This window comes from Pseudopipra pipra, chromosome 2, assembly GCF_036250125.1.
Source record: "Pseudopipra pipra isolate bDixPip1 chromosome 2, bDixPip1.hap1, whole genome shotgun sequence".
NCBI lineage: Eukaryota > Metazoa > Chordata > Aves > Passeriformes > Pipridae > Pseudopipra > Pseudopipra pipra.
In genome coordinates this window covers 45,896,110-45,968,198 of record NC_087550.1, presented here as the reverse complement: position 1 = coordinate 45,968,198, position 72,089 = coordinate 45,896,110, and positions in this window count along the sequence as shown.

The following is a 72,089-nucleotide window of genomic DNA, read 5'->3' as shown; positions in this document are numbered from 1 at the left end:
GATCATCAGTGATTCATTCTATTTTTAGCAGTTATTGTTGCAGGCTTAAGCAAGAGATGATTTCTGGGGTTTCACAAACTTTGTGGCAAATCTGGGGAGAGTATTTCTGAGCAAAGATACCCACAAGACCACAGATTAATGTAAAATTACAGAGATATAAACAAAAATCCATACAGGTTGCATGGAGATGGAGTCCTGAAATGAGATATGTGAGAAATGGTTTATGTACATGGTCCATTTACGATGTGGAAAAGGTTTCTTTTATAGCTTTCTTGAGAAATTTTGACAGAGCTATCAGAATGTTTCATCACAATATCCAGCACTGCCAGAACCAAATATCCCTGTGCTTTATTTTCCTGTAATCTATTTAATATCTTCTATTTCTCTAAGAATTTATGACAGAAAATTCCTAATGATGTTGAAGCTGCATTTTAAATTTAATGTTATATTTCATTGGTTTTAGTTGCTTTATGTCACAATCAAGATATTTTATTAAAAAATACTAGAAGAGGATTAATTATGTGAAGAATTATCATTGACTAAAATGATGGTTTGAATTTTTCTCAGGGAACTTCTTTCATGTTTCTCTGAAAGACCCTAGCACATGGCTCTCTAAATATTACTTTTCCTGGTTTAATGTATAATATATTTGTGCCAATGTAGATCTATAGACTGCAGTGGAGATGCCCCTCTTGTGCATCATCTTGAGACTAAAGCAAATCATGCTTCTTTATTCCCAGTAATCTAGTATATAGCATCCATAACCAAACTGTTGTATCAGATTGACACAGATCAATCTGATCAGATCGATCAGATGACTGCTAAATTCTCTCATACTGAAGGCAGATGCCAACAAAGCGAAAGGTGCCATTCTGGACGGAGGGAAAGCTGTTCTGGTCAGACTAACTATGCGGCTTAAATAGAATAGCTCAAGAGGGAAGACACAGTCCTCCCATTTCTGGTTTGCTACCTTGAAATAAAGATACAGACATGAGATCTCAAGACCGGGTCAGATGGGGCCCTGGGCAACCTGATCTTATGGGTGGCATCCCTACCCATGGCAGGGGGGTTGGAACTTGATGGTCTTGAAGCTCCATTACAACACAAAGCATTCTATGCTTCTATGACTGTATGATGAATGAGCAAAAGAAGAATAAAGAAGTTTATCGTATTTGCATTTTGCCTCTACAAATTTGATTCCTGAGGCTCACCGTTCAATATAATTTTTATATTTCCATAGTGATTATGTGACTGTTCTGGGGTAAAAAATCCACTCCCTAAATGAAAAATTTTTCTTTGTTGTAAAGGTATACAGTGCCGTGTAGATTTTAATGGCTGTGGAAATCTCTCATTCCCCATCATACCATCTCAGTGATGTAAGGGAACAGGAGCCCCTCTCGTCAGCTGGCTTCATTTGGCTTTATACTGCCAGTTTTGACTGGAGTTACAGCTACATGAACTCAAATCAAGGAACAATGTCCCTAACCTCTTACCTCTTAGGCTGCATTTTGTTCTAGTATTCAGCCACAAATGCTAATGGTTTACATTTGTTTTTCATGGAATTTTAACTCTTGTTGCCAACCTCTAAATTAGTCCTTGTTCACAGCAGGAAAGAACAATTGGTGCTGATGGTGGCACCAATGCAAGTCCCCGTCACACTTGTCCCATGTGGACTTTGTCCTAGCAGGAATGGTGAGAAGACCCTTTGCTGCCAGCCTAGTAGCACAGTATGTCTGCTCCAGTAGCAGGTCCTGAGCAGACCATCCGTCGCTTCCCCTGATTTAGCAGCACAAACCCCAAACTGCACAGGAGGATGTTCAGTACATGGCCCACAGAGCTGTCTCCTCCAGCAAAGGGTGGTAACTAAGAACGTTTTTTTTAAAGCAATTGAACATGGAAAACATCTGTGCCTCTCTTCTGTCCAGGTTTATTTTTCCAATATTTCACATACCACAAATAGTTCAGTATGACTCCTCCATTAGAACAGAAGAAAAGAAAAATAAAAGCATGTAATATTTAATTAAGAAGAATACTGTTATTGACCTGACAACTTTGATCAAATAGTCTGTATCCCCCTCACCCCACCCCCTATCCACTTTCTGCACCTTATCTTTCTGTTTCCCTTTTTTTTAAAAAAGCATTTTGCTATCCTTTAGGGCTGCTGAGCCTGTCAGCCTCTTACTGCTTCTGGGATGTTTGGCTGCCCTTGGAGTATCATATGACTTCAGTTAGCTTGGGGGGCTCCAGCTGTACTCTTAAATGTCATGGACAGAGGTAACAAAAGGGGAGAGGGTTAAGAGAATCAAATATGTTATTAGACATTTCTTTTAAATCCTCTTGCAGAAGATGTAAATCACATGCTTGGCACATAGATTTGGGGATGTCACATGGGGGTTTGTTTGGTTTTTTGTTGATTATATCCCCAAACATTTGCTATTTCTTACATTTTTTTTCCTTTGTACGTCTTACTCATTCCTCATTTATTTCTATTTAGGTCCAAGAGGTCAGAACCTAGGAAAAAAATTTGACAGTTCCTGCAGCTGACATAAGAACTTTCTCATCCAAGCTATTTGGGAACTTATTTGGGATTTCTCACCATTAAAATATATCCTGGCCCTTTTCTTTATTGGCCCATGAAGTATGGCTCCTTGCCCCTGATTGACAGAAAACATCGCTCAGGACAAATCAACAGTCTACGAAGAACCTCAGCAAGCAATTATCTTGAAATGCATTCAGATACCCAAAAGAACTTAGAGTGCCTAAATTAATCTGAAATCAAGGTCGTTAACTGACCTATGAGCAAGGAGATCAAGGCATCGTCTCCTATTGACATTCCTAACTTGTTTACCTGAAACCACGAAATGGGGATCCACCATTAAGTTAAAGAGTACTTACAAACTACCTGGTATATATCTTCCTCAGGGCTATTTGCTCTTGCAGAATTGGTTGCCTCTGACTAGGGAGAGTGTGGGAATTCTCCCAATTTTCAGAAAAAAACAGTCAGGAGAAGTTCCTTAGATGTGGGGAAGTGAAAAGGACTCTTCAGTAAGTAAATTTTACCAAGATTAAACAACCAAAGCTAAAATGTACCCTTCTCTTCCTCCCGAGGCTTCTCCAGAACTGATAGTGCCACCTGGGAAGAAATGACAACCATGTGACCCCTTTCTTGGACAAGTCCTCAATCCCAGTCAAAAGCCAAGGAATCAGAAAAGGAAGAGGCATTTCCTGTACATCTTTCCCTCAAGTTGGAAGAAATTATGTAGGTGCTTTTTAGAGGGAAGCTCAGAGTACTGTGGAGACATCAACTGTCCCACTGTCAACTTCCCTTGACTTGAGAGTGCCCTTTACTGTCACCAAGCAGTGGGGGACATCTTCACAGCAGGGAGTAGATGACCTCTAGGTCATCTTTTCATCTAGGACTAGATGACCTTCAGAGGTCCATTCCAGGCTCAGGTATTCTGTGAGCATTGGCCATGGGTCTGAAGCTTGTGCCAGGCTAGTGGTCACTGTGACTGCAGGGTTCTGTTATCCTGTGCCCCACAGATGACAGAGACCTCCTATGCTGTGTCATGGAAAACGTTGGTTTTTGTACACTAGACACCCTTGAAAAAAGATTAATCAACTTGGTAAGGAAAAGTTGAAATATTTGCAACAGAAGCTCTATTTCTGTCTTTTAAAAACTGTGAAGTTCTTAAAAAAATGAAAAGCTAAGATGAAGCTGAAGAAAAGTTTTCATGAGGATTTTCTTTGACAAATTTGCCATTAAAAGAAGTGGAATTTGCCATCTGGCTCCAATTATGCTTCCACCAGGTTGTGCTGGAATGGTAAAGAAAGGTATGGGGAAAAATTGCTAAACTAACTTTTTACAAGTTTATGGATAGATGAAAAAACATTTGGGCTTTCATCAAGAAATTAATACACAGCAATGCTGATGCAAAATGTCACAGCACCTCTGTGTGTGACTGCTGAAGATTTTGGCTAATAATTTTGTTATTCATTAAATACAAGCTAATTTCAGTGGTTCAGGCTGTAATCTGTTAGGGAGTACACCATAGCAGAGTCAACTGCAGTCAGTAGCTATGCATGGTTTGTCTCACCTTCTAATATTAAGTTCCTGGGTTCTACTTCTTTAGGCCTTTCTGGGCATGATTTTGCTAGAGTTACTGTGTAAACTTTACATTCATGTTAGATTTTACGATGTGCCTGAATTTGATTTAATATCTGTGGGCCAATAAGTGTGGTTTGGAGAATGAGAGTGGAATGATGGAGGATTATATATGCACATACAGAATCCTGGGATCATCCAATCCATATTTTTTGGAATACAAACAACCAGGTTCTGATCTCACTGCAGCTGTTTATCATTGACTTTAAAAGAGTAGGATAGGAAACTTCACATACAGCTATTCCCAAATCCCTGATGCCATTTTCCTGTTACAGCAATGGCTCAAGGATGCCCTGCTGAAAACTTTCTATTTTTGCAAGTAGATTCTCCAGTTTTCAGCAATCTCTCAGAGAGCTATTCCACACCAGGATGACTCAGGAAAGGGAAACTGGATAGAAGACTTGCTGGGGTATGTTCCCAGCCCAACAATGTGGCTATACCAATTAGGAACAATTGTCATTGCTTCTTCAATGCCAGTAGAGTTATGGCACCAGCAGAGCATTTGGCCAAACATATTCAAGTCTGTTAATACAGCTGGTTTAGTGCAAACTCACTAGCATTGGTGAAAACAGGTGATTTATACTAATGAATTTGTGCCCTTACACATGAAAAGCTCATCTCCACACACACAAATAAGCAGGGAAGGGTGACAGGCAGGACAGCCCCAATACCCCTTTCAGGGGCATGAGCTCCAACCTAGCTGCTCCCAGGGTTGTCCTGGGGGACCCTCAGCCCCACTGGACAGAGTGCACTCCAGAGTGGATCTCTTGAACATGTTTTGGACTGAGGAGTGTCACTGCTTGTGGTGCTATGAGGTTTATTATGGGATGCAGGCAAAAGCACTTTTGGACTCTAGAGGATATATTATGAGATGGTTAGAAGAAAAAACAAAGGCAGGGAGGGAGAATCAAGGTAGTTTTGAGGATGGCCAAGCTCAAGAAAAAAAAAGGCCTAAGTGTATTAAAAAGGTTATTTGTGTAATTAGTTCGCTGATCAGTATGCTTGCCTGGCTATAACCTGTGCCTGATCAGCATAGTTTGTCCTATCTTATTCAATTCCTTTCTACATTTTTCCTGTGTGAGGAACTGTGTCTTCTGTGTGCATGTGTGTGTATGGGAATCTGAGAGCAGCCACAGGGCCAGGACCACGGGTCAGAGACCCCTATGTTCATGATACAACACCTGGTGCAACTGCAGATGTGCACGAGTGCCCCTTAAGTGCCAGTGAAGATCAAGTGGTATAAGCTGTCGAGTAGGTGAGGTAACGTGGGAGCCAGAGAGCTGTGTGTCTAGGAATGAGGAACCTCGAGGAGGTGGCTGCTGGTGGGTCCCAGAGGTCCCAGACATCTGCCGAAGCGACTATCGGATCTGGTGGTTTATTTAGGTGTGGAGGAGGGGAGTGTGTGTTGGTGTGTATAAGGAGGTCTTTAACAGCAAGTGGAGTGGAACTGTGTGTCCAAGGACTCATGTGTCCAGTTGTTAGCTTCCAGGAAGCTTGGGATCCAGGGGTAGCTACTGGGAAGACTGTGTCTGAACCCAGCTGCTGGAGGGACCTACACTGTATGTATATGTATATATGTATATATATAAATATGTATATGTATAAATATTCCCCCTAATGGACTTCCATCCTGCTCAGTCAGAGAGAGAAGTAAGATGAGGCCAGTGGCACTGCTTGTGTTCATGAAGTCCTCTGTGTGTCTGTCTGTGATCCGTGAGGCCAACCCTGCACATACACGTGAATTTGGTGTATAATTGTGCTCTGTGTGCATATGCTTGTTGCAAACAAAGGCTCAGCCTCATCACAGGGCATAGAGCTGCAGTGGCCTCACCTGTATCAGGCTACAGATTTGAACATCTCCCTAGCAGTATTTAGTTTAAAAAGCAGACTAAAATGTATTACTGCATCATGATTTAAATTGGTGCTACTCACTTGGAATGATTTCAAGGAATGACCATCCCTCACTGGAAACCTCCAAGATTAGACATGGTCTGTGCTTGTGAAAGTCTCTTACATTTTCCATGTCCTGGAAAACCAAACTGAGAAAATCCTCTATCAGACAAATTGCCTCAGATGTAGTTAATATGTTCAGAATGATTTAAAGTCTTCAGCTGAAAGGGGATAAATAAATGCAAAGTCCACCTGTTTCCAATACACTCTGGCTGTATGACAGGCAAAAGAAGCCAGGCTTTCCCTGCAAGATACAGATACTTGCAGAAGCAGGGATCAACTTGTTTTATGCATACTGGACAATACACTATCTGGTGTGAAAATGTGAACCATGTTTGTATTACACTTTTCCTTTGCCTGAAGTTAGTTTCACACTAACTTTGAAAAGTTCACTCAGAGTAATTTTAGAGGTTATCCCTGTGGTCTCTCCAACCCTCTTGCTGCCTCAGGAATTATAAGAGAAAGCAACACTGCAATGGCCATGAGGTACCAAAACCAGGCATGAGCCTCCCCTTCTTTCTGAGCTGCTAAGAGGCATGGCTCATCTCATACACACAGATTGCCATGCTAAAAAGAGATGTAACTTCATGGTCCTAGCACCACTCACTGCAAAACTTTGTTGATCCCTTCTGTTCCCTCTGTGAACAATTTATGGAGGATCAGTCTAAATTTTTGCGAAACAGGAAACTATATGAAGTCTGGCATTTGCAGGAAATCGTGTTTTGTAAAAATATAGTGTGTTACATTCTTTTTGTGAGCACGGGTCTTTGATGGATACAGAATGCAGAAATGATATCTTTTAAACATTTAGTCATGTTCTGTGGTGTGTTAAGAAACAAGGAGGTAGATGCAACCAACCTTTAAGATATTGCCATTAAAAGTATAGAGTAGGACCGCCACACACATTTTGAAACCAGCTGTCCTGAACTATTTCCTGTCAGGAGGAATACTTTCCAGTCAGTCACAGAATCATAGAATCAATAGGGTTGGAAAAGACCTCTAAGATCATAGAGTGAAACAGTTAACTCAGCACTTTGAAGGCAATCACTAAACCAGGTCCCCAAGTGCCATATCTGCACATTTTTTGAACACTTCCAATGACTCCACCACTACCCTGGGCAGTTTGTTCCAATCCTGACCACCCTTTCCATATAGAATTTTTTCCCTAGTATCCAGTCTAAAACTTCCCTGGCACAACTTAAGGCCATTTCCTCTTGTCCTATCACTTGTAACATGGGAGAAGAGACTGACTCTCCACCTTGCTCCTATCTTCCTATAACTCCTTTCAGGTAGCTATAGAGAGTGATAAGGGCCTGCCTGAACTCCGTTTTCTCCAGGTTAACAATCCCAGCTCCCTCAGCCACTCCTCATAAGATTTGTGCTCCAGACCCTTCACCAGCTCCACTGCCCTTCTCTGGACACACTCCAGCACCTCAATGTCCTTCTTGTAGTGAGGAGCCCAAAACTGAACACAGGATTCAAGACACAGCCTCACCAGTGCCAAGTACAGGGGGACGATCTGCCCTAGTCGTGCTGGCCACACTATTGCTGATGCCAGCAAGACAGGATGCCATTGGTCTTCTTGGCTACCTGGGCACACTGCTGGATCATGTTCAGCTACTCATGTTGACCAGCACCTCCAGGTAGTTTGCCGCAAGGCTGCTTCCCAGCCACATTCCCCCAGCCTGTAGTACTTGCCTGGGGTTTTTGTGATCCAAGTGCAGGACCTGGCACTTGGTCTTGCTGAAGCTCATAGAATTGGCCTTGGCTCATTGATCCAGTCTGTCCAGATTCTTCTGCAGAGCCTTCCTGCCATCTGGCTGGTCAACATTCCTGCCCAACTTGTGTCATCTGCTAGTTGACTGAGAGTGCACTCAACCCCCTTGTCCAGATCATTGGTGAAGATGTTAAACAGGGCTGGCCCAAATACTGAGCCCTGGGGAGCACCACTAGTGACTGGCTGCCAGGTGGATTTAACTCCATTCACCACCATTCTCTGGGCCTGACCATTCAGACAGTTTTTTACTGAGCAAAAAGTACACCCATCCATGCTATGAGTGGCCAGTTTCTTCAGGAGAATGCTGTGGGAAACAGTGTCAAAGGCTTTAATAAAGTCCAGGTAGACAATATGCACGGCCTTTCCCTCGTCCACTAAGTGGGTCATCTTGTCACAGAAGGAGATCAGGTTGGTTAAGCAGGACCTGCCTTGCACAAACCCATGCTTCCTTGCCCTTGTCCTGCACATACCACATGATGGCAATTCAAGATGATCTGCTTCATGACCTTCCCTGGCACCAAGCTCAGACTGACAGGCCTGTAGTTCCCTGGATCCTCCTTCCAGTCCTTCTTGTAGATGGACAACACATTTGCTGACCTCCAGTCAGGACCCCCCTGTTTGCCAGGGCTGCTGCTTAATGTTTGAAAGTGGCTTGGCCAACTCTTCCACCAGCTCCTTCAATATCTTGGATGGATCCCATCTGGCCCCATAGACTCATAGTCCCTGAGATGAAGACTGCTGCCACTAGTCAGACATCTTAAGAGCCATATAGATCCTGTGCCTTTCTGCAGTCATCAAGAATAGCTTTTCGAAATGCCACCAGCTCTTCACTCCCACCCCTCCCCATCTCTGGCTGTCAAACTTTCTTTAGACTGCGGCAAGTGAAAAATCACACTTGTGAAGCGTGTGGAGGTAAGGTAAAGCATCAGACCTTTCACACAGAAACCATTCATCATGGCTAGGCTTCGCAAACGAAGATTTGGGAAGGGCTCTACCCACGTTTGTTGCAAGTGCGTTGGTGGCTAAAAAGGCCAATACGAGATAGGCATGTCCGGTTGCACCAATACGAGATAGACACGTCCGGTTGCAGACAGAAACCATTAGGGCTAGGCAATTAAACAGGACAAAGAGGCAGACATATAAAAAGTCACATTCCTAAGAATACATGAGACTCAAGCAAGTCAGGACATCAATGATACCTGCAGAAGAGGAAGGCATGGGAATGTATAATCTTCAAATTCCCCTATGTCTTCTTCATTGAACCAGATTTCCAAAATTGCCTGGCACTATCACGCCCATCAGAAGAAACAGACATGCAGGACTGAACGTGAATTTTTGAGAGTGTCTGCATTGACTGTAGATGTCTTCAGTGATGATGTGTAACAGACTTAACTCTCATTCCATCCGGTTTTTTTGAGTTTATGAAGACAAAGAAATATCCTCACTTTTTCCTACTCATGTTATCAATGTTCATAGCATTTTGCTGAGTGAATGATAAAAAACCCTGGATTAAAGCAGTATCACTGATAAATTCAACAGAATTTTAGTAAATGCATTCCAAATAACTCTACAAAGAGCATACATTTTTGAAAACTAGATTATTTACTATTGTTTTTAAATTATTTTAACTTGCTGCTCCAAGTAACAGCACTTCAGATATGAAGACAAGAGCTTTGTCGTCCTTGGGGGGCAATCTAATTTGCTATTTAAAACAGAGTTTAAATTTCTGCTGAAGAAAATTGCCAGCAGGCAAAGGTCACTTGGCTTGTCCAGAATCATATTTAACACATATTTTACCTTGACAATAACCACACTTGTTGCTTTTCAGTGACCCTCTTCCTGTCTTCCTTGTTTTTAGAAGATCTGTTAAGTAGATTATTTTCTAGGAAAAAGTTACATTTTCAGAAGTACATATCTCCATGTTCTATGTCTGAACATCTCCTGGCTTTGTTTATGATAGTATGTTTGTTTGAATGAATAACTCTGTTGGAAAGTCAGTGTTATGAACCCAGTTAGGAGTTTATGAACTTCACATTAATACCATCATGCAAATCTCCTCCTCCCTGATCCCTGCCTAGATTTGAGTTCTCTTTTTTATGACTCTTTTTTGCTATTGCAGCTGCATCTTCTCCGGTATTTCCTACATACCAGAGATCTCAAATGTACTACACCATCCTAATTCTGTGATCCAACAGCAGGTTCCTCCAGCAGGGAACCCTGGGTCATTCCTTACCCTAAGGGAGACTGAATTCTTCCTCAAATGCCATAGGATGCAGCAGAAGTACTCCCACCACTCTTTCAAATTATAAAATTACACTGATCTCTGGGTAAGAGCTTTGCCTGTGGCTGTCCTGTAATCCCAAGAACACCTGTGGGATGTATGTCTAATGGAAAGATTGGGGTAATTCCTCCAAGACAGCAATAGAAGGAGGTGCACAGATCAGTAGTTAACGAATCATTCATCAAAATGCATCAGATGGCCTGTATTTATGCATAGGCAAGAGCCACGAGTCATCCTGATAAAAATTATTCCTCTCACACAGGGGAGTCAGAGCATCCCTGTGATAATGTGCCACCCAGATCCATCTACAATATGTAGGGCTCTGCCACAGAAGTGCTCCATTCCTGTTGGGTAAACCTGGATTCATTCTTCATGGAAAAAACATCTCTTTCAAATGTTTCATCAGGCAAAGAAAGATGTAATGAGTTCTTTGAAAGTCCACTAAATCTCCAAGGAATTAAAGAAAGAAAAGTCTATTGTTTTGTTTTGTTTTTTAACTGAGTGTAAAAGATGTGCTTAAATTGAGGCAAAGACATTTCCTCACACAGCAAATATAGGATATAACTGTCAGCCTTCATAAACAAAGTGAGATGCAACGGGCTCAAAGAAATATGACACATTGTCATTCAAGCAGTAAGAGAAATAGACCTCACATTCAGCTGTTTCTTGCTCTAAAAACTGTTGAAGAAATAAGTCCTGCAGCATGTCCCCAACTTCCCTGATCCCAAGATTCCTTCATTGAGGGAGGCTGAGTCTTTACAGCAAGAGCTGCCTAGAGCCTAGAGCCAGGTTGCTTGGAATCATTGAATCATGGAATCAACCAGGTTGGAAAAGACCTCCGAGGTCATCAAGTCCAACTCTTGATCCAACACTGCTGTGGTTACTAGACCATGGCACTAAGTGCCACATTCAGTCTCATCCTAAAAACCTCCAGAGACGGTGAATCCACCACCTCCCTGGGCAGCCCATTCCAATGTCTGATTACTTTCTCCATAAAAAATTTTGTCCTAATATCCAACCTAAACTTCCCATGGCAGAGCTTAAGACCATGCCCTCTTGTCCTACTGCTGGTTGCCTGGGAGAAGAGACCAACCCCCACCTGGCTACAACCTCTTTTCATGTAATTGTAGGGAGTGATGAGGTCTCCCCTGAGCCTTCTCTTCCCCAGGCTAAACAATCCCAGCTCCCTCAGCCTCTCCTCATAGAACTTGTGCTCGAGTCCCTTCACCAGCCTCGTTGCTCTTCTCTGAACCTGCTCCAGCACCTCAATATCCTTCCTGAACTGAGGGGCCCAGAGCTGGACACAATACTCAAGGTGTGGCCTCACCAGTGCTGAGTATAGGGGAAGAATCACTTCCCTGGTCCTGTTAGCCATGCTGTTCCTGATACAGGCCAGGATGCCATTGGCCTTCTTGGCCACCTGGGCACACTGCTGGCTCCTGTTCAGCTTCCTGTCAATCCAAACTCCCAGGTCCCTTTCTGTCTGCCTTCTCTAGTCAATCTGTCCCCACCCTATAGTGCTGCAGGGGGTCATCCTGACCAAAGTGGAGGACCTGGCACTTGGCCTTGTTGAACCTTATCCCGTTGGAATCAGCCCAACTCTCCAGCTTGTCCAGGTCCCTCCGAAGAGCCCTCCTGCCTTCCAGCTGATCAGCGCTCCCCCCCCCAGCTTGGTGTCATCTGCAAATTTGCTAATGGTGCACTCAATCCCCTTATCCAGATCATCAGTAAAGATATTAAACAGGACTGGGCCCAACACTGATTCCTGGGGGTCACCACTGGTGACCGGCCGCCAACTGGATACAGCACCGTTCACCAGCACTCTCTGGGCCCGACCCTCCAGCCAGTTCCTAACCCAGCACAGAGTGCCCCTGTCCAAGCCGTGGGCTGCCAGCTTTTCCAAGAGTATGCTATGGGAGATGGTGTCAAAGGCTTTACTGAAGTCCAGGTAGACACATCCACAGCGTTCCCCTCATCCACCAGGTGGGTCACCTGATCATAAAAGGAGATCAGGTTGGTCAGACAGGACTTGCTCTTCCTAAACCCATGCTGGCTGGGTCTGATCCCTTGTTGATCCTGTAGCTGTTGTGTGATTGCACTTAGGTGATCTGCTCCATAACCTTGCCAGGCACTGAGATCAGGCTGATAGGCCTGTAGTTTCCTGGGTTCTCCTCGCAGCCCTTTTTGTGGATTGGCGTGACATTCACCAACTTCCAATCATCTGGGACCTCCCCAATGGGCCAGGACTATTGGCAAATGATGGAGAGTGGCCTGGTGAGCTCTTCCGCCAGCTTCCTCATCACCCTAGGATGGATCCCATCTGGTCCCATAGATCTGTGAGGATCCAAGTGGCTCAGCAGGTTGCTAACTGTCTCCTCCTGGATTACAGGGGGCTATTCAGCTGCTTATCTCTGTCTACCAGCTCCGGAGGCCAGTTGTCCTGAGGACAATCTGTCTTACTGTTGAAAACTGAGGCAAAGAAGGTGTTAAGTACCTCAGCCTTTTCAGCATTTTTGGTGACTTTGTTCCCCCCCATGTCCAACAAAGAATGGAGGTTTTCTTCCTTGCCCCTCCTTTTGGTATTGATGTATTTGCAGAAGCACTTCTTGATATCACTAACAGAAGTGGCTAAATTAAGTTCAAATTGTGCCTTTGTCTCTCTGATTTTCTTTCTACATGACCTAACTATATTCCTAAACTCTTCATGAGTAGCCAGCCCCTTTTTCCATAGTCGGTAAGCTCTCTTTTTCCACCTAATTTCCTTTAAAATCTTCCTGTTCAACCAGGTTGGTTGTCTTCCCCGCCGGCTCGCCTTTCAGTACTCTGGGACAGCCTGCTCCTGTGCATTCATGTTTCTTGAAGCATGTCCATCCCTCCCCTTTATTTTCAAGAGCTGTTTCCCAAGGTACCCTCTGAACCAGTCTTCTGAGTAGGCCAAAATCTGCCCTCTGGAAGTCCAGGGTAGAAGTTTTATTGATGGCCCTCTTGGCATCCCTGAGTATTGAAAACTCTACTATTTCATGGTCACTATGCCCCAGATGGACTCCGACCACTACATCACCCTTCTGTCATGCACTTCTGGAAGTCAGTCCCCACTGCCCTGTCCACAGATTCACACCCCACTGAGATGAAGGCCAGAAGCAGTCATTAAATCATACACTGCAGTATTTCAGATGCACTTGCAGAAAGTCCAAGGTCTTCAGCTTAGCTTGAAAACACCAGGAGAGGGAAAATGTACCATTCCCCTTGATAACATGACCCTTTATTTAGTCTTCTTCTCCCTTAAAATATTGCGTGTCTCACTTCGGGTTTAAATCAAATAACTTCAGCATTCCACCTGTCCTTGTTATCCTCTCTGCACTGCATGAAATAGCCCTGTAGCACTCTGCATTTGCTCCCTGTGGGAAAATCTTACCATTGGGTTATCATAGTTTTCACCTGGGAAAGATCTGTTCTAGTCAGCTGACAAGGTCAGTTCACCTGAATGGAGCTTCCACAAGGGTGTTTGTGTCCATCACCATCAAAATTTAAGCCTTTAAATGACAGATTCTGTTTTTCTTTACTAATTTTTTTTTTTTAGTTAATCTCTGACACTACCATTCAAATCTTCAGTGGGTCTGAAACACAGCAGGTCAGTATACATATATCATTTAATACTAAGTGAGGAACCAGCCCCCTGATTCTCACTCTCCTCATTTCTCATGCTGTAGTACCTGCATTCACAAGCTGCTGAATGCATCTAAGAGACCTTTGAGCATCACCTTGTATAATTCACCTGATTAAAAATACTGTCTTTTACACCATTTAACTCTTAAGCATTACCCCATGTCCCTTCTTTGAAGGGTGCTCTGAAGAGTGGCAGCAAGAAAACAAACAACATATGTTTTTCCTCTACTGACACAAATGGAAATTGATTTATGGCTCAGATGTACAGCTGAGACACCTTGAAATTCCCCTGATGTGTGCAGTGGCCTAAAATCCTGATCTGACTTGAGCTGCTCATGTTCAGGAGGGTTAGGCTGCGCAGCTCATTCAGATCCTCAAGCTGGATTTGCTCCAAACCCAGTTGACCTCTCTTTTAGGGCTGGGCTGCAGCTGCAAACAGAATATGCAGAGCCCTCTCTGAAAATAGTCGTCTTTGTTGTGACTAAGATATTTAGATCTTTTTTCAGTAGCATCCTTATTTGAGTGACTGATGCGCCTGGAAGTTATTTCTGAATCTGGGTTACTTCTATTTCTGATGTAAGATTATAGATGCCGTGTAATTGTTAAGCCCACTCTTTTCTTTGATAATATTTTTTAATCTAAACTTGGGACCAAACTTTTGTGGTGTAAAGTCTGTATTTGTGTCAGAAATATTGATGGTCACCACCAGACTAAGGGCGTCTTCCTCATGTATTTAATTACATTGCTTAGAAGCATAACAAGTCAACACCATGCCCTCCCGCACTGTTGCTTAGAGATCTTTTTTAGGTCCCTTCTTCCTTTCCTGTTAGAAAAATAAAAGGCTGTTCAGTAACTCTTTCCATCTCACGCTCACAAAAGGAAGAAGGGATGATCTAAATTTGCATATTCTTATACATCGATGACTTGGTCAGCTCTGCTAAAGTTGGTCAGACATTTTGCATTCTGATTAGAAATGGCTGACATGCAGGATTCAAGAGTGAAATATAAATTTTACTACAAAGGCTTGCAAAAATCAGTGTGTATCTGTAAATACATGAAACTTCAACAATAATTCACAGAAATTCCTGAGGAAACCTCGATAATTAAATGTTAACAATGTGCTATCAGAGAGTTCCTGAAACCATGGAGGACTGCATGTGGACCTGTGTGCATGTGCATGGGTGCCCCAATTCATGAAACTTTGAAATGCTTGTAAGGGCAGTTTAAAAGGGCCTGCTTTAACTGGAAAAGTAAATCTGGAAGGACCAGACTAAAATATTGACCTCAACCACATGAGCTGACTAATCAAAATAATGTACTGCATGAGCCTGAAAGTTGGAAAAAATAAAATAAACCTCTGGGTTTATACGCAACTCTTTTTGGCACTCAAAACGCATCTCTGAGAAGCTACCTTTCACTCAAACACAGGTGCTGTGTTAACAATTACTGTGCTTTCACACGGATCATTTGGAACCAAGAGCGATTCAACTTTTAAGGACTAGTTTGTGTTCTCCATGTCAGAGCTTTACAGTATGTGATGGTTTTTATATTCTCTCTATATTCTTGCAAGGATTAGCAAACATCCATCTGAAGTACAGATAAACATTTCAGTTTGTGTACACTGGGTTTATGCTAGAGTCATGCTTTTAGCTGTTGCTACAGAAACAGATGCTAAGATGTGGTAAATTTATGCTTTGAAAAATGAGTCTTCCTTTACACACATGCAGCAAGGAGTTTAGAGCTGGGTATCTAGTCTCCAAAGCTCTCATCCATGCTAGGCACATTCTAGCCTCATGGACCGAGTCAGGCGCTTGTTGTAATGCTTCTTCGTGCTGACAGTAGCCTTTATGGCACCACATGCTTGCCCTGAGACCCCAGGGACAGCGGCTGGAGAAGAGAGAATTCCATAAGCTACAGTACTTAGAACAATCAGTGTAAGTATTTTTTTACACTAAATAGACCATTGCCTTTCTTGACTATTTTTTTTCACATCATTTTTAAGAGGTTAATTCTGGAAGATGTATTAGAGCTAGTTTTGAACTGCAGTAGTTCTTTCTTTTTATTTTAATTAATGATAGTGCACGAACATTCTTTGTGTTAGACTTTCAGCAATGCCCAGCTGTTCCCATAAAGGGCAGTGTCTTTGTGAGGTGCACTGTTCAAATTTATCATAATTTCCTCCAAATATCTTGCAGTATAACAAGATTAAAAAAGGAGCAGAATATGGAAGGAAAGCCATTAGAGTAAAAATACACATACATACAGTTAGTTCCTTTTTTTTACCCTCAAAAATCACACAGAAAACAGCACAAGAAAAAAGAAGACTTGAATATGCAGAAATTTCTTGTTGAGTTGTAAACAAAGAAAAGGTCTTGGCAATGTTAGAGAAGATACTAGATCTTCGCCTAATTTGTGTCTGTTTCTCGAAACACAAAGGTATATCCACTGTATCCCGCAGCATCTCAAGCAAAATGTTATGAGCTGACTTATTTTTTTGGGGCAAGGCAATGAAGTATGAAACATACAGTAAAAGACTATACAAGGTTTCATTCACGAAGCACCAGCTAACTCTTTAAGCCTAAGGTACCTCTCTTCAATTAGGGAAAGTTAGACTCCTTAATATGAACTACATCACAAGCTCCACTACAGTGCATAATAGATCAACATGGCACGCAGTGTTAGAACCTTTTCTAAATGATGACAAGAGGCTATAGGATCTATTTCAGTCTCCAGTCCCATAGAGGAAATAATTACAAGATACTTACTCTTACTTTTCTGAAGGCATTTTTTTTCCAGCAGTATTAGATGTTTATGTTACCTTTTTTTTGTGGTCTTACTTCACCAATTTTCATACCATTTAATGATCAAACAGAATACTCACTTTTATCAATGCATAAATTTAAACATATCCCAAATAAAATGCAGACAAGCAACACCAGCATAGTAATTATCTTAAAAAAAATAAAAATCCTTGCACCCTGCTAGGAACAAAAATAGCTTTCATACAAATCTGTGAGTTAAGTAATAAAATCTGATGGTGTGGGGGTTGGGACCTTGCTCTGCAGTGAGACAGACTACTGAATTGGAACATGGTGAAAAACCTACTCATCAAGAGCAAAGGAGATTAGAAGCATCTTTCACATTGACCAAGCCTGCCTACCTCCAGCTGTAATAAATGTTTCAGTAGCAGAGGCTGACCATAATAGTATTTTTGGAGGCTTAATGCCAAACCTGAAACAGGGCTCTGTAGGACTTTGTCCAATTTCTTAATTTAAAAAAAAAATGCAGTATTCATTTAAAAATATATTTTTAGCTGTAGCAGTACAGCTTTGTTGCACTGAACTGTTTTTTTTAACTTTTCTAAATGCTCGATAAACTTCCAGGTTTATTAAAACAATTTTACAGAAGCATGAGGTGAACTGTAAATCTCCCTCCAGCTCCTTTCTAGAGGTCGCTTCAGTGTAGGTCTTCCACTTTGTGAAGTTCTATTTCAAGAGGTTGTTTGTTGGTTAAAAATGTAAGGTCTGAGCATGCCATTCATCTTTCGCTAGAGTTCCCTCTCTTCTGCTTCAGGGCAAAACAAGGAGAGACCCTGACAGAACTATGGCCCCATAGTATGGGCCAACCATTTCCTTCCCATTTCTCCTTGCTTCCATCCTAAGCCCCTTGAGGAGAGGATAGGGCAGCTGAGCTTGTTCAGCCTGGAGCAGAGATGGCTTCAGCAGACTTAGCAGCAGCTCCCCAGTGCCTGCAGGGAGATTGTCAGGGTAATGGAGACAGGTTCTTCCATAGCAGAGCATGGTGGAAAGAAGAGACACCATGAACATGAATTGAAACATAAGAATTTCAGCTGGGATATAAGGAGAAACTTTTTCTTTGTGAGGTCAGGCAGACGCAAATGTTTCCAAGGGAGGTGGTGGGGTCTCGATCCTTGCTAGCTGCTATGTGAACTCAAAATTTATTTTCCCTTATGTAAGGGCTGGTTAAGCTGAGTGCTGTGCAAAGGATTGCAAACACTTCTGGACAAGGTGATTTAGGACAAAGTGAATTCAAGACTATGGCTTCTCCTGAAAGCTATCTCAGGAGGGGGAAAAAAAAGCATGAGAATGAAAGACACTTGAGTATGAATAAATACAACTATAAAGTGGAATTTCTGCATTTCCCATTACAGATGAATTTGCATGTGGTACTGAACTGGAGAAGCTGGCTCACTGCCACTTTTTCCCCAGTCTGTCTCTGGCTAGCAAACCATCAGGCACAGGTTCAAATCAGTTTTTCTTCAGTCATGCTGAGATAAAAATTGAGGAGCAGGCCCACTACATGCAGAATACTTTGGACTTGTCTGGATCTCCACTCTGACTAAATGGGAAGTACCTGCTTTCTGTTAAGAAGAAGGACAGTTTGTCACCATCTGCATTATATTCACTCTCTTAAATATTATCTCAGACTCTGCTTTATACCACAGTACCTGATCATCCTCACAAGCAGGAGATATTTCATGAGCATTGACTTTGAGAGATTCATGATCTTTCCAAGTACTCACTTGCACCCTATTCAGCTCAGGAAACTTAAAGAAGCCATATTTTGTTGTATTCTTTTTAATGTTGATAATCTGTAGGTTTATGACTGAGATATTGTCTTTCCAGATAGATATCAGATTTACTTTAAGTTTTTGTGATTAGGTTTCACTTACAGTTAGAAAGATATGTTACTCAGTAGTAAAAAATATGTTTTACAATGAATACATAATTTTCAGTCTTTTAGAGGGGTAGTATTATATTTTAAAGTGGAAATATGCATTGCTGAGAACTCTAAGGACAATTTTTGTCCAATAATAACTAAAGTGGGAATGGATATTTTTGACTCATTCTGTAGAAAAGTCTTCAAGAAATACTGAAAAATCTCAATTAGAGAAGGGCTCTGCGAGTTTTACTTGTGGAGCTGTTGTCTGAGGCAGCTGCCTTAGGCACCAAACACGCTCCTTTGGCTACACAGATTGTTTAGACTTCTAGTGAGTTGTTTATCAGGCATCTAAAATTAAGGACTAGTTAAGTAGTTAACATCACCTCAATAAACTTCGATTTCTGTAGTGGTTACTGTACTTTGGTTATGTACTTTGGAGGGCCTAGCTGCCTTGCCTCACTTTGCTGATGCATCCTAGGTTGAATGAGGATGTGGTTGAGCTCCCTCAGCCAAACCTTGTCAGGAACTGCTAAACACCATGACATTGAGAAACGGTGAACCAGTCCACACTGGCAGAGATGTCATCATGTTAGAGTAAGCAGCCTCTGGCACCTGGGGGCTACAACAGCATCATCAAGAGGAATTTAAGCTGCCATGTAACCATAATTTGCTACTGAGGGCCTCAGGCGAAGCAGTGAGGGCACACAGGTGAACCTCGACCCACTGCCAGAAGTAGGGAACAGCTTCTCTAAAGCTGCATTTTCCATTACTCTCCTCTGTTTCTCTCAGTAGTAGAAGTCATTCATATTAAGGCTAATGTCTTACCCATCAAGCCCAAAGTTGATATGAAAACCTGACAAATCAATAGCCCTCTCCATCTCAGTTTATAGGACTGCTCTGTCCAGGGAAGAGGCCACTGGTGACACCTGCCAGCACCCATATACAGATCCCCGACTTTTTTGAGGACTCCCTTTTCTGGTGCTTTCTGGCTAGTGACATCGTCACTTGTACACTACAAATTGCTTTACAAAGAACAATGGTTAAGTAACACCTTAACAAGAGTGTTGCTGTTTCTCTGTGTGGCTAGAATGTCTGTACGCAATGCCTTACAGGGGATAAGAAGTATGCCAGTGCTTGCTTTTCCAAGTCACTGAACCTGTTTGTAGGAAATTTGGTAGAGTTGGGGTAAGAAAACCAAGACAGAACACGGTTCTTAGCTGAGTAATGATATATAAATAGCTCCAAAGGTGGCTCAATGTAAGCTTTGTTATGAGAGTGCACAGCAAAGTCAGAAAGCAGCAGGAACAGATGAACATTTAAGAAACAAAGACCCCGCTCTCATCCTGATGTTCCTAATCATGAATGTCCAAAAGAAAACAAAAATACTTCATGTGGAATAGTGCTTTAGACCATGGGGCTTTTTTTGAAATTTTCTTTAAGGAGTCAGGTTGTATTCTTCAGTTTTTACTGTAATAAAAGGTGACCTTTTACATAATACTGCAATAGCATCTAAAATTACTTTGTTCCATTGCCTCAATGTTTGCATGTACTTACATTTATAAGGAGCTAAAATATTATTTGAACCCAGTGAAAAAGTATTAAAAAGGAGCAATTCTCATGACAGGAAAAACTGATCCTTTCATGTTATCCAGCCACACTGGTGTCACGTAATCTCTCCTCCACATTTAGGTGACTACTGTGCCTATAATCAGGACCCTCCTTTTATAACCTTTGCTTGTGAAGAATCTGCTTTTGTCCATTGTTTTCAGTTCCTTGTGAGTGAACTGAAAAGTCTCAAGAGATCTCCTCTAGCATTTCACCTGGGATAAGCTGATGTAGGCCAGAAACAGCCAGGAAAACAGCTGGCCAGACCCAGTAGTCAACAAACATTAGGTACTGTATTAGAATGGAATCTGAAGAATAAGTCATTCCTAATTCCTGAGGACTGTTTTATCATCCATCTGTCTGAGACAAATCTCAGAGATGCTTTCATAAGAGTCTTTTGTAGCACTGGACTCTCTTTTGAGACCAGCATGGTCATCTGCTGTCCTAGAGCTTCCACCCCGTATATTACTGTGAAAGCACTAGTTATGCTGAGTGGAAATTAGCACCAGCATAAACATTTAAGTTACACTTGTGTTCTGGTCTCCTAGTCCTACCCGTGGAGAGAAAGACACAGGCCCTTGAAAGCCTGCAGAAGGAAAACCTGTTTGTAGGATCAAGTGCTTAAAAACAGGTTTGTCAGGTAATTGAAATAAATATGCTAATGAAGCAATGACATTAATTGACCTAAAACCCACCCTAGGTTTCCTACTCGGTAATCTGAAAGTTTATTTGGTTTTCACACACTCATTCATGGTGAAGAGTGGGTTTTTCCACCCTCCTAAATGAGTCTGTGGCTTCATTAACTTTACCAAGCGCAGTAGGATACAATTTCCAATGCAAATAGTGTTCCATGGCTCTAGTAAATTGGAATTACAACAATATGACAATATGACTAATAAAACTAACTTTGTCTTGTGACAAGACAAAGATTAGCTGGTATCATATCTGCACAGTAACTTCTCAATGTACTGTTGTCTTCATAAATGTTTTTCGGGTGTCCTAAGTGTTAAAATAGCACTTAACATATCAGCATGGAACTATTCAATTATGTTTATTTTATGCTTCACAAAAATACTATATTATCTTTTAAAAGACTAAAAGATTCTGCATGCAAACACTGAAATAAAAAACGCATTTATTTTTCTCCAAAATGGACATAAATAGATTTGTCTTTCTAGGTCTGTGAGAAAAAGATGGCAGAATATGAGATGTTATTTGCTGATATCAATGATCAGTTATTATTCCTACTAGCATACTCAGGCTTGTCTCTACTGTGGAGCAAAGCTGAAATGCAGCTGACTGAAGACATGAACATAGCCCAAGCGTCTAGCATATCAGTTCTGTAATTCGGTTTTCTATATTGCAAATCCCTTTTGATTTGTAGGGCTAGTTGCAATGCAAGGATCCAGATGTCCCTGCTCCCTTCAGCAAAACTCAGTGTGCAGGTCCCCAGAATATGGCTATTCATAGCTCTCCATGCTATTCACTGCAGTCCTAACGATATGCATTGATTGCCATGAGGAAAACCGACAATTTAAAACAAAACCACAGACACAGACACATAGACACATGTGGGTGGCAGTGACATGGACAGAAACAGAATTCTCAGGATTCAAAGCTGGTGACAGACTTCAAAGGCTCAGTCTCTCACTGAATCATCAATAACACTGCACATACTGAAGCCTTTATTTAGCTGTTTTGGTGAAAGAATTAGCTCTTGCTTGATAACCATCTAAGATGCTAAACCTGTCCTATGTAGTATTTTTGTATTCTAAAGAAATTTAAGTATGTTTATTTGCAAGTGTTTCTCTCCAAAATATCTCTTTGACTGCTGAACTCTGTCTACTGATTCTTAACTGTAGTTTTGAAAGTCCTCAGGGATGTTCCCAGAGACCATAGAAAACATATATGTGTCTACAGCCTTAGGGAACTCATTGTAACTTCCCATGATCCCAGACATCTTCAGCAGGAGTGTGCAGGGAGCAGCTAGGTCCATTTCATGCCATTTGCTGTAACCTGGAGTGCCTCAAAGAGCAAGGACAGGATCTGTAGCCATGCCCTGCTGCTGCTTGCAGGGCCTGTCCCTTGGTACGCCCATATGTACTGCAAACAACAGCAACTCTACCAAGGTCTCAGATACAGAATTTGGAAATATTTCATTTGTGGTACTGTCCCTTCCCACGCAAGTATCCCTTTTCTATCTGTGAAACTTTAATGATTCAGAGAGGTTTTCTTTGTTTGCATGTTTCCTTTGAGAGGTTTTATAACTTCTCTCATTGACTAATTAAGCTAAATGCCATGTTGCTATTGTGGAAACCTCTCTCTCTGTTTCCAAAACCAGCATCCTAGTTTTTACAACTTCCAAAAATTGCAACTTCCACCACAACCATCACTTGACACTTTTATCCTCTTGGAATTGAGATGAATTTGCTTTTGAACTTGGAATAAAAAAAGGCAAAATATACTGTTTAGGACTTTCTTACAATCACCTTACATTTTTCACTTGATGGTTTATGGCCAGTGCCAGTGTGCAGGGCTAAATGGTGACCTGTGACACATGGGTGTGCAGAGCAGCAGGTGTCATCTGGATCTATCCCTGGCCTCTCTCTTACTTCGTGTCAGATAAGCAGGACCTAGATAGCATGTCCTGGTGTGTACTATTGTAGTGTCACCAGACTACAGTGAATGGGCACAGCATTGCTACTTCTCACTGTACTGACCAAAAGCATATACTGCTGGAGTGGGCTGACAACAATTTATTTCCCTCAATATTTTGAGAATAGCTAAAAACCAAATGATTAATTGTATCTTAGAAATGTGTCATCACATGAATACAGAAAAATCTGCTCAGCTATTCAGTTATTCAGTTCAGTAAAACTGTTTTTAACATGATTGACTGAAATTGGCGTCACCTTTTATCTGGGATACTACTTTCTAAACAGTGTTCATATTCCTTAGAAAAAGTAATATGGAGATGAAAATTACTAGGAAGAAAGAGAAGGAAGGAAGAGAAGAAAGAGAAGAAAGAGAAAGAAGGGAGGAAAGAAGGAAGGAAGGAAGGAAAGGAGGGAGGGAGGGAGGCTGACTTTGTCTTGAGAACATGCATGAAACAAATGAATCTGAAGGAATAATGTATAGAAAATTAAAAACAAACTGTAGCAATGAAATGCAGTAAATTTCCATTCCTAACTTTAAATATACGTTACCAAATCCTAAAGTGCTAGAGCTAACACAGACTAGCATTCAGAAGCAAAATCATCATAGCTCAGTCAAGCAGCTACAAGGCAATTCTCCCTCCTTCTGGGTCACTCATGATTCCTATGTATACCCCCACTTTATCAGACAGAACAAGATCATAAGCCATAGTTGTATCATGATTTAGGAAACTAAAACATGAAAGCAGAACTTTGAAACTGTGTGAATTTCACTATAAATAGGTCCAGGTTTTCGTAAAGCAAATTTTCAGCTAGAGATATGTAAGGTGTTCTGGGTCCAAATGGTCTGTTAGTTTTCTGATTGCTCAGAGCAATCAGTTCTGAGAACAGCTGAATTTAGAGTAGACTACGCTGAGGAAATTAGATAAATAATCTCGAGATGGAACAACTGAAAACAAATCATAACATAATCAGGAATCTACATCCTACAAGGTGTATCATATCTTCCTCTTCATTAATTTAAGAGAAGTCAGAACTACAATGCATTCTCTTTAGCCAAAATTTTTAGCCCAGGGGTTACTGCCTGAAAATACCCTGTGAACTTGCAAAAACTCTTGTCTGAGCAATTTCATTCCATTCTTACACGTATTTTCCCTAATGCTGCTGTAGAGACTGGCTACAAGGGAAGAGTACAGTCCCATTTGTGTTACAGGAGTTTCTCCATTACTTTAGTTGCCTTTGTACATTTCAGTGCATCTGACTAAGTCCTCTCATCTCATTCCTTCTTACTTCTCTCTGACTGCTGTGGTTTAACACTCCCTTCGCAGTCAACTAAATGCAGTTTACAACATCCATTTATAATTTTTAACATTTGGTTCTTTTTTTTACCCTTTGTTCTTTTCAGTCTTCTTCCCTCTACTTTTCCATTTAGTGTTCATGTCTAATCTCACCCACCTCTAATGACTTCAACCATCTATGCATTACCAAGGAGATCTCAGTTACTCACCCTCACATGCCATATTTGCTACTCTTTCTTTGTTTACCAAGAAAATCTGTAACCTGATCCCTCTGCATGGCTGTTCTACTCAGCCTGGCTTCAAAGCTCTTCATGTTTAGCTTCTTGGTGTCATCTTTGACTTCTTAGTTTTCTTCACAAATTGCTATCTCCAAATTTACCCCCACTCTGCTACAATCTTCATATATGACTACCCTCTTGCCTGTTCTCTGTGTCTTCCAGAAACTCTCTTCTGGATCACTGCCCAAGTCCTCTTGCTATTGCTGTCAGGACTTCCTTCACTGACTATCCAGCCCTCAGGAACTGCCTTCTCTGCCTGAGTAATGCTGCATTTCAAGCTACCTCTTGCTTTAATAAATATTTATCCTGGATGGGTTCTGCCACCTCTAATTAATACAGAGAAATAAATGGCCAGATACGTGTGTCATTTCAGTCAAAGCAGCAAGTATTTCTCGTATCTTGGTGCAAAAGCAGTCCAGGGCTCTAACAAGTTTATGCCATTACTTCCTTCCCTCAACAGTTCTTGAGGAACATTTTTCCAGGTTTAAGCAGAAAATGTGCCAACTTTGGTCTGTATATATGCCTAAGTATACCTAATGCAAGGCCTCTGGGAAAGGCAGTTGGAAACTAAATCAGACCACCTCTACGTTTTTTCCCCAGAACTGTTGCACAATTAAATATTTAGGGCTATGACAGTTTTTTATTAAGTGTAGTATCAGAGACTATAAACAAGATATGGAAACTGAAGATAAAAAGCTCAGATTGGAGAACTTGTGCAATCAACTTACAGAAAAAAAATTAAAATGGAGATTTTACTTCAGTGCACAAAGTATAAGGAAGAACAAGATACACGTTTCCTCAAATTATCAGAAATGTTGAAAGGTTTTTCATCAGCAAAGAATGAGGAGAAATAGTGCTTAGTGTCTTGAGACCACACAGGTAGCTCTGTATATTAATCTACCTCTTCATCAGAAACAACCAGCAATGACAAAGGAACACGATGGTTATATGCTGAAAACGTTGAATAATATGCTTAAAATGTTAAATAAAATCCCTATCTCATTGAAAGCAAATGGGAATTTTTTCTGTGGAGCTATTGGCAAAATATGTAGTCACATGTAGTCACATACTGAGGAAATTCTAGCTTTTTCTGGCTATGTACTGTTCTAGCTCCATTTACCCTCTGGCTAGAATGTGTTATGCTAATGAAGTGTGACAAAAGTTCATGTTTCCTGCAGGGAAATTAAAGGAAGGCTTGGTTGTATAGAGGAACAGCCCTTGAAGAACTTTTACAAAAGGTTGGATGGGACTCAGAGCAACCTGATCTAATTGAAGATGTCCCTGCTTATCGCCAGGGTTGGGGGGGGGTGGTGAGCAGTTGGATTAGATGATCTTCGAAGGTCCTTTCCAACTCAGACTATTCTATGATTCTATGAAAATTTTCCTGAAACTGCAAGAAATACTGGTTAAGTTGGGTTTAATTTTCTGAATGAGTCAAAATTCAGACAGTAAATATTTCACTCTAAATAGTATTTCCATTTTTACACTACTTGTAAGACCAATGTGATTCGCTGTAATAAACAATAATGGCCAAAATTACAAAGTCTCCATGTTTATTGCCCTCTTTCCCATACCCTCCATACCTCTGATACCACCAGTGTGATCAGAGAGCCTTTCACCTACCTGTGACAAAAATATACAAGATCAGGTCTGTGAAATGGAGCTCAGTCCAAAGGAGCTCTAACAATTATTATATATGTCCTTTTTAAATGCAGTCATATCATATATTTGAAGTTTATGTCCTATGAGGGTTACAGTGTAATGTAGTCATGAACCCTAGTTGGTTCATCTGAACTGGTATTACTCCAGATAAGGATTGATTTCCAGCATTAGTAAAAAATAGGTGATTATTTGGACAATATCTGTACAACTTAGGAGTTTTGATTGCCATTATAAAGACATTGTGTCTTTTAACAGCGCTATGTGAGGTCCGCTCTTTGAATGTGCTTGTTACATGGGTCCACCAGGTCAGGTAAAAACAAATTATTACTTTGACAACTTTGTTCTTAGTCAAAAAGACAATGACAACAAAGGAATACTTTCATGTCATTCACAGGAGAGAGGGGGAAAAAATCCAAAGCAAAGTAAAAGAAAAGTAAGTATCAGATTGCCACGAACAGCACTTTGGAAGGGAAAGGGGTGAATATTTCAATATAAAGGTAGGACTAATTCAGCCCACATGACTAAAATCTTGGAAGGGTTCATGCCTAAGTTGTTGAGAGATGAAATTAAAGAAAAGGTCAGATATCACTTCTCCTATTGACCTGGGACTGCTGATTACATACATCCCCATAGCTGGGAAGGAGGAGCAGACAAGGAGCTGGAGTCCAAAAAGAGTAGCCAGAGGTCAAGGGAGTAAAGAACATAGCTGTGCATTGAGACAAAAATGTTAAAGACCACAGAGACTCAGTGTATTGGGATTGACTATTTCAGATGGGTAAGTATTTATCAAGAAAGAGCTCCACCAGACATGTGATGGCATGGCTGTAAATTTCAGTCAACATAACTTAAGTATGTGCCTAACTATTTTCCCAAACAGGATTTAAAAAATTATTTTTAAAATAAATGGTGAGTTTACTAAATGCACCCTCTCATCTGAAAAGTACACTCTACATTTCAATACTTTATCTTGACAAGAAAAATATCTGAGGGGTTTAAAGAAAAGATTGGTCAACATCTGTGTATGTTCACTTCATGTATTACTATGCATCAGTCACATCAATGTTGCAGTGCTGTGCTAATGTCTGGAATTCCCATTAAAGTGGTGTCAGGAAGCCTAGAGTTGGAACGGTATTGATGGTAAATGGATATAGGTCATTTGGACCAGAAGACTCAGATTTGCCATGCTAGTAAAGAAAATGGAAATCAATAAAGGAGCAATCAAAAAAAAAAAAAAAACACAAACAAAAAAACCCACCACTAGAAAAAGGAAGAAGTGTGTATACTGATGTATGGATACTAAAAGTAAGCTTCGTTTTTCTTACCATCACTTTTAGTAACTTGGATTTTTTTTCAAGGTTTCACAGAAAGGAAAGTATTTACAAATGTCTGTTTGACCTCAGTCTAGGATTGACTACAGTGGATTTCAGCCTGGTTGGAAAACAAGCTACAGAATAAAATTCCCATTCTGTCTCAGCACTCATTCCCTTCATCCTCCTGATCATTTCGCTCCCTTAAAAATGCCTATCAATATATACACTGTTTTGATAAAATCTGCTCATACAGGATGCAGCAGCACTGGAGATCTGATAAAGGGACACAGCACCTACCCAGCTGATATAATAGCACTCTATGTATTTTAAAAACATGGGTATTGGGCAGTGGGGTGGGGCAGAGTGTAGAAAAGAAAACAGGAAATAAAGAAATATAAATGTCAAAAACAGTGGTATCTATTAAGTGAGATACACTCAGAGACTGACCTAAACTAAATCTCATTGTTCCCTATTCTTAACAGGCTCTTCACTCCTCTTCCAGATTCCACAGATTCCTTTTGAATATAAAGCATTGCTGTTTATCATTAACTTTAAGAAAGACCTTTCTATAGAATTTTTAGCATAGTAAAATTTTTTTCTATAAGAAAGTCTGACAGATGTTTTATTAAAGTCACCATCAAATACAGCTTCACTGCCTCATAATTTTGTTTTTACTGGAAAAGGAAAGCATTTAGCTTGACTCATAAGATCTTTTGGGGTTTTTTTGCATCTATTTTGCTCATCATATTTGTTGTTACTCTCCTCAAGGGACTGACTTGAGACCTTTATGTTCTTCTTCAGTTGACTGGAACGCTTGCCTCATTAGAGGCTATGTATGGAGTCATTTAAACTACATTAGCTATCTTAAAGTTAAGGCTTTTGCCTAGATGGGTTGCCTGTGCTCATCCAATAGCCAAAGTATGACTGGTTTCATGTCCTTAGAAGTGTATCCTGGAACCAGTATTCAGTTCTGCTATAGAACACCTATAGCAGCTTTGAGTAGAGACGGCAGTTTTACACAGCTAAACATAAGTAAATCTGTTCCACTGTGAAAAAACTAAGATAAGACAGTATAGCATCGCTTAATTTGAAATATGATGTAGTAGATATATTGTTGTATATGTAGAATAGATAGGCTTAGTACTCTAGTGTTGCTGTAGCATAGTTCTAAGACTGAACATGATATGGACTTTACTTATGTAGTTCAAAGTAAAATCCACAACTGCAACAGCACATAATGGGAACTAGCATTCTCTACAGCAAACTGGAATCCAGGTAACTTAGAAATAGTCACTGAAATTGCTCCGGATTTGCACAATGTTCTCAACTGCTGTGCTGTGGAGCCTGAGTAGATCCATGCCATGACAGCTGCACTGAGACCACAGCTACTTCATGCAGCCTCCCGTGTGGAGCTCTTAGAGCACATTTGTTGCACAGTGACCTTCTTCGCTGTCAAACCCACAGAAGGACATTTAGGAGATGTCTACATTAGCAAGTCATGAGAAACAGTAAGAGAGGATCCACAGAGTAAAACAGTTGCTGAGAACATAGCAGCTTCATCATTGTGCCTTTACTTCAGATCACTTCTGGTCTGATTCCATGAAGTAAAGACCTAACTGCTCCTGAAAGAGCTTTGGAGGACAGACTCTGGTTTAGTTTCAGCCAAAACAAATCAAGGCTGCTCAGCAACATGACAAAAAATGTTATGAGAGGGAATAAGCAGAACAGTTAATGAGGACAGTCAGAAGGGTGAATTCAACACCTCACTTCTGGTTAGAACAGAAATGTTAATATAGATGCATCCCTGTGCACAGTAAAGCATTAACACATAGCAATTAGTGCAATATGTGAAATTTCCCTTTCTTTGGGTAGTTCCTCCTAAAGCTACAAGGCATGGAACTATAGGAAAGGGACAGAGGCAGGGGCTGATCAAGCAAAGCAGTCAAAAGAGTGGAAGTTGCACCCATGGTTAAAGCCAAATTCATTATTTTCATACACATCTTCCTCTGACTTCATTTCTCTGGCCTTTTTGTATTATTTACATAAACTTATAATAAGTATGATACAACCACAATGCCCAAAGATTTTGGTTGGAACAAAGACTGCTGGGTATGGTCTCTACAGCTCTGACAGTATTGTCCTGGCTGAGCGTAAGAAATCTGATTTTTTTGAGATGGAGGAAGAGACAAGTCTCTGTAAATCAGTAAATAATATTAATTTAACTGGCTGAGGGGTTGCTTGCTTCCATCATTTCAACTCATTCTTACAGGATTTGAGACGGAGATGAATCATGGATGTGACAGAACAGAAAGATCTTACAGCAAGCAAGCAATGCTGTTACCATAAACACAAGCTGTATTCTGGAATACAAAGATCTACCATAATCGTCAAAGTTACTTGAGAAGTTGCATATGCTCCAATGCACCAATAAGAGCTTAAATTATTCATGGGAGGGCCAAAATAGCTCAAGACTGGAGGGGTGTCTTAGTTTACACCTAGAAGTTATTTTCCATCGAACACATAAACACATCTGGGCAGCCTTTTGTAGCACTCTTAATAAGATACTTTATGATTGAGCACACATCAAAAGCAATTTGTCCAGTCGTCTGTATATACCAGCAGATGCAAAGACAAGTGGAGAAACACTTCGCTATGTGAAAGGCAAGGCATCACTGGCATTACAGAAGAAAACATCTGCCAGACATGAATCACGACCTTCAGAACCAGGCTGTGTTTAACATCTCACAACCTAGTATGGGTCATATAGCAGTCAATTTACCTTCAAAGATTCTAAAACAAATAAACATACACCTTACCTGCAGAAGACTTTCGTCTGGTTTTATTATCACTTACAATGGAGCCAACGTTTCAGGAGCAGAAAAAGATCACTGATTTGCACAAGTCATGTTCTGCATACTGCATACCTAACCTGCCACTGCAGACACTTTCTTGAGAATGAAGCTAATGTTATTATTTAGCACTAATATTATTAAACCTCTTGGCAGAGGCTTGCACAATCTGCTCTTGTTTCAGTCACTCAACAAAGGCCTGTAAAAAAGATGCAGGAGGAACTAATTTACCCATTCACAGACTAAAACTGAATGTGCCAACTTAATGTATTTTGACATTTGCCAGACAAGAAAGTTTGGTAGAACATCAGATTGCCCCTGACTGTACATAGATTCTTAAGCAAAGAATGTCCCAGCACACAGCCACGGAGTGGAGACCACCCACACTATCACTAACAAATTTTGCTGACTGGTATTAAGAAAAAGGGCGCTGTTAGTAGCATCATGTGCCTACTCCTAGGTTGACTCATCTCTCCCATAAGGAGTAAGAAAGGTTTCTGGTTATTTCCCAGAGTACACTGGACATAGTAAAAGTGAGATTCAGGTGAGCAAAGGCAAATATGAGCTAGTATTTTTCTGTGGGTGGATCTATGATACCCACACTCAGTTGCAGACCTACCGCAGCCCTCTGGGTGACTATAGAAAAGTCACTTAGTATGGTATTCATCTTATCCAAATCTAGACTCCTGCAGTATAAACATCTACATAGGAGCAAGTCACCCTGTGCTCCTTTTGTAGTCAACAGAGAGAAACAGATACTTCTAGGGTGCAATTAATCTCATCCTAAAGAAGACATCTTCCAGATGATTTATGTCTTAAAAGTACCTGTTTTTCCCTCGCTATAAAGGGATTCTGAGGTGATTTTTGCCATATGGACACCTCAGACATGAACAAATAATATATCTAGCAGAGCCATAAAGCCATTGATATTCCACACAGCCTGCAGTTAGTATAAATGTTTGGTCAATAATAACTTGAGCTGAACTGAGACAGTTGACCTAGAGGTGAATGGCTCTGTATTCCATTACTAAGTCTCTGAATCATCCAGTGTCTCTTTTCTTTTTAAGTAAAGTCTCTCCCTGGGTTTTAGATGTCACTTAATGGAATGTGGATATTAAATGTATGTAAAGCCATAGCGTTTTTGGATAGAGCTACATTCCACCATGTCCCATTATAAACATGATCCCACCCTCCTCTTTGGAGCTGTCAATCTGTCAGGCTAAGGAGCCTGTGGACTCCCCAGGCAAATCCTTGTACTTTCAAGGGACTGCTGCTGCCAAAAAAGAAAGTTCCCAATGAAACTAGTTCTTGTGTGGAGACTATCAGACACGTTTTTTATATCCTGGGATGATAGGAATTCCTTTAGTAAAAGAAGGGCAGCTTGTTTTATTCCCAAGTTGTTCATTACCATTTTATTCCTATTCCTGTCATCAGAAGGCTCATTTTGTTTCACAGAAGTTTCTTCTATCATCTTCACTTTTGCTTCCCATTATTTTTCTGCACATTTTTGTACACTTTCCATTGGAATTTCCACTTCAGTTATAAAATATTATCCCTTTTTTGCAAAATAATTCTTGTTGCACTTTTGCCTTCAACCTAGCAGCAAACTGCTAGGGTAGAATATTGTTATTATTAATTCCTTTCTAAAGAGGTTAACGCAGCTGTATGTTCACCAGAACTCCAAATGCCAGGCATTGTTACTTCACAGATGTCATTTAGTGGAATGTGGATAATAAACTCTGGTTTATTATCTGGTTTATTTATTTATCTGGTTTACACAGAGTACCTGGGCATTGAACTGCTTTGGACTTTAAACATTCTTCCTACCACAGTACACAATTTGTGTTCTTGTGACATGAGCTAGATAACTATCTTTACCAGTATCTGATAAACAGAACCAGAACTCCATCTTGTCAGATGGCTGTTGCAGTTGTCCACTTTAGATGAAATAGTTTTCCACATTCAAGACACTTCTCAAGCACAGGTTTTTTTAAAGGAGATACACAACAGACTGCCCTTTCTGAAGCCATCTCTGCACTTCCACAGAGAAGATTGTGTAGCCTAGACTGTTTCTAGAACATGATGTTCCTCTTCTTCTGAGAGCCAGATGTTATCTGAAACATTACCCAAAGAATTACTTTAATCTCCTGTTCATACTGTAAAATCCTGTATAAATCTTAGGCAGACTAAATGTGATCAATGACAGCCATTCTTCAAAGGCAGCTAAACCCCATCTTCAGAGTTTTCAGGAATTGCCTGAATTACACAGAAATGAGCACCTAAAGCAGGTGACTCTTGCAAAACTGAAGACTACAATGGAGACAGGAAAAATGGTGCTTTGAAGGTGCCCATCTCCAGGCACCTCTCTGAAGTGCAGAATTTTCCTATAGAAATACTTCAGATTAGACAATTATTTTCTACATACCTGAAGTTATGTGAGAAGAATTGTCACTTTATGGCTAAAATGCACCTCTAGATCTGTTCATAACAAATAGACTAATTTTTAGTTTCTCTCCACTTGTTTCCTTGGAAGATACAGATGCATTCAAGACTACAGCAAGTTTGAAATTCATTCTCCATCATTCCAGTGTGGCACTGACATTAATGCAATGCAAATCTTGGAGATGAGGATGAGGAATTTTTTTCTTGCATTTGTATTTTAACCATATTACCATTGCTGAGTGGATCGCTTATGTATTCAGTTCAGAGAAGTTTAAGATCTGGGCTTTGAATAGAAGTCTTCAAACACAGGCCCCACCTGGCAAACTTGTTATTCTATCTCTCTAACAGGGATGTCTAAAGTAGTTTAACATAGATGTCTTCTCTCAGTCAAATTTGAGAGATAGTGCATAACTATTAAATCCTTTCACACTCCACACAAGTAGAGGTTCCAGGTAGAGGAAAGAGATCTTCTTGTTGCCTTTACAGGAGGAAAGGCTGTAGTAAAAACATATACCTTATTAAGCATCAAGGTCTTTAGACAAGTTACTACATATACACCCAGGTCCTCTTGCTGGACCACACCTCTGCAAGTTTGGGTACTGATGCTTACCCATCCAATTATGGGACTTGCTGGAGTATACCTCTCACCCAACTCTCACGCTCTGGCTCACTCCAGTGGAGCAACTGGCTGGTCCACTCTGCATGTCACCAAGACGTGGGAGTAGGAGTAACATCATGCCATGTAGCTCAGTCCATAAACACAGCAGCCTTTGCACATTGAGTAGGATGGCTGCTGTCTGTCTGACATAAAACTATAGGAAATCAGGTTGTTTTGGCTCTCTGCTCATAGAACTACTTGCTTTCTTCAACTTACAGGCATATAGAGTTTCTGTAGTTAAATCCAAATACAAAGATCAATTATTTGTTATTATATTTACCACAGTAGCCAAAAAAAATGCAAGATCTTTTCAAGGTATGTGACATTTTTAAGACTGAGTAATTCTTCAGCATTATCTGTGATACAAATGCAAGAGTGAACCAACTTTTTCATGTCCCACATGTCCAAAGCTTGATATGCCTGTCTATGTGCTAAAACAGATGAAAAATATGAAAAATACATTTATGAAAATACATATTTACATACATGGTGGGGGTACATATGTATATCTACATGTATATAAATGCAACCGTTCATGTCTAGGAGTCACTAAGGAAGTTTTTGCATTTGGCTTTTACAAGCAAAGGTTAACTTTACTATTCTTGTTGGCCTATTTATTTTCAGCTTCCATCTCCCCAGTCAAAAGCACTTCTGTGGACTTCAGTAAAGATGCTTATCTGGATTAATGTTATTCAGCATATATGTCAGCTATTACCAGGGAATGTTTGCAGGAAACATAAAAGGAGTCTTTATTGCATAGAAATCTCCCACACTTATTCTCCCAAAATCTAGTTTCTAAGTTTTGAGGCACAGAACATGGGAAAATACAAAGTGGCCTTTGGACTGCTTGCTTTCTTTTTTTTTTTTTTAACAAAACAACTCTTCAAACATTATATCTTATTCTCATAGCAGATAGCATACTGATCTTGAATTGCCACATCATGAGGCCAAAACATCTTAATCTAATTTATTAACGTCACTTTAAATTCTGACCATGTCCTTCAAACTGCTTGCAATGTCCAGCAAATGTATCAAGTTCTTTTTTACACTGAAAGCCAAGATGTTAGCAAAAAATGTTCTCCACCTCCCCACTCCTGTAAGGCTACACTTGCAGCCACACCTAACCAGCAAACTGCTGAAGCCTTTGAAAGCCTCTAAAGTTTTTGAAAGCACCATTTCAAAAAGCTGTTTCAATCAGTTTAGGCTGACAATTCTAGGCTTATTTCCTCAGCTTTGCAGAAGATCTTTGTGGTATGTCTGTCTAAAGTAGAGAGACATCCCATAGACTTCTTTTCTCTTACTCTCTAAATCAAATACTCTCAGAGAAGGAATTAAGATTTATTTGACACATGCCAAGTGTATTCTTGGCATGCTTATGTTAACTATTTTAACTCTTTATGACTCTCCTGCAACTTATTTCTTGTTTATTTAATAAATAAATTCAGAAAATTTCCAAGAGCTGCTATGAGACATTGATTATAGCTTCCTGATTTTTTCAGAAGAAACATGCTTGCATCCTGTAATGTTACTGCAAAGACTCATCAGTGGTTCTGAGATAATACAGGATTGTTTAGCAGGCCCTGACAGTCTGAATACATCTATCTTCTCTTTAATGTGTTCTCTTCCTTTATTTTACCTGAGTTCCTGTCTTCTCAATAAAATTAGAGAGAACAAAACATTAAATATTTTAGACTTCTTTATACCATGTCTGTCTTGCTCTCCTTTCCTGTTACATAGGATCTGTACTGGTTTTTGTCCTCTGGACTATTTCTAGAAACTTTTCTTGCTGCTTTTTTTTTCCCATATGCAAGCTGAAATTCATTTTTACATGTTGGACTTTCTGCTTTTATATCCACACACCTGAGCTTTTCTTTCTGCTGATTCTTAATCATGTGCCTCCTTTTTCACCCACAGATATATAGGCATGGAAAGATTACATTTTTTTCTGACCATGGAGGTCAGGTAGGTAATAATGAATTTTACTGATTGGCGTATGAATGTTATTGATTCTGATATGGTCCTCAAATCCTTCCAGCAGTTTTTTCTGGATTCCAAAAGTGAGTAATTTTGTGCAATAAGCACTTATTTAGAAATTTATTATTGCTACTCACCCTGTGAGCACACAGTGTGACTTCTAGATAATGGCATGATGCATAAAAGCACCCTATATCCAGGGTACTGCTAAGAGTAGAGTGCCCAGGAACAAGACCTTGTCACATTTTGAGGCATTAGGAGGGTGATCAGAGAATGCTGCTCTTGACTACTGCTTGCTCAAAGGCTGCATGCCTCCTACTCCTTCCTGGAGGCCCTGAGGTCCCTGCTCTGCCATTAGAGATAGGGCATTTCAGAGTTCCTGTCTCAGGAGCTTCTCCTGTCTCCTTAAACAGCATTAGTGTTATTTAAATGATTTTGATCATGACTTTTTCTTTATTTAATATTAAACAAAAAATATAGCATTGACTGACACTCCTTGTTTCATTTATGAAAAATTTCAGAAATTAATCCATTCCCAGCTGCCCTGCCCTTTCTCACATTTGACATATAATTCCACTCTGGATAAGAAATTTTTTTGGCTAGCCATAAGAGGGTGGAACAATTTAGTCCCATCAAGAAAAAAATATGTCAGTGCAAAAAGGACCTGCTAACGTGAAACCTTTTTATGTTGGGACTTTTTGCAGTCCTTTAGCATTCACTGTTTGAACTAAAACACCCAGAAAACATTACTCCAAGAAGAATTGTAAGAACATTTACTAGTGTCAATGGAAGTTTTTCTCATTTGATTACTCTGTAAATACACAGGAGAAGTCTTTAACAAGCATTTTACCTGTGGTGCAGCTGCAAGAACAATGCTGAGAATGGCAGAATGTGGTCTTCGTCTGAGGCAACATCAGATCTGTGAGGCTGTTTTGAACTGAGGCATTTCTGCACCTGCCAGCAAAGTGAGTGATTTGCCACCAGATCAAGGAAGACCAGCTTGGCATTTGACAGGACTTGTTAGTCAATGCTTCTGAATGATTTCTCCAGGGATTGAAGAGTTTTGAAGAACACTGAAAAGGGATTTTTCATTTTAGCCTCTATTATTTACTGCAAGATATAGGGGGAGACGCAGCTGTGCTGAGGAGGACCTCTGTGATATGTGTGCCCTGTTTGCAAGGCATGCATTAAAACATCAGCTGTTTAACCAAGACTTTTATACACTTCCAATTAGAAGGAATTTTTAGCTGTTGTAATTTCCTTTTGTTCACACTGGATTAATCTCATTTTTTTTTCTTATTATATTTCAGAGGCCTAATTAAATCATCAAAAGAAAGGGAGGTGCCTCAGTTCCTCTGCATAAGGAATGAAACCATATCCACCGCACTGGAGGAGTCTGCAGGTCCCTTCAGTGCTCTGTCCATGCTGGTACAGAGCTGCTCCCCACATCTGGGAGTGCCTCGCTATATCCCACCCTTACCTCAGAAGGCAGGCATCCCCACACACCTACCTCCAGAGCATCTTCTCCTAGGACTTACTCTGCCAACCACCTCCACATCTGCCCCAGGCAGTACCTTGCTCCCATGACAAGCCCTGCCAAGCACTGTCTGGAAAAGGGACCTTCATCCTCACACAGAACAGGCATGGTGCTTGGGGCTGGCACATGGCATTCCCATAGTACTGTGCCCTGCCAGCGAGCAGCTGTGGTGAGGCCCGTTGCCACTTGTGGGAAGGCACCTCACTTTTTTCAGAGGAGAAATAAAGTACTTCTGGCAGCAGATTCCCTTGTGGCAACTGGCCCCATCACCCTCCTGGGTAGTGGGCAGATGGTGGCCGTGCAGGCATCCAGCCAGCACCACTAGGCTCCCACAGCCCCAGCCCCATATGCCCTGCTCAACTGCTGTCACCACTTGTCAGACCAGGAATCTTTTTTTAAGTACCACTAGCATGGGTGACGTAAATGCATCAAAGGGCAAACTGTGTTTTTCAGCATTAGTGGCTACCAGACCCACAAGCTCCTGAAGCACAGGAGGTGGGTGAGTTTGACTCACTGCCCAGTAAAACACTGGCAGAAGCAACACTACCAGTGTCATGGCTATCTGCACAGCTAAATAGTCCAACAGAGATGTACCAGGAGAAAGAGAAAAAGGATTTGAGGTCTTCTTTCAGTGCAAATCACCTTAACAATAAGTTTTCTTGCAAATCTCCAAAATTCAAATGCTGTAACCTTATGCTAAAATGGGAGAAGAAAACACTTTGGCAGTTCATAATATAGCTCAACACCTGTGCCCTCACTGCTGTCATTGCTAAGGCCTGGAGTTACACAGTGCTGAGGTTTGGCACGGGAAAAGGGCACTTTTATAGTACTGTGGTGATTCATGCATGAGGGGTTACTCAAAAGAAGGTAAAGTGGGCAAGTCTCTACCCACTAGGAGTCTAAAGCCAAAATAAAGACAGTGCAGCAAAGACCACCTTGAAGGCTACTTAAATCCCCGCAGCAACACCAGTGTTGTGCCGGAGCCCTGGAGGAAAAGGTTGGCAGCCTGAGCAAACAGCTTGCTTCCTTTCTCCCTCATGTTTGCAAGAAAACAAGCACCACACTATGGCCTCATCTTGTGGGACTGATCACATGTGACTTCTCAGGTAGACAGAGGCCTTGCTAGGGAAGCACCTTTGGCTTGCTCATGGCATGCCTGCTAGGATGGAGCAAAGCCATCACCACTGTATGGGCATGTGGGAACACAGCTCATGATTGCAAGGTCTGGACATGAGCTGGAGGGGGTCAGAGGAGAGCAGCAAGCAGGGGAGGTCAAGGCACAACAAGATTTGGATCATCTAGGCTGCAGAGTGCAAAGACACATGCACAGCTTGGAGTTACAGGGAAAATACTGTTCTAGAATTCTTTAGAAAAGGCCTCTTTTGGGACTGCTGAAAAGTAAGTAAAAAGTGCAAAGAGCAAATTTTAAATTATTGAACAATATTATGTTTGGAGACTACTGCTCTGGAAATGAAAAAGAATTTTCAGGAGCCATCCCACCAGTTCTGACAACCTGAGCCAGGGCAAGGTAGACACAGTGGAGGTGAGATGTTTTCCTGGGGCACTTCCATTGACTCAGATGTGTTTTTCCCAGTGCTGTGAGCGAAGGCTGCTGTAACACTATTCAGGCATATCCTTCCCTCTTTCCCTGAATGCCCCTTGTCAAAATGAGGCCACACTGGTCCTCAGGATTCAGGATCACATAAAATAATGCCAGAAAATGGAGCTGTGACTTTTGCACACATTCATTTCACAATTTTTAGCATTCAGTATTTTAAAGTATGACTACAAGAATCACCATTTTTTCTTTAGTCAATTATCCAGCTTTTGTAACCTAGGGATTCCTAAAACTTGTCCACAATGGCATTATTTTCACCTGAAGTTAGGCTAGCTACATTTAATTCAATATTAGCATAGATAGGATAATAGAGTTTTGATAATGTAGATCCTCTTAAAAAAGGACTAATTTTAAAGTTCCAGGAAAGTATTTACATGCTATTATCAATAGTTCAGTTGGTTAGAGCTTGGTGCTAATAATGCCAGGGTCATATGTTTGATTCCTGTACAGACCATTCACTGAAGAGATGGACTTAATGATCCTTGTGGATCCCTTTCAAATCAGAATATTCTGTGATTTTCTCTCAAGGCTGTAGTACAAAGCAAGGTACATTAGTTGTGTGTAATCCTAGGTTTAGAAGTCACTTCTCAAGCCTTCAAGAGATGTGAATCAGTGAGTTTCCTTTTCTAACTATGAAAAATGGTTTTCATAGATCATTGGCTCTACAGTAAAGATTTAAGCTGCAAGGCAGATTAGCAGGATACTTGACCTACCTTATTCACCTCTAAACTTGCCTGGACTTTGCTAGGGCACTGTTTTTATGTTGATGCTGTCTATTAGACATTCTGATACCGTTCTCAGAGGAGCTCTTACTTGGCACATCAAATCGGCTAATGTGACTAAAGATTTCTTTGACTGAATCAAAGTGGTTTTCCAGTCAAAGGAGAAGAAACCTGTAGATTTTTGAAGCCAAGAGATCATGGGTCCTATATGCCATCTACCATATAAACTAGTTGTTAACCTCAGCACACATTTATAAGAAATATATAGATCATTACCTATTGCACTAAAAATATCTCGGAAAGTGTTCTGAAACTTCATGGCCGATAAGTAAGACCTGTCTTTTCTGCTTAGGCACATGAAGTACCTTTTCTGTACATATGCATTCATTCAATAGTAAGACAGAAAGAAAAATCCATTTTTAGTTCAAAGAACTTCCTATGTTCTCTGACATGGCTGCAGACTCTCTTCTGAGCCTTTTTTTGTTTTTTGGCAAAACCAAAACAGAAATTATTTTAAACTGAGTCATTTTGGTGGAAAGGGATGGTTTAGGTCTGGCAAAATATAGCAACCATAAAACCAGATCTGAGCCTCCAGAACAAAATCTTGTTTTATGGGTATGTGAAAACTCATTCGTTCCAGCAAACTGGAAGATGAAGGATTTTACTTTCTAGTATCCCTGGGATGCAAAGGCACTGCACCAAATAAATATTTTTAAGCTTAGCAACATTGTGAAGACTCTTAAAAGCCATTTAAACACTTTTTTTTTTTACCTCTGTATATTCATTGAGTAATTTTGTGTGTTCAGGTATAACTCACAAAGAAGGAACAAAAAGATTATTCCAGCTCATTGAAGTGTGCAACCAGGAAACAGAAATACTATATCATTAAGCTGGCCAACCATGTGGCATAAGCAGTAATCAACACACAGCGAATAGTCAGAGAAGCCATTTTTCCAGCAGCCCACAGGCCAAAAAAAAAAAAAATGCTACTGCAGTATCTAGAGATCTGGAAAAGTCAGTTACTTTACAGACAATTTAGAAACAGGAAAAAGGAGTATGATGTCTAAATTTATCAACTAAATTGTTAACTTCAAACATTGTCACCTAGCCATTTGTTCAGCCTGTCATGCCTTTGAAGCAAAGACTATTGGTAATGTGCCCCTTCCTGTGTCCCTGTTTTCGGAGTAAAGCATGCTGAGGACACCTGAGATCACAAAATAGCCACTGTTTTGTCTGTCTGTAAGTGCACAGTCTGTTACTGCTCAGAGTCCTCCTGGATTCCTGCCTCACCAAAGCAGCTTGAAATCTAACAATGCTCTTTAGATTTGAAGAATTTGATCCTCGAGCATATGGTGCAGCACCTAACCCACCCGCACAACCTCTGTCTGTATACGTCGCCATTCACATGGCCAACAAAGTTCATCTCGCTTAAGAATGCTTTTGTGAAGTTTACAAAGTGGCTTGAGAACGCTGGATGGAAGAGGCTGTGCAAGTATAATAGACTGTCTTCCAAATTGTTACTTGATGGTGTCATAGTAACACAGAATTCCGCAGAATACTGGAATTCCACAGAATACTGGAATAGATTTTTTATCTGCAAATTCTGGAATACAAGAGAGAATCAGTTTAAAAACAAAGAAGGTGAATGACTGATGCTTTGCTGGGGTAGCATTTGAGTAAATTCTGTTTAATGAAGATGTATTTGACCTTTAGTAATTTATAAAGGGGCATTTAGGTATTAAAATAGAGGTGAAATTTTACACTTCAGTGTATAAAAAGGGATTTCACTAATTAAAGGTTTAAAGCTATGAACGTAACTTTAATTTGAAAGCTATTTTTTATGTTGAATTTAGATACATTTACAGATTTGTTTTGCTTTTAATAAACCATCCTTTTTGATCAGAAATTCCTGGAGAATTTAAGATGATTGCCTGTTTACTTGGGTGTCAGATGTAACTCTGAGTCTTTTAAACACTTAGACATGTGCTTAACTTGACATCAGCAAGACCACCCCTGTGCATGAAATTAATCATGTGCAAAGATATTTGTAGGACTGGCATCTAGCAGTCTCGTAAACTCCCATCTTGTCCTTGGGAAAGGTTTTCAGTTCAAGTGGGAAAAAGGAGTTGAAGGTGGAGAACACTGATGTGAAAGGGCAGCATAACATTACTGTTTCATAATTTGAAGCAAACACAAACAACAGAGTGATTTCTATTTTTTCTCTTTACATCTGCAGAGTAGATATCAACTGTTATTCTGAGGGCTGCTTCAGGATCGTGTCATGACCTTGGCCCATTGGCAGAGTTTGGTGCTGATCTAAAGCCACTAAGGATTTGAGTCATCTTTCAAAACTAGCTAAGGAAGAATTCCCATTGAAATTAACAGCATTTAAAAAATAAATAGCAAAGCCAGGAAAAAAATTAGATCCACACATCCCAGAGTGCAGCTACTTTCAGGCACAAGTTAAGTAAGGAGCAGAGCTGTGGTGTGCCATGTGGCATGCTCAGTAACACTCAGAAATTGAAATCTTCTCTGTAGAGAATGAACTGACAATGGTTTGCACAGCTTTTCCCTTAAAAAACTGTTCATAACAAGCTTATTTCTCATGTGAGAGCTCTTCACAACTCTGAAGTGAAATGACTGTTAATCATGTCATGTACTTACCCCATAGATATTCTTAACACAATAATCGATTTCCCCTTTTCCAATCCTGTTAAGTTTTGGGTTCTGCTTTTCTCATTCAGGGCCCTGCAGAACTTCACAGACCTGTTGGCATGTTCCCATTCTCCCCACTTGCTCTGTCAAAGATACAAGCCTTTGGGCAGCTTAATTTCCTCCCCACACACTCTGTGTATTCCAGGCTGTTCCCTGCACATGCACAGCAACTTTCTAATCTCGGTGCCTCAGGAAGTCAGATCTTCCTGCTCAGCACAGCTCATCATCTCCACTATATGCAGGATAAACCTAACAACTTGTAGAGCTACTCTTCATCTATATTTAGAGGTACAGTGTCATCCCAGTTTTTCCAAAACCTGACTTTCCATTTTACAGCAGTATCATTATCAAAAGCAAGAATGACACTTACAGAGTAAAGCCAAATACATTCATACACACACAGAGCAGACATATAAAGTAATTTTTTAGACAAATTATTTCAACCTTAGGTACCACCTCAATAACAGATAATGGAGAACTATTACACTTGTCATTGGCACGGGCCATTTCTTTTACAGAGCCAGTTATCTCTCACTTTTTTTGCAAAAACAACAGGACAAGCAGGTGTTGAGGCTGTATTAAAAGAAAAATATGAGAGACTTGGAAAACCTCTGTGGTTCATAAAGACAAGAGAAGCTGATATAAGCAGAAAAAATACTAGGAGAACTTTCAGAGAAAGAGCAACCATGATTCGAAAAAAAAATTTTGGAAAACTTTTACCAAGACCAGTGATCATCTGATCTAGGAAAGAACATCTGTATTTAAGCAATTGTAATAAACCAGTTACTCTGAAGAAAAACTGTTTCTGATTGGCAGTAGAGAGTAGATTCAATTGAGTCTATTTTGTAAATGAAAGTCCCAAATGGATTTGCAGTTACATTGGATTTAGCTACCTGAATAATCTTTTTGTGTTTCTTGGACCAGGCTATACATAAGCACTTTGTTTTCTTGGAAGTCATGTAAGAAAACATGCCTCATAACTTAGATGTGGCTTAAAATATAAAACCAAACACTAAATCAGAATTTTGCTATAACAATAACGTATAAAATCTGGTTTCTTGTATTTGTATTTGTCAAACACCACTATTAAGAGCCAAATTAAGAATTTGGCCTCTATCACCATGTTCAGTTTATGCTGAGTTTAAATAATTTATTTCAGATATCCTGAACCAGTAGGTAGCAATTGGTAGGCCTTATGAGTGACTGTTGATATTTTGATTGTGTGGAGTTTTTGTTAGTTTGTTCATTCTGTTCCTGTTGCCACCTCCAGTGTACTTTGTTTTTTCAGTGTTCAGAAAGAGCACATCTTTGGAAATTACATGCTTTTGATTTTTCAGCACCACTTAAAGAATACAGCAGTTATTATCATTTCAAAATGACCAGAAAATAAAGTTCAAAATAAATACACAGATAGTTCATACTAGGGAAGGCATTATTAGCCCAGTCCTGGAGGAAAGCCCCCACATGCGGCTCCACCTTCGAGCTGCACAGGTCTAGATCCAAAGTGGAAAACACATCACCCGAATTTGGAAGGCAAGAACTGCTAAAAAGCCAGAACTATTAATGCTAATGATAGTCACCACTAAAAGAAAGAACACAGAAAACTGGATCAGTGGGGCATTAACACGACCCTCAGCTATACAGCCAGATCCTCATTTTATGTCAACTGGAAAAGTTGCAGTTCACCTAAGCTGACTTATCCTTGCTGAAGATCTCCTGCTTTGGTGCTTTGGGCTACCATGGTGAGTTACAGCTACATGCTTATACATATAATAGGATTTGTTCTACACAAGAGTTATTGACTGATATTTCACTAACATAAGAAAGAAAGGTATGTTGATGTACTGAATGTAACCTCTAAAATCTGGCTCAGAGTAGTTACTGAAATTCTTGGGGGCTTTTTTGTGCTTCATCTGTTCTTCTTAACAGTTGTTACTTACTCTTGCAAAGGAAAAGAGTCCAGTCTTGCCATAACATTACCTTCCCTAGCACGGAAGTCAGGAAGGAGACCTTGAACTCCTACAGAGCCTCTCGCCAGAGTTGCTGTATATAGTAATCCTTTTCAAGATCTATTTTCTTACATCTGAAAGTGAATCACACTGCTCATGCCCTGACTGTTCAGACTAGCTTGGTACACAAAGATTTGAGTGAGAGTTTTGCAGGTATAGATGCTCAGGAAAATTCACTTGAGTAACTGGAAGATGATTTGTGCAACAGAGACATACAGATGAGTGTTGGACTTCTGAGCCTGGTAAATGTGAACCACTCAAGTCCTAAATGCTGCTTCCAAAAAGGAAGAAAAAAATTTTCAGGTTGCTTTTTTCTTTTCTGTGAAAAGGAAAAGTCTCTTAGCAGCTGCATCCCTGTCAATGAACCTGGCAAACCTCAAGGAACATCTCTACCTACATGAGTCCAGGGCTTAACAGAAAGCTAGGGGATACTGCCCCCACCACTGTGGGACAGCACATCTCCCCCATCACTCTGATGGTGCCTAAATAAATTTGAGGCACTGGTGGCCTTTAGATGGCACATGTGATGATGATCATCTCTGCTTTTCAGATGTTTCTGTAAATCTAAGAGGGAACCTCTGAGGATAAACATCAAGGACCAAAAGGAGTGAGCCTTAGGTTATTTGCAGCAAAGCATTCTACATCCCCCCAAATCAAGTGCATGCCAGAACATTCAGACATTCTCACTGGCTGTCCCCCCCACCATGCTAAGCTATTCAGCCACACTGATAGTGTGCAGTTGTTCATCAGGTGGTGCATTAGAGTTATTACTTCCTGGAGCCTTTCTATGATTCATACTGTCCCAGCACAGTCCCCCAGCCTTTCCTTCAGGGAACATGGCTAGAGTGTCTCTTGCTCTGGGAGATACTGTGACGTTCTAGATACAGTCCAAATTGAGCCAAACTTAGCAGTCAGTCTCATTTGCAAATGCAAGTGGACCTGCATTTGCATTTCATGTACACAAATATGGCATGAAAACAATTTACAAACTCATAGGTAAAGAAGTACCAAACTGCAACTCTCTCCAACCTACAAAGAAACTGATAGAGCAATGCAGTGCCAGAAATACCCATAACCATACATCTATGAGTGGTGGCAGCTTACAGGGTCAATGAGGTTGGTTTTGCATTGGAGAGGGTGAATAAGGCACATATGGATGACTCTGTGCATTACAGACATCTGAATGGCATTCAGTGCAGATATTTATGATTTGTATAAATTACTTCTTTTAATCATTGCCAACTTTTAATAATAAATTGGATATTGCTTAAAGCTTCTGGGTTTTTTTTGGGGGGGTGGGGGATGTGTTAATGACCAAAATGCAGAGAAGGAATATGCTTACATTTTTTTAAAAAGAGTTGAATTGGGACTAGAGGGTAAGTGAAGATGGCAACATGAGATTTGGTAAGGGAAGATTCTCTTCAATGAGTTGAGTCCAAACACTATAGCACCGTGAATCTGCATGAGCTCTCCAGCATGAGGTGAGGCTCATTGTTTAAGCCGGACACAGAAGAGTAGATAAGCTGAATCTTAACTACAGTGAAGTGAAAAGACAATTTTTATTCCCAGTCCCTCTGAGTAACCTCCAGTGATAGAAATACAGATAAAAAGATTAAGGAAGTAAGTACAATTTTTATCCAGAAAAATCTTTATATCCAATGTAAAAGCTAATAAGAATTAGTCTAGAATTGCTATGAAAATCTTTGTGCAAAGTGTACTGTATCTCATTATTCTGCATTAATAATATTCTTGGACAGCCTACCCTATTCCCTGTATGCTAGTCTTTCCTGACTTTCTTAGGTTCATTTGATTACATTCAAGAAATTCATCAAGGGGTTTTAACTGATATGTCTGTTATTGCTAACTGTTTTCAAGATGATCAGGTTCTGTCAGGGCAAGATCTGAAAGTTTCTGTGAGGCCTTCATAACACAGTCCTCAGGAAAAAAAGGAAAATATCCTTTAAGTCCTTATTTATGACAATATCATGAATGTTTGTTAGTTAATCACCAAGAGAGCTGAAAAAAATAATATCAGCTTCCTGGCTAGATAGCAACATCCCCTTGTTCTTGAAACTCCCTCCCTAGTGCAGCTATCCCAGCCATCCATATATATTGATTGTATATCTTTAGTTATTTACATTATTTGTATAGATTTCTCTGATATGACTCAGTATTTACCGGCTGACTTTCTGAAGAGAATGTTTTCTTCAGGGAATGTGCAGGACATCTTCACTGTAGTTCAACCATTTGTCAAGGAACAGAGTTCTTGACCATTTAGTATAAACATTTGATTAGGTAGTATAACACAGTCCACTACACAGCAGAACCCCAAACATGTCCTTTCAGTGAGTGTTTACACTAGTGAACTATCCAAGGAGACAAAATAAGGGTCTCACACTCACCCACTGAGCCAGGATGCCCAGCTGCCCACTTGTCCTGAACACCTTGGAAGGGAAATGCAATCTGGATGATGATGTAAGACATTGTAAAAGTGCCACTAGATTATTGTTCTAGAGTTTTGTTTTCTGGTAAACAGTTATGTTTGGAGCTGGCAACTCCCCCCAGGAAGAGCCAGGGGGAGCACATGCAGTCTTCCCTCTGTCCCTGTCCCTCATCCCATGACTGAGATGGTCTCCACAAAGCTGCATTATACTGCTTAGATGACACAACCTGTTTGATATGTGTATCTACTAAGTGTATAAAACAAGGTTATTTCATGTGCTGAAATACCAATAATAAATTCAAATAGGTGTGGGGGAAAGCTGTTTAAAGTTTGTGGCTGTTAGGAAGTGGTTTTATGATAATTCAGCCAGTTTGGGATCTTCCTCTGAGTCTAGCTGCTGGTACACTTGGGTGCAAGAGGAGCCTGTAGCCCTGTGCCTGGGTGCTGAGTCCTGAAGCTCTCCAAGTGCGTCACACACTATGAAATCTGGGGCCAAGCAAACTCTCTCCCTCCCTCATTTTTCTGAGATTAGCAGATCTCTTGGGAATGAAGGGAATTTGGAATATCCCAGTAGCACCTTCTATGGTATAAATGTGAGAATGCCTTTTGCATTTGAAAGCTAAGGTATTTGTGAGGATACACGGAGCCTTGCTATGTCAGAGAAAAATGCTTTGATCAAAACAGTTCCTTTTTTTGTTTGTTTCATTTAAAATACCACAGCGTATAAAAAAGGCAAAAATATATGCTGGATCTGGTCTTTTTGTTGAACTTCAGATCTAAAAGCCACTCTGAGGTAGGGAAAAATATATGAGCAGAGATGGCCCACTGGGGTACAGATAAAAATGCAGAGATAGTTACTTTCAGTCTCTTTTTCCAGAACTGCTCATCCTTCCCAGGGCTGTACAGAATACAGCTGCACATCACTGCGGACTTTAGGTGCAATTTGTTTTAATCTTTGAAGACACCAGTGTCACATGCAGACAGCCTATACATGTCACTTCAGAAAATATACACATTCTCTGCTTCCTGGGAAAAGGTGTAATGAAGAAGGTGCCCTTGGCTGGGACTCAGCAGAGGGACCAATTTCAAGCAGAGTCAGAGACATTTTGCTTGATTTGAGACTAAACGCTTCATAAACCTCCTCTCCAATTTACCCATTTAGTTAATGGTGGACACCAAATGCTTCCCCAGCCATAGGTACTGCAAGAGTAATTTTGTTTTTACTTCTGATCTGCTTAGAGATTTATGGTGATGGGACCATATAAGTACAGAGAGAACAGCTGGGATAGACATATGCTACAGCATGTGATTCAAAACTGTTTCATATGCAAAGATTTGAAACCACAGAAACATCTTCCAAGAGAGTGCAAATAGGAATTCCACATCCTTCAAGGAAAAACCAAACACTGTGAAAAATAGAGATGGTTCTAGTTCCAGGCTGTGAATTTACTGTTCCTCAGTACTCATTTAAGATATATATGTAATACAAATATTTTTGAGATATTTTGTCTTTTCCTTCCCACCTCCTTAAGGTGACAAATTAAACAATTCCAGTTACTTACTGAAAGAGATTTATTTTCCTGCATGTCCTCGTGATACTAGAGCTTCTTCCACACCAAAGAAGGATAAAAAATGTAAAATAAAAGTATTACCCATTTCTGTATGTCTTCATCATGATGATTGTAGGTACACTGTGAGGAATTTATTATTCACCCAATGAAATTTATGCTAGCATCTACTTATGCAAACTCTAGCACTTATGCTCCATGAACATTGTGGCATTCGTTTTTCATGCACCAGGTGATATCTTTGATATTTGCATGTTCAAATTGTCTTTGTGTGTGTGTGTGTGTGTGATTTTCAGGTATCTGCCACCTTACTGCAAGTAAAAGCTAAAAACATGCCTATGTATTATTCAAAAAGTTATGATGGAAGTTTAGGATAATCTTGAGTCTTCAGCATGGAGGTGTGGATGAGAACATCTGCATGAGTCTTGCTCATGAAGCAATGGGTCAGACAAAACCACAATATTGGCAGGACTCAAAAGGCATGGTATATGCCAATATGACATAATATTTGTTTTACAATACTCTGTAGTACTGACTGTAAAGCGACTTATGACTCTCACTGGAACCAAAGAATTATGAAGCATTTAACAGTTTAAACTGTTGAACAAACTTCTTGAGAGCCCTCAACATACCCACATTGGGCTGAAAGCAAACAGCAAGGAAACAACAGTAGCAAAACTTCATGAAGAAGAAAAGACCAGAAGTCTGTTATGAAAGAGACAATAACTTCACATTTATCATTGTTACAACATTATAACAATATCCTTTCACTCTGTTCAAAAAAACATATCCTTTATTACCAGGATAAAATTGATTCTACCTTCAATGACTTTACCTGTTGTGATAGACATCAGACTGTGGTTATTTTTTGGCTTTTCTTAAAGAACACATACATTTCCCACTTTGCCAAATAATTTCCATGAAAAAACAAACAAACAAACAAACAAACAAACAAAATAAAAAACAGCAAAAAGCAAAGAGGTCAGGGAATAAGCCCATTTTGAATATAAAGGAACATGTTATAATCTCATCTACTTTCAGTCTAACTCATGAGTCACTATCTGAAACAGCATGACACCGACACGTGTCATGGTATACCAGGTGTTTACAGAAGAGCAAGACTGGATGTAACATAAAAAGGTGGTTAAAGCAGCCTTTATTTCAGTTTTGGGAGTATCCACTTAGCTATAATTAGAGGTGCCAACTGCTAACAAAAATCAGCTTAGTACAAAATTTCTCCATGGAAACAAAGAAGAGTTGCAAAGAGGGTGTCAAAAAAGGGAGAGATTTTCCCGAGTTTTGGAGCAATAATTACCTTAACAGGAACTCCTTCTTACAATTGACAAAAAAGCATAAGATATAAAAGCCAGCTTTGACTGTCAAACAGGTGACAATGGGATTTGAAAACTGCTCTTACCACAGAATTTTGCCTTTCTGAGTCCTCATTTCTGTTAACAGTATAGATATCACTGAAGAGAGAGGGACATTCATAGGGAATTATTGTTTTCCAAATCTGGAGAATGCAGGGTTCTTTTTAATTTCTACCTTCTGATGATCTAATAGGAAATATGTGACACTGGGACATCTTGCTCCTGCTGAGGCTCAGACATCCAAGGACAGGAGTCTGTCTCAGTACCCGAGTCACCATCATTTGGATGAGATGAAACAATGGTTTTCCTCTCCCTTTTCCCTAGTTACATTTTTTTAACCTTTTTCTCCTTCTCTGAATTATTTATTTCCTCTATTGTTAGCCTTTTTTTACCCTGTATTTCCTTCTTCCCATAAAAGTCATTGGAAGTTGCATGATAAGCCTCTGCCACACAGATGTCTTATCATTTAAGCTAGGACATCAAAATTTTACACAGAAAATCTGAAGGTACAGATTGCGTCCACATATCTTTCCCTGGCACACTCGATATGCAGGTGTCTGCTGGTGCTAACTATGACTTTGTTTCAGAGTTTTTAAAATCTTGCTGAAAAAGAAAAAATTACAGAAAACACCGTAACATATCACCTGGAAGCGAAGAGGTGATGCTGAGCTGAGGATTCCTGGAACTTGGGCTTCATTTGATTTGAGCGACAGTACAGCAGGATTTTCAACTCTGGCTTGTGTCCAGGTTTACTCTCCCTCAGAAGTGAATGCTTGTTTTTCGGAAACTAATATGACAACTTATTAACACTTCAGTCTTTGATGAAAGCTCAGGTTAAGAGTTTCTGAGACAGCCATTCTTTACCAGTTTAACTAAACGGTTTCTTCTAAGACTGGCAATTTCATGCTCTTTACAGGCCCTCCACACCAGTATACCCAGGGTGTTAAATTCCACTTCATTCCTCCTGGTACACTGGTCACAGTGGTTTATGAAAGGCTTGAAGCTGAAGGGTTTTCTTTGACAGGGAATCAAACCAGGTCAAGCCTAATAACACTAAATCCTGGCCCACAGACCATCAGGAGAGGTGTATTTGTAATAGCAGATTTAGTAATAACCAGATGTAATTACTGGAGTACTGAGAAGAAAGAAAAGGGTATAAATCTCCCTGATGAAACAGTAGGCTTACAATAGGCGCTATATGCTTTGATCAAATTAAAATTTTTATTACACTTTAATTAAGACCAGCAATTTATGACTGGCATGCAAAACCATTGACATTTCCTCTTTGTTCCAACCCACAGTAGTAGCACAACCTGCACTTTTAAGTCTAATTTGACATTTATTCACAGAGTACCAGTTATTCAGTAAATCTCGTGATTATGCTTTCCTAGAAGGAGATATAACTAGCTATCTTTAGACTTATTTCAGAACTGTAAATGTCAGAGCCAGGACAATGTAATGGATGTGTTAAAAAGGCTTTTATCAGATCCTACCATCATCGCAGCACAGTTCTGTGCCTTCCATCTCTTGAGAGCAAAGAAATGACCTATTTCATGAAGTAAGTGAATTCTGTGTAACTCATAGAACTGGAAACATGCCAGAAAATAAATAATATATTTAGCCACTGTCAAGAAGTTATTTCAAGTGGTTTATGTGTTTCTGAAAAAAAACCTCAAAAAAGACAGTTTTAAGAAACCATTAAGTTGAGTGAACTAATTAGAAACAGATCACATGATGATAAATGAGGTAATTGGATCTGTTGACTGTACTGCTAGCCTGTAAGTATGTAGAGTGACCCTGCAGATAATTGTATCACTACCTGTGCTAATAAGGGTTTATGAAGATCAAAGCTGTGCAATATTCCCAGATCCTCAAGCCCCTGAATTGTATTAAGATTAGGTTAGTAAATACATATCAACTAATTTAAAGCAGTGCTATTACAATGTTCCAGTTATGAAATAAAGAGGCTTTGAAATGTGGCAGCCAACCTTAACTCTGACCTGGTCCTGCTGCTCTCATTCCACAGAACATGATGGACAGTGAGACAGGAGAGAAGGGGTAGTCCAGCACCAGTTTTGGTGGTGTTGTCTGGAAGTGACCTTCCAAACCTTACAGAGAGATACTCTGGACTAGTTCAAAAATCATACCACAATGATGTCTGTGAATGACCTTGAAAAGAAACTAAAATTTAGAACATCCAGTGTTCAGTCCTGTTAACTCTCCTTCTGTCTGTTTGACACAGCGACCCCACTTCCCTTTGCAGAGAGCAAAGGTTTTAAGTGAGATTTTTGTTCTCAGATCTCCAGGACATCTCTCAAAACTGCACTTGCTTTCAGTGACTTTCTCTCTGGTAGGAGTTTCATAATACTTTTGTAACACTTATGCCATGATACACTTATGCTCCATACACTTGAAAAATACCTCTGAAAACTGCAGCAGCTGACAAAGACATAATTGATCTAAAGAAAATGGAGGTAAAGTTATTTCTTGGCTTACTGGCATTGATTTGAATATCCTGTTATTTGACATGATAAGACATTTTCCAGTGTTGCTTTTATCTTTCTTTTTATTTTGAAGATACATTGTATTTAAACTTCTTTACTTGCCGATCGGGAGTTGAAAAATATGGCTTGCTCAGTTTTTCCTTGTTTTGGTCCCTCAAAATTTCCACTTTTGAAAACAAATAACATTGTCAAGGCATTGTATTTCACAGAATCACAGAATCATTTAAGTTTGAAAAGACCTCTGAGTTCATCAAGTCCAACTTTTGACTGATCACCACTCTGTCAACTAGAACATGGCACTAAGTGCCAGTCCTCTCTTGAACATCCCTAGCCACCTTTAGGGGGGCTCCACCACCTCTCTGGGCAATCCATTCCAATGTTTAACAAACCTTTTCATGAAGAAAATTCTCTTGATGTCCAGCCTGAACCTCCCCTGGTGCAGCTTGAAGCTATGCTCTCTTGTCCTGTCACTAGTTTTCAGGGAGAAGAGACCAACACTCACCTTGATATAACCTCCTTTCAGGTAGTTGTAGAGAGGTCACCCCTGAGCCTCCTTTTCTGCAGGCTAAACAGCTCCAACTCTTTCAGCTGTTCCTCAATGGACTTAACCTCCAGACCCTTCACCAGCTTTGTTGCCCTTCTCTGGACACCCTCCAGCACCTCAAAGTCTTTCTTTGAGTGAGGGGCCCAGAAATGGACACAGTACTCCAGGTTCCTACATTATTACCAACAAATACTTACTGTCATCCCTGATATACAAAATTTTCTGTTTTCTTGGTCTATCTTCCAAACATCATGCAAAAATGCAGAATTTTGTTGGGAAAATATCTGTAAAGTGAAGATCTCCAGTCCTCTGGACCATTTCTAAGTGGTAGACCAGCCAGTTTCTCAAGTCACACAGTCATCTGCTCAGACTCATCTCTGATGATCTACATATGCACACAGATGGACAGACTCCCTCAGTGACAGATTCACTGCTCACGCATCGCTCAACATGGAGAAATATCTTGGAAAACTCACATTTGAGGTCTGGCTGTCATTGTCAAAGCTATTCACAGAACTGCTTTAACCAACTTTTCCCTGGGGATTCCTATGACTTTCTTAAGAATCAAACTGGAAGCCATATCAGTTGTTCTGGCATCCTACTCCCAGACATGCTTTTGCTTAGCTGCTCCCCAGTTTTGAGCTATGTTGTGTGATGGACAAAATCCCAGGTGACACTCAGAAAGACAGCAGTCAGAAATGCGGTTTTGATCTCATCAAAGCAATAGAAGCAACCCAAAATTGATTTCAAGGAGATTCCTGGGAAACATAACCACCAGAAATGGCTCTTGACCAGGTGATTTGCTCTAGGAGACCATACATGGCTCCATTGGCCATAACTTGATCCCCTTTATGCTGAAGGATGCAACCTCACGTAATACTAGAAGAGTTGCCAAAGATGTTAAAAAGTCTTACTGCAAGAAAATTAGAGAGCAATAGAACTCTCCAGAGAAGATAAAATCATAATGGAAATTCAGAGTATGATATCCACAAATATCTTCGGCCTTCATTTGGATGGAGAACCTTGTTCTGCCTGGTCTGAATACTCCTTGGAATGTTACATCTACAATACTGTGAGACCACCTAATCTGACTGTTTTTTCTAGGCATATCTGGAGCTCCATCAAATAGGGTGGCTGCATGGAAAGTATTCCATTTTGCAGAGATTAAATGTGCTAACGCAGGCTTTCTTCCAGAAAATATTTGAAAACTGGTGATTTGAAAAATTCCCTCCATTGCTTTAAAAAAATAATTTTATTGAAAGTTAAAAAGTGCATGTCAGTTATGCAAAACCACACAGAGGGCATCAAAATAGATGCCAGCTCTCAAAGGGATCCAGACAACTACATCAGACATCACTGGAAACAATAACCTTACACAGAATTGTCTTATGATTTAGTTAATAATAACAGTATAGTGGAAAACAAGATTCAGAAATCTCACAAAGCACTCATTCTAAAAGATGAAAAGATTTATTTCCAGTATTCCAAGCCTCTTGCATAAACCAGTCCACATTTCCAAGATAATCCAAGAGCTCATAACGGAGGAATTCTAACAAAGGATGAAGAAAGTGTCTTTTCTTTTATCACAGAATCATTTTGTGCACCAACTAGTGCTGAAGCATGAAGTGTCCACGTGCCAGTGACTGCATCACATCTCTCACTGCCAGTTTCAGGTCTTAAGTCTCCTCCTGTTACAAACCACACCATGTTTACAAATGGAATTTTTTTCTACCTTTAGCAGCCAGCCACTGGGGCTTGGCAAGAGAAAGAAAAATAAAAAAAAGGTGTCAGCAATTTAGAATACTGTATTCTAAATCAAGTTTGCTTGTTATGATGGACTGAGTCACTGCTTCAAGGACCACATAAGTACATTGCAAGGATTGATTATTCAAAGGGAAAATTATGTTAACCTTTGGGTCTCCCTGCATTTTGAGAAATTATTGTTCATGTAAGTATAAAATGGACATGGAGACCAAGTCTCAACAAAGTCCTGAAACTTGCACTACAGGCATAATAATAATTTGTCCATGATGGAAAGGAAGGCTAACCTTTCTACCCACTGTCTCTGTGGGAGGCACAGCCCTGCCTTGAGGTCTGGTGACCACATTCTTCACAGATATAATAATGGGTTTTAACACATCTGTTATAATGTTGGTATATAAATATGTACACTGGTCAGTTGTTAAACTGATGCACTGAAAGAGGTTATCACATTCGTTTCCTCTGCTCCCTAGTCTACCAGCGCAAGAGCAGGTATTGACAGCCAGGACTTTCTTAGAATGTAACTATTCTCACTTTCTACATGTTGGTGGCACCTATAGCTCTCCTGATTGATACCTGGAAGTATAGTCTTATCTTCAAGGGACCCAGACTGGGTTTACACCATATGCCTAATCCTGGTCAGGAATTATACCCAGCACCCCAAAGAGCAGAATCAAGCCAGTAATGTCTTCTGCAGGACAGTCCTGCAGTTGAAAATCCTGCTAGTCGTTGGGATAGATGTACCTGCACACAGCCTCAGAACAGCTCTTCATATCACCATGCAGCAATTAACTATTTGCACATCTCCAGTTTTCCTTTCTTCAGAAGATATCTTGCATAAACTGGAAAGTACAAATAAAGTCTACTTTATGATTAAAGAAAGGATTGTTTAAAAAAAATTCTTTACAAAAGCAGATATTCTACTTGTCTATGCATATTGAGTATGACATTTCCAAAGAAAACAACCAGAGCACTAGAAAAAGCATACCATCGACAACACCTGCACCAGTGAGTCTAAAATCATATCATATGCCACTATAGTGAACATAGTTTGTTTTCCATTATTGCTTAAATATGATGATAACCAATTTAGGGATTGACATAAACCCCATATTGTATTATTCTGAGGCTTTGTTAAGAGCAAAGAATGTGTGACCAAATCAAAGGCTTTACTAAAGCTAATAAACACAGCTTCAGTCATATATGTGGCCTTTATCCACAGCTTGATTGATATCACATTTAACCTAGAATAAGGCTGAGGTTATGGAGAGCTTTAAACAGAAACCAGATTTGAAATAGGGTAGGGTGAGGGGAGTAATACGTTTAGATTAATAAAACCATTGATCTTTCCACACACCAAACATTTGGAAATGTTAGCTAATAGCATTAAGGCAGCTGAAAACCTATGACTACATAAATCCAAGAAAATACCACCTTTCTGGTACACAAAAAGTCTTCCAAATTGTTCAGAGATTCAGCAAGCACTGAGACATGCTGAAGGAATCATGAAAGAAAACAATTGCAGATTTGAACTGTAAAAGGGGGATGTCATCCACTCATCTCTTCAAAGGGTAATTAATTGTTTTCAGTACTTCATTAAAATGAAGTTTCAAATGAGGAAAAGTTGATTATTGATTTTAAAAAAACCCCAAACAATACAACAAATTAGATTAACTTGACTCCTCAAAGGTCAGAAGGTTTCTAAATCTGTTAACAGGCCAGGTGATGATTATTTAATGCCCTAACCATTTGTTATGTCTGTTACAAATTAACTCAAATCTTTAATTCATTAAAATGAGTTGTTCTAGCTCTGTTTAAAAGTCCTTTCATTCCTTTCCAAATGTTCTCAGATTCCTCAGCCCTTTTTAACATGATAATCTAAATAAAATGCAGTTTTTGCTTTCCTTAACTCATCTTTATTTCCATTTCAAAGTTGAGTATAGTACCTGGATCACCAACATATCTGTTATGTCTATTATTTTTGCTATTTCTTGTCTCCCTATTGAGATACTTCAATCTGTCATGGGTCATTTGAGGATAACAGTTCCCTGCTTTAACCTGACTAGTTCCTGAAAATCTAAACTGACTAGGGATGATCTTCATCCAGAAGTTAAGCAGTTGCCTCCATAGCGAGTAGCTATTATTATGCCAAATAGTCCAAGAGCTCTAGGCCGTAGGGTGGATGTATAAGAGGAGAGAAAAGACTTTTCCGACTAAAACAGCAGCTCCCAGAATTGCCATAAGAAAAGTTGCTTCTGTTAGAAAATTTCTGTCATTCAGATACAGCTGAAATTAGCAGAAGTGTTTAAAATAAATCAATCAAAGGATATTGTGATAGACAGCCAGGGGTGGATGGCATTTGCCAAAAAACTTGAATATAATACTGCAGGACCAGTAAGGAAAAATGAGCTGCTAGGAGACAGCATTGGCCAAAGGGAGATCCTGAGAATACACAGATAAGATAGGGGAGCCTGGCTTGGGGTTGGGGGCAGTCACCTATGGCTTTTGGAAGGTCAAAACAGGTATATTCATTCCCAACTACCCTTTTCATTTGCAGGTGCCTGAAGACATGCAAGAAGGGATAAGCTTACTTCTGTATGTGATGCATATACTGCACCCAGTCGCCCACATAATTTTGTATATCCTAAATGGCTTTTTTAAGACAGATATTTGTAAAGCCCACTGACTAGGTTTGTGAAAAGTTGTTTAAAATCATAACTCAGAGGCAATTAAGTGGGTTAAAAACAGTCAAAGCATTCATGTGGGACCTAAATATACAGTATAACATCCATTCAAATTTGGTGACCTGACTGGATGTATAGTTTGGGGGGATTTTTTTACTAGTGTCTTGCCACTAACCACTCACCCATCTGGTACACAAGAAAAGAGTAACTGAAGAAAGGCAAAATCTGTGTTTTCAGTCAAATCCAAATCTCATTGGACAGATTTCATTGCTAATGGGAGCCAGCATACATAGTGCCATGATAAAATATTAAAAATTTATTAAAAGCATCTCCTCAGAGTTGAAAGCAGAAAATATTTAATCAGTCCTGACAATCAAAGGATGATCTAGTGGAAACACACAAGATTCATTCCAGCAAAGAAAAGATGGGTGGGCGAGTCTTCTTAATTTGCTCTGATTTATTTCATATGTTTTTCTATGTGCACAGCTCCATTCACAGGTCTCTTATTTGTACCTGTTGACACACTGGTACACAGATCATCCCAAATTATTTTCTTTATTCTCCTCTTCAAGAGATTCTGATTAAAAAGCAAACCAAGGAAATTCTGTTCAAATGAAGGTACCAGTATTTCACAAGTACTTGTGTCCAAGATTTGGACGAAAAAATGAAATAGCACAGTTTTGCAGAAGTGGCAAGGGAAATGAAAACAAGCAATAAAATTAGATATTAAAGTGTTGTAATATTTGATTTGAACATTTCAATGTAAATTACTTCCACATTTCCAAGACTGTCACACTAAATGAGAGTACTTTTAGGAATTTCACAGGGCTTTGCAGATCCCACATCATCCCATGCTTCGTATGTTACACCCAGCAGGTTACCATACATCCAAAAGTATGAGGGAAGCACCAAAGAAGCCAGGTGTGAATTTGTCCAAGCCTTTGCCAGATATCTGAAAAGTACTTCTCTGATCATCTAACACTTTACCCAGTAGCCAGCTGTGTTCACATATTTTCTTTCAGATGGTCTTCTCCTAGGAGTACTTTTTTACTGTTGTTTCCTGATCAGCTTTCCCTATCCTTCCCATTCTTATTCCACCCAAACAGGTGAACTTATAGCAAACCCACGAACTGTGTGTTGAAAGACCAAAATAAATGGCAATGATGGAATGACCTGGGTCTACAGGACATTATGGAGATTTACACCAAGTCCTTCCTTACTGTGCACTTGTAAATTTGCACAAGGCAGCTCTGATCACATCAGTTCCCACTGACATTTGTGCTTCAACCATCCCATACAGAGACTGGTAGCTTAATGGCTTTTTTCTAGGACCTTCAGTTCACCCATGGTCCACCAAACACTATCATCCTCAAATTCCTTGGCAAGAACACTGGTCATCAAGAAGCCCTATCAAACTGAGATGAACTGCATTTGATGCCTCTGCAGATATATTCATAAGTAGCAGTATTAGCCTGGCTGCTCTGAACAGCTATAGTACAGCTATAGAACAGCTATGTCCCATCCATGATTTTTATTCCAAAAGGTATTTAAGTCACTTTCATTTCCACTGATGTTAAAATATTAAAATATTGATACATATAATAAACCAAAACTTGCTATTTAAAAATATATAATGTATATGCATGGATTTTCAACAGATCTTGGAAATCAGCTGTGCTAGTCTCCTTGACTTTCCAAGACAGTTTGTTTCCTGAGAATATAATTCCAAATAATTAATCTCAAATACATTTTTGCTATGAACTTCAACAGGATTAAGCCTTAAAGAGACTTACAGCTTTAAGGTAAAGCTATAAAAAGGTATATTGGGGGGGTGTGAATATTCATGTGTCTCTAAATAAAAAAATCAATCAAATTAATTATGTATTCAGAAGAAACAATTAAAATGCAATGATGAAAAAATTCTGCACATGGGAATAATTGTTGTCCCAGGGAAAGTTGGAGGGTATTCTTTGACAGATAATATGCTAATGGATAATTAAAGACCCATTGAAGACATGATACATCAAATAACATACTAAAGGTTTTATGTTCAACCACCACACCTCAACTTTGTCTTTCCCTGGCTTACAAATGACTAAATAGATAATCTTGATGCCTTATAGACTGCTCTAATGCTTTTTTCAAAGAGTATCTCTAATAGACCTGACACCGTAATTGTTGCCATGCAAAAGTTTACTCCTGTTGTGTGCTGGCCTGTTTACTGAGATGTTTCTTGTATGACTACACTGGCCTAACTCACCAAGCCTCAGCCTGGCAAAAACCTTAATATTTAAAAATCTTAAGAGGTTTAGCCAAAACCGATAGCTTTGATGATGGTTCTACCTCTGGCTCTGTCTGAGAGCAATCAAGGACCTGCAGCCATCCAAGGACAGAAGAACAAAGGATGCTAGTAACATTTCATAAGACTGCTTCCAGAGACAGCAAGCTGTTGCCTGGGAGAAACAACGGATGAGTAGAAACTCTTTGGCACATCTCAGGGTCAGCCTGCTAGCCTAACAAGCATGGTGGGACTGAGGGCCTCTAGGTAAGTTAAACAGGTGAAAAATCCACTGTTTCATTTTAATTGCGTTTGGTTAATATCTTTATGTCTAGTAGTAAACAACTAAATAGTGGAGTTTTCCTTAAACACGTTCTGGGTCACAAAATTGTGTTGCAGGATGGCAACGTGCTCCACCATCCCACCTGCTGCAGCAGCAGGCTGGACTCACGGGTGTAGGAATGCTTTATTTATGATAAGAGTGAATACAATTACATTGTAAAAGCAAAGAATCGCATAAACACTCAGTGGGTTATAAAGTAGCTGCTGTACATTTTATTTTCTCCTGCTTCTGACCCAGGCTCTCTCTTACTGAAATAAAGCTGTGCAGTGGGATGCACTTGTGAAAGAGCAAGTTCTAGTCAGAAAATCTGTGTCTGCACTTCATTGCTGAAACCTGAGCATGTTTGCCTATCTGGCTACCTCGGTGGGAATATAAATCACAGAGTAGAAGCAGCATATGTTGAGGTTCATAAATATAACTCATTTTGTAGTCCACAAAAATGTGAGCATATATTTGGCAGGTGCAAACTGCCGAACTCTAAAAATTGTGTGCTTTTTTATCTATCAGTTTCCATGCCATGCATGGGCTGAATGGGAGCTGGCTCCTGCCCAGCCCACTTGCAGCTCAGCTGAAGTGTGTCACTTCTTTTGTCTCCCCTCAGCACAGGATTGCAACACCTTAAGAGAAAGCTGCAGCTGACCTTTCTGAAAACAGACCTCCCAGACACAGTCCTGTTTTCAGAAAATGTCTTCCTTTTTTCCCTCCTCTTGCATACAGAAAGCTATAGGTATGTAATGAAAGAGCCTTGGCAGGACACACAGATAATTAAATATTTCATCATTCTTCTGATTTCAAAGCTCGAAACAAGAAGAGGTTACAGAGGGTTTTATGTAAAATACTTCAGATGGAGTCTAGCTATATAAGAAAATACTGGGATGGATCCAGATACAGATGTGCTATCTACCCAGAAACTATTTGGCAAGTCAGTGAACTGTGATATTGTAAGAAAGTCTGGGCTTCAGGACAAGTTTTCAAAAAAGTGCCTGTTGGCTGAGCTATCATAGCAAAGTTGTTTATTGGCAGAGAAGTTATATGGTAAGCTGAAACGAAGACCCTGCTTCTTTTCCCACTGTGATTTTTTTTCTCACCACAATTAATTTATTATAGGTAGTTCAGTCCAGACCTTCTGCATAGTGGTTAAGGGACAAAGTCTAGACATAATTTACTGGCCAGTGCCTGTTGAAAACAGAATTGCAGAATGCACATTTTCCCTCTCTTTCTCTTTTTTCTCCTGCCAGACACATCAAGTGCGCTGTATGCTAAGTATCTGGTATGCGAGACCAAACTGACTGAGGAAGGTTTTGCTTTTCTAGAGATGTCCTCTCTCATGTTGTGATATTTTCACATCATGTTAAACAATAAATATCAAACTGAACAATAACAGCAGTAAAACTTTGATTACTTGGTATGTTTTTTCTGCCTTTCTCATGAGCCCATAAAAACAAGTAGTGGTGTTCATCAGGTCCCTCCATTTCACAATTCCTGTTAGCTGGCTAGATGCTTTTTATAACCACTGTATACATTGACAAAATGCAGAGCAGGTAAATTACATGATCACAAGAGGTCAATGGCATATTCAAGAACAGAAACCCAAAAACCTTCCTATGTTGTAAAGGGGAGTAATGTGGTGCTGCAGAGAATTATCAGAGTAGTGAAACTTGTGGTATGGAGACAGGCCAGGAGCAGTAGAAGTTTGGGACTTGGAGGGTCCACTTCCCATCTTCAGAACGCTTTACAAATGTTAATTTGACAATTCACTAAATAATCTTTAAAAGAAGGCCTAGTACTGGTTTATGCTTAGTGGGAAGACAGCTGGGATTGAGAGTCTTCTCTGGGTGTGCCAGTCAAATCAGTAGCAGAGATGAAATTAGAATTAAGCCTTTCTGCATCCCAGAGCCACAATACAGCAGATTAGATAACCCCACTTGCTGTGGGGACAGAAAGGCCCTCTGTTTCCATACAGCCATGCAGCTGGGACTGTGAAGCCTTATCGCCCCACTGCCACCAGTATAGAGATCCATGGCTCAGTCCAGGCTCTGGGGTTACAGCAGAGATCAAGAGGATGGGTCCCACAGCCTGACTTCAGTCTGGAAGTGAATTCAAATTCATTCCCTAGAATGCTTTTGCCTGGTTAGTCCAAAGGCAACACAGCTCTGAGACATGGCAGTGATCTCTGTTGCTTTTACCCACAGCCCAAGCAGTCGCTAAAGCTGTCACTGTCAATGTGCAGAAAGAACAGATGTTACTCTGATGTTCCACTGATGGTGATAGTGTCTTGGGGAGGAAGGGCCCCATTTGACCTCTAGGCTGTGGCAGGTTTGCATGGCTGCCAGTCAGGGAAAGCCTGATCCGTTTCTTTACAAAATGGCTGTGTGTGGTGCATAAGCTACTGCAAAGTGTTAAAAGGCTGCTCTGATAAGGCTGGTTCATGGTATGGGCAAAAAATTTCACTTTAAATAAGGAGTGCCTATGCTGCTCTCAGTTCATGACAGGAACACTCGAAGTCTCCCACAAAACACTACTGCTCTCAGGTCAGCTTGGCCCCAGGACTGATACTGGCATGATGTCCTTCTGTCCCACCTGTGTGCTGCACCTGCTCCAAGCTCCTCTCACCTGTTCAGCAGTCCCATCAAGGGTACAAGCTCATCTTCATTACCTCCTGCCCAGCCACTGGCAGGAAGCCATCCTTCTCTGCTTTTTATGTCCTTATTCTCGTCTCTAGTGGAATTATTGCATTGGAATAAAAAATACTATGGGGCCACTTTCAGCTGTTCCTAATTCTCACCCAGGCAGAAACTCAGCATTAATTTGGTGTAAGGATCACTTAAGCAATACCTTGTGGGGCAGTAATCTAGATGTTTTCATGTGGTTCTTTGACAAAGCTGATACTGAGATGTCAATAGCGTGGTCGTGAACAAAAATCACATGAATTAAAAAAAAAAAAAGAATTATATCTCTGGGGGTAGAATAATAGAGACCATTATACAAACATGTACCTAAGTCTGAATGGTCATACTGAAAACAGTAAAAGTAGCTATTCAAAAAAAAAAAAAAAAACAAACCAAAACCACCAAAAACCGAGCAAAGAATTTCTCCTAGCAACTTTCATAAGGATATATAATAATTCTAGCATATAGTGGCTGTAGAAAAAGATGGCCTGAAGGAAATGAGTGAAGAATTGTAAATTTACAGCATATATGATACTCCCCAAATACTCAGGAGCTCATTTACAGTATTAAGCTTTTTGCAACTGCTTGAGCACCTCAAGTCTAACTCTTTCATGCAGGATTCAGAAGAAGGAAAGCGAACTGCAAAAACCATGAGAAAGAAAAGCCCTAGCATTAAGGTGATCCAGTAGTTAAGCAGTGAATTTATCAGAAGAAAGTTCAGCAAGTTTACTAAATTATTCAGAATAATTGCTGTGGATAATTGGGAAAGTATCTGACTCAACAAGAAACAAATGGCAGATGAAATTCAGTGTAGACAATAAAGAGTGTCTTTTTTATAATCTAAAAGGTAATAATTATTACAATGAAAAGAAAGGACTTACGGTTATCACAGATGGCTCATGAAAACATCAGATCAGTTCTCATTATCAGTCAAAAACCTGAGTTTTAGAAGAGAGAAACCAAAACAAAGAACATCATTATGCTGTAGAAGTTTCTTATCTGCCTAAATTCAGGAATACTGAGTGCAGTCCTTGTTCCCTTGACCCACTATGGCTGTAAGTAAAATAGAGAGATTCAGAGGATAACAATTATGATCAAAGCTGTAGATAGTACAAGGAGTGGCTGAAGGGACTAGGAACCTCAGTCCAGGATAACTTAGGGGAAATATGATTGGAGCTTATAAAACCATGAGCGACATGAAGAGGATGGGGACTGAGCTTCATTGTTTTCTTCAGTACAATAACTAGAGTCTCCAAAGGAGAAACCATACTGAAAATAAAAAAATTTTAAAAGTGCATGTTCTTCACGCAGAGGATAGCAGACCTCCAGTGACCCTGCGGTTCCCAGTAGTTTACATCAGTTGAAAAGGAGAACAGACAAACATATGAAAAAGCAACACACTAAGGGTTAATAATACAAAACCACATCCAGTTTAGAAATCTTCTTGAGCTAGAATTAGTCAGATGTTGAGAAAATATTCATACATGGTTGTCCAGATGTTGAAGATAAGATACTGAGCTAGACAGACCTTTAGGTTGGCAGTCTTTGTGTGGTTATGATAAATCAGGATAAGCAAGCACATCTCACAAGACTTACAGGTTTTTGTGGGGAAACAAAAAGGACACATTTTCACAGTAATGACAACGTTTAACCCTATTAAAACAAAGTCTGATCCTAAACATTCCAGCCCATAATCTATATTTTGTCTCTTGAAAAATTCAATCTGAACTCAGAACAAGTGATAAGACCCAGTGTAAAAAAGTGACCAACAGCACAAGTGAAAGCAAGTATTATACATCCCAAATGAGTGCTGAGATTTTTTGTTAGCTATAAGATATACTATGTATATCTCATACGTATTCTTATAGACTGTTTCTATTGAAAGGTGAAATATTTTAGCACAAATAGAGAAATATATCTGTTTTGTTGGAACGCATCATTCATGTCATGCCCTCAGGACAAGTATCCACCCAGACAATCACAGCAGCAAATACAAGAAGTCAAATCTCATACTTCCATGAACATACAAATATGTGATTTATCTGAAAACAGCATACAGGTGGATGCTCAAAGGTGACCTTCCAATAACAGAAGCCAAAATACAATAATCTATCTGTAAATGAATATCGGACTGTATTTTAGTGTTTTATTCTTTGTTTCTACTAGAAGCAATGATTTGGATAGCCTGACCTGGACAGTCATGTCCTTACCAGTGTTATCATTTACTTATTCACATCCTCTTTACTCTGCAAGTGACACAGGAGTTTCACAATGATCTTCCACCTGTCTGTATCCTTGGCTTTCTAGCTGATTTCATGCTAATCAGCCCAGCCTAATAGCCCAATCCTATGTGATTCAGGGAGCTTCTCTGCTCATGTGCTACCTGAAGTTCCAAGCTGAACTCCAGAATTATGAAAATTCTGTCCAGTTTCCTCCAGGTTTAATTAACCCATTCCAACATATCTATTCTGTGTATCTTTGTTTTCTATTCCAGGTATTAAATATCTGAAAGCTGAAAAGGATTTAGATTTTTGGACAGGACTTCAGATCTATTTATTTCTTCACTCTATCCACCATAGTCACATGTACTTCACATTTCTGTGAAGTAAGTGCAGAAGAAATGAAGTGTCATCATTAGTAATAGTTTCTTACTATTGTTATATCTGTTGTCAGGAAACATAAAATTACTTGCAATTTCCCATTTCTAGTTTTCATATCTTCTTCACCGCTACCAAACACCACAAACTGACTTAAAATTAATAAGCAGCCATGGGTATCTTTTCTAGTCACTCACACATTCTGTTGGGTCATGGCCAGGCTTCGCAAACGAAGATTTGGGAAGGGCTCTAACCACATTTGTCACAAGCATGCTGGTGGCTAAGGCCAATATGAGATAGACATGTCTGATTGCAAAAGGCACAGCAGACAGACTCCTTAGGTGGTATATTCTGCAAGACACGATTCTTTCTGCGTTGTCTTTTCTCCTCGAGAGTGATCCTGCGTGTGTTCTCAAAGGAGACAGCTGCGTTATAGATGGTGTGTCTCCAGACCTCCCGATTGGAGGCCAGAGTAGACCAGTTATGTTGGTTAATATGGCCAAGACTGAGATGTTGTTTCAGGGAGTCCTTGTATCTTTTCTTCGGGGCTCCTCTCATGCGGCAGCTGGTGGCAAGTTCATCATAAAGCAAGATCTTAGGGAGGGGGTGGTTCTTCATCCTTGAGACGTGTCCTGTCCAACGCAGCTCTGTTCTCAGCAACATGGCCTCAATACTTGTGACTGGTGCTTGTTCTAGAACAGATGCATTGGTCACATAGTCTGACCAGTGGATGTTTAGGATTGTACAGAGACAGCGCTGATGGAAGTGTTCTAGGAGACGCAGGTGGTGGCAGTAAATGACCCATGATTCGGATCCATATAAAAGAGTAGACAGCACTATGGCTCTGTAAACACTGATCTTTGTACTTTTCTTCAAGTGTTTATTTCGCCAAACTCTTTTATGAAGCTTTCCGAAGGCACTGTATGCTTTTGCTAACCTGTTGTCTATCTCCCCGTCAATCTTACCATCCGAGGAGATGAGGCTACCTAGGTAATTAAACTGCTGAACTGATTTGAGCTCTGATTGGCCAATGGTGATATGGGAATGATGGAAGACTTCCTGAGGTGCAGGTTGATAGAGAACTTCTGTCTTCTTCAAGCTGACTTCCATCCCAAAGAGCTCAGCAGCGTCTGCAAAGCAGGATATTAAACGCTGCAGAGTTGCTTCTGTGTGGGCGACAAGGGCGATGTCATCAGCATAAAGCAGCTCCCAGACAAGATGATTTAAGGTCTTAGTGTGGGCCTTCAGTCACCTGAGGTTGAAAAGGCTTCCATCAGTAAGATATCGAATGTAGATACCGTCCTGATCATCCAGGTCTGCCGTGGCCCTTTGGAGCATCATGCTGAAAAAGACTGGTTGGTGCGAGAATGCAGCCTTGTTTCACACCATTGGTAATTAGAAAGGGCTCAGAGAGTGCGTTGCCATATCTAACTTGGCTGTGCTGATCCTCATGGAGTGAGATGATCATTTTAAGGAACTTGGGGGGACATCCTAAACATTCCAAAATCTGCAATAGACCTTTTCTGCTCATAGTATCGAAAGCCTTGGTGAGATCAACAAAGGTTGCATAGAGACCTTTATTCTGTTCCCTACACTTCTCTTGCAGTTGTCTGAGAACAAATACCATGTCTGTGGTACTCCTGTTGGCTCTGAAACCGCATTGGCTTTCAGGTAGAATTCCTTCTGCTATAGCAGGTATCAATCTGTTCAAAAGTATTCTTGCCAAGATTTTGCCAGCAATGGAGAGCAGAGTAATACCACGGTAATTTGAACAGTCTGATTTAACTCCTTTTTTCTTATATAAAGTGATGATGACAGCATCACGAAGGTCTGATGGTAGTTTGCCTAGTTCTGAAGTGTTATTTGCAATTTCAGACTTCTACATTCAGTGAAAAATACCTGCCCAGTTTCCAGGTTCAGAAGATACCATGACTTATGAAACTTTATCCTTATCACTTGATTTCAAACATGTCACCAAATACTTTCATAGTGCTCATTAAAAATAATGGAGACATATTTCACTGGAGATTTTCTTTACAAGTTCCACTATGAGCCTCCGTGTTCAGGAAAGCCTGGTCTTGCCCAACCTTAGGGAAACCTAAGAGCTGCATTCTTGTGTTTCCAGTCCTATTGAGAGCTCTCCAAAATACCCAAATGGACCTTCTGTGATCCAGAAGGGGAACCATCTGATTATGATGAACAATTGTAAATAAGACATCATGAGAAATTTTACCAAAGAGTTTTGGAAAAACAGGCTTTGGCAATTTGCCACACACATACTAAAGGGACTTCATTACATGATTTTACAATTAAGGAGAAAACATCAAAACATATTGTCACATTCAAGTTAAAAACAATGGTTTGTATTGAAAAGCATCTGTTTCAAGTTAACTACAGATGTGAACTGTTAATACAAACCATGAATATTATCGCTGGTGTTTTTGTTTTACCTAACTTTGTATCAGAGAAAACTTAACTGATTCAGGCATCTTTTAATTTAGTTGATCTTAATCCAATTAGGCAGGAAAATTCTGATATGTAAAAGAAATGGTTATAGTTTGGAGCCCTCTGAAGTAGAAGATTTTCCTAGTGTCTTTTGAAATACACTCATTTTTGTCTGTACAGTACATGAGTTATATGACTGCTGTGGACACTTTGGGTTGATTCAGCTCTCACAAATACCTATTCTACATCTTTCTTACTTTTGGAGTTATTTCACATGCAAACCAGCATGAGAGCTGTAGCTGAGCATTTGATATTCCAAGAAAAAGGGGAGAACACTATTTCTTAGCTAATCCCAAAGTGCACAGTCACTGGGAAAAAGGAGAGAAAACTCACGCAAGACATCAGTCACAAATGAGAATATGGACAAGTTTATGAGTGCACAGAGAATGTAGCAAAATGGCAAAATGCAGTTGACCAACAGTTCTAGAAGCCTGCAGCAAATCTGTAAAGTAGCTTGAGAGAATTTAAAGAGAAAATATATTTTATTGGATCAATAGGACTTCAAGTAGCAGTGCATGTGTGTGTAAAAGTGTCAACCTGGGACACTGGGTTTTCTCATGTGTGGTGTTTCTAAAACAGTTCTATTTTTGCATACTTCAAACTCCCAGGAAAATTACCTCAGAAGAATTAAAGAACATTAAAAGGTATTCAACTGCAAGGAAGCATCACATATCTGCAAAGTAGGTTTTCTCCTGATGAATACAAATCTCTAGTCAACAGGTTAAAAGAAAAACCAAACAGGCCAGGCAAGTATCTGCAAAAGCTTTTAATTAATTCTTAAAATGAGGTGAACAGAATATTCTAAGGAAATAATAGCATTTTTTACTAATGTTATTAGTGAACATTTAATTAAAGGAAGGTGTTCCCAATTTGATTGTTTTCCTAATTCACATTGAATTCAAGTGGGTTTTTTCCTTTCCTTTTAACAGATCAGTAAGTGTTCATATTTTTGAAACAAGTCAATATTTTTAAAATAGTATTTATAGGGCGATGTGTTTAATGTTTTGGTATTTCTAAGTTATTTAACTTCTGCTGAAGGCAGTATAGAAAATGATAGGCAAAAGACAACCTAATTACTTCTGTCACAACCACTGTGTATTAACACAGCTATTAACTGAAATATTTTTAACACTTGGTAAGTAGCAATTTCCTACTAATTTATTCCAGGTTGAGGTGGTAGGTTGTAAAATGCTCAAATGTAGGCAACATCTTAAAAGCTTTCATGAACTGTAAGGCTTTGCACCTTGGGAAGGTAGATTGCATGGTTCATCATTGATAGAGTAGAAATACTTTCCCTGTACATTTTCAATGGCAGGACTAGGATCCAAGCTAAAATGTTATTCATTTGAAGCTTTCAAAAGTCTACTGTGAGAATTTCTCTAAGTGTTATACAGTGAAATAATTTCTGCTGATCTCTGCATTTTTAAACTTCATATCATCACATTGTTTTTCTGCAGCCAATATACAATCCCAGACATAATGAGATGTGTTTCTCAAGGACCGTGTTAAAAATTTACATTTTTTAAGCAAACAAGTTTTTTTCTACATATGAAAATGCTTAAACAAAAATTTAATGACTGGATCCAGAAAGTTCCCTTTAGGCCACAGAAAATTACTTTAATCAGTGAATGTGATTTGCTTCCATCAGAAGAAAAAACTCCTCAGTCAACAGTATAGTTAGATTTAAATGTGGCTTTGTATTTGTTCTGCTTTAAAAGCGCTTGTCTCTGTCCTGAAAGCAGAAATTAATGCCTCTCTCTGCTTAAAGAGGTGGTGACTGAACAAAGGTGTTTATTGGTAGAACATTCATTCATTTAATAACACGTTCAAGCAGCCACACTATATCCCTGATGAAAGGTGAGTCTTAAACAACACTTTGTAAAAGCACAAATTTAACTCTGTTTTACCAATGTGATCTGAAATGCTTCACAGAGATAGTTGTGGAAGGGAAGTGCAGATTCAAAAGGTTTAAAAATCAAGGGTTTAATAATCCTGTTTAACAGTGCTGTACAGTGTGAAAGGTTCCCATGATGAATGCAAAGGCAATCGAGTCCAAATGTCTTTTACGGATGTAGTGATAAGTACAAACTCAACCAGCTTGATGCTCCAGGATAGGAATGAAGAAACCCAAGGTATCCAGTTAGCCTTGTTACCTAAAACTATACCACAGACATTCTTAAGAGTTTCAAAATGTGGCCCAAATAACTTGTCATTAATCTACCTTGTTAAAAATGTATGTTGACCAAAGCAGAAGGCAGAGTGGGCTCTTCAGCTTACTAGATTTGTTCTGAACATTTCTTTTATTTATTTTTATGTCAGTATGCTAACAAATACATGTTTAGGTAGCACTGCAGCTTTAAAACTTCCTACTGTGACATAATAAGATTACAGGTTTTTTAATTTCATAAACATAAACAGAAGCCGAAAAAAAAAGATCCCAACAGGGAAATTATGACTATTCCCACCCTTTTCCTCAACATTTGGAGTTTCCACCCCCTCGGCCCCTCAGTTGTGCCAAATGCTGAACTATCTGATAGTGTTGCTGAGGAAGGGGCTGGGGAGGAAAATGTGGCTTTGAAGAAGGAATAACATCCTGGAGTGGAGATGAGGAAGCATTTGACCACAGATGTTCCCACAAAGCGGTCTCTACCTCACAGGAAAGTTCAAGGGCTGGATGGCAACAGCATGTAGGGCTTCAGCTGAGATGTTTATTTGTCAGAAAAAATATGAGGATAAAAGAATAGGAGGAAAACCCATTTACTTGAACCTTCTCTTCTTTTCATGTTAATAATCATTTTAAGTTGAGGTGTTTATTCTAGTTGATTACATTAAGCAAGCAGTACTAAACTCTGTTTTGTCCATTAAATGGAGATTACCATATATGACAAACCTCCTACCAATGGAGACTCCTTCATGCAGGTAAAATTTGATGGTAGTGAACTGCCCTTTAGTTGGTCCTACTCAGAAAAGTATATGTATCCATGACCCAAGTTAATAGTAAAATACCTTCCCAAACTGAGATAGAAATACTCAGTACCAACCACCACAGTTTTTGTCATAATGGCAGTGACAAAGGAGCTTCAAAGCAGTGACATGAATACCTAGAAGTTCACATACACTAAATAAAGTGCACCAAGCAGGACCTTGGACACTAAAATCTCACCTACGGTCATTTTTCACTTACAGTTCATGAAAAGTGGTCTTACATGATAGGATAAAACAGAAAACTGCTAAGTCTTCACACATGTAAAACCTCTTAGTCTTAATATGTGTTCCTCCAGAGGAGTTTTACTTCAGTAAAGACAGCAGCATCAAGACTAACACCTTGGTCAGAATATACAAAGGAAAAGGAAAGCTTTTTCCACTTACAGTTTCTATCAGCTGCACTGGCAGTAAATTCTTCACCATGAAGGGGACCCTATAATCCTACATAATAAATCTTTTTACAGAGTTTAATCTCCATCATGAAAACCATTCATATGCATTGACCTTCTGCCAGTCTTAAGAGAAATAAAAGTTATGTACTGTAAAATGAAGCTACCTCAAGCTAAAACTAGCATTAAATCTCTAGTTCTTACTTCTTTCTTCTAAAAGCATGATTGTTGTGTGATGCATCCTTTTGGCACTGTCAAATTAGTTTTCTCATTCCTCTAGAAGCCCTTATAGTGAATTAGAGCAAAAGAACATGTTGAGGAGGCTTTTTTTCTGTGATTTGGCTATTTCTCAGCAATTGCATGATTACTTCATTTGCAGTATAGCTCTGATGATGAAAATGCAAGGTTTTCCTAATGCAGAAATTAGAGATTCCCATATTAAAATGGTTAGGGGGCTAAAACATGCATCCTCTAAGTTCTCCTCTCAGTTTGAAAGCTCTAAATTCGGCATAAGGCTGCTCCAATGCAACTACCAGAAGAGTTAGAAAACAACAAAAGCTGGAAATATAGCCACCTCCTTTCCCATTTTCTCATTCCTTATAAGATTGCAGAAAGAGTTGAAACCCTTATGTTCTCCCACATGCCTCCTCCGGGAATGCCATGATGGAAAGCCACAGAAATACATTAATTTGTTTTCTTCTCTTTATTTGTGCTTCTGAATGTGGTCATTTGATGTATGTTATGATCTTCAAAGTACTACCTTCACAGTAAGGGACCGAGAGCCATTTTACAGCACCAGCATTACAGAGTGGGACTTGCAGGAGGAAATCATTGGTTGATATTTTATCTCATTAAATCTAGCATTGTACCTTTACATAAATCTTGATCCCTTTTTGATAACACAGTATTGATCCAACAAAGCCAAACACCCTGTATGAATGTCAGTGCCTAACTAATGGCTTTTAGTTACTTTCTTTGACTTTAAATATATTTTACTTATGACCGAAAATTATTTCAGTTTCCAAAGAGGCAGTCACATGGCTGAGCATTAATCAAGCATCTCTTCAGTGATTCCTAAAATGCTAAGTCACCATCCAACTGTCATCTGCCAGATTCTTTGTGGCCACTTTCTATCCCAATGATTGTAATTTGAATTATGGATCATAGGTGCCTCAGAAGGTCATTTCCTCACAGGCAGTGAGGAAATTTAGAATGCAAAGACCAGGGAAGCAGAGGCTGGAAAAAGTGCTGTGGAAAGGGACATGGGAGTCCTGGTTGATAGCAAGCTGAATATGAGTCAGCAGTGCCCTGGCAGCCAGGAGGGTCAATTGTGTCCTCGGGGGCATCAGACAAAGCCGGTCAAAGAAGGTGATTGTTCCACTCTAGTCTGCACTGGCGCGGCCTCACCTTGAGTAGTGTGGTGCGGTTTTGGACACCACAATATAAAATAAACATTATGCTATTAGAGAGCGAGGGCCACAAGGATGATGAAGCATTTGGAGGGAAAGCCTTATCAGGAGTGGCTGAGGTCACTCGATTTGTTAAGCCTGGAGAAGAGGAGACTGAGGGGGGACCTCACTGTGGTCTTCAACATCC